This window comes from Chenopodium quinoa, unplaced genomic scaffold (genome assembly GCF_001683475.1).
Source record: "Chenopodium quinoa cultivar QQ74 unplaced genomic scaffold, ASM168347v1, whole genome shotgun sequence".
Lineage (NCBI taxonomy): Eukaryota > Viridiplantae > Streptophyta > Magnoliopsida > Caryophyllales > Amaranthaceae > Chenopodium > Chenopodium quinoa.
This window is the reverse complement of record NW_018744143.1, coordinates 246,417-318,505: the sequence shown is the minus strand read 5'-3', so window position 1 is coordinate 318,505 and position 72,089 is coordinate 246,417. Positions and strand designations below refer to the sequence as shown.

General features: G+C 33.2%; 2 protein-coding genes across 4 annotated transcripts; one reads left to right on the top strand and one right to left on the bottom strand.

The window, feature by feature from the left end:
* Positions 1-5,612: 5,612 nt before the first annotated feature.
* LOC110693285 (dirigent protein 1-like) lies at positions 5,613-6,188 on the bottom strand. The gene has a single exon (XM_021870446.1). The coding sequence runs from the start codon at positions 6,186-6,188 to the stop codon at positions 5,613-5,615; it is 576 nt and encodes a 191-aa protein (XP_021726138.1).
* A 20,766-nt stretch (positions 6,189-26,954) lies between these two features.
* On the top strand, positions 26,955-47,364 carry LOC110693149 (sesquiterpene synthase-like). Of its 3 annotated transcripts, XM_021870270.1 has the most exons (9): positions 27,403-27,529; positions 33,187-33,236; positions 33,493-33,651; positions 37,737-38,010; positions 38,126-38,498; positions 38,605-38,823; positions 38,935-39,073; positions 39,189-39,437; positions 47,114-47,364. In XM_021870270.1, the coding sequence occupies exons 2-9, from the start codon at positions 33,231-33,233 to the stop codon at positions 47,348-47,350; spliced, it is 1,656 nt and encodes a 551-aa protein (XP_021725962.1). In that variant the 5' UTR covers positions 27,403-27,529; positions 33,187-33,230; the 3' UTR covers positions 47,351-47,364. The 3 variants fall into 3 exon arrangements, with proteins under 3 accessions (XP_021725961.1, XP_021725963.1, XP_021725962.1); XM_021870269.1 differs by lacking the exon at positions 33,187-33,236 and having other exon boundaries at positions 26,955-27,529; XM_021870271.1 differs by lacking the exons at positions 33,187-33,236; positions 47,114-47,364 and adding an exon at positions 39,877-40,126 and having other exon boundaries at positions 26,956-27,529.
* Positions 47,365-72,089: the final 24,725 nt, after the last annotated feature.

Genomic DNA, 72,089 nt, shown 5'->3' with positions numbered 1-72,089 from the left:
AGTTCGTGTCAAAAAAAAAAAAAAAAAAAAAAATCTGTTTAGCTATAACAAAACTACATTATTTATGTAACTAGGTTTGCTCCCGTGCCATGCACGATAATTTTCAATAACCATTATTAAACTACGATTATAATTGATTTTTTTATAAACATTGTAAATATATAGTTGACAAATTTTAATTATAATAAAGAATTACAAAAGAAATGCTACATATATATAAAATGATGTAAAATGATTAAAATTATGTTAATAATTTTTTTATAGCTATATAAATATTTGTGTTATTGCCAAATCTTTTTTATTTTAAGTAATTATATTGTATAAGAGTAGGGAATTATTTATGTACAAGATTTTTTTTTAATTGAATTTTATTCAAATATTCAAAAAAAAAAAAAAAAAAAAAAAAAAAAAAACTAAGGACACACCAGAAGATGACACGTGTCATTGCTGGTGTGTCTTTTAGTATATTGTTATTGATTATATAGCATGACCCACACGCGACGTGTGTTGGTCATGACAATTTTATCTTTTGGTTTGATTATACAGAAACAAATAATCACAACATAATAATACAAAAATGATAATAATTTAGGTGAGCAATACTATGGGTAATAAGGTGCATGTCATGTATCGACAGCAATTTGAATGGTGGATTAGTTATTGCCTAATTGGGGATAGTTTTGGATTTTGTATATGTATATATTTGTTAATGGAGACTGTTGCAGTGGCGGATCTAGAGGTATCGGGTACATAGATGTACATTTGTACCCCCATTATCCAAAAAAAAAAACAAAAAACAAAAATTAAAGAGATCGCCTGTTTAATATAACAGGTCTTTCAGGGTCATATACACAAAACAAACCGACCAAACCCACTAAATCAAAGAGACCGTTTGCTCAAAGAAATGGTCTCTTAGATACTGTAAGTATTCATATGTTTTGTATGGTTTTCATTTGTTATTAAGTTTTTACCGACTGAAGACACCTGTTGTGACAACAAACAGGCCTCTTAGGATATTTCTTTTTTCACAACAATATAGTTCTTTATAGTGACCTTATTTATACGTCTTCTTATCAGAGAATTCATACATCATATACATTTACAAAGACTAATATGATAATGAAATAAATTAATAACTCATCATAATATAGTTTTCAAAATATAATAATACTTAATTATATTTCTTTGTATTTATATATATTAAACTTAATTTCGTATCCCATAACTAAAATTTTGGATTCACCACTAAGTGTTAAGGGTGCTTTAAAGCCAACTTTCCCTTAGCTGTTAAAGCATACAGACAAAAAACACATTGACTACTTTAGCATTTCATAATAATCAATATTTCTACTTATAGAATTACTAAAGAAAATCCTGACCATATCTCTCAAATTAGTCGTATGTGTAGACCCAGAGCAACAGCAACGTTACTTTAACTAATCTCCTTTATTTTATTAGGTAAAGGATTTATTTGTTAATTTATTTTATTGTGAGTAAATTATAATAAAATGATAATAATAAATTACTTTGATTTTTTTGTTTGTATTCTACATTTTAATATGTATTTATAAACTAAAATTTTTTATGTACACCAGATTTACAATAATATTAGGGGACGTTTGGTTGGGGGTATTAATCAAAGGAAATGGGAATCAACTGCCCTGATTTCCTTTGTTGTTTGTTAGGCCTTTTTCCCCATTCTCTTTACCCTATCTATTCCCCCAAATCCTTCTAACTTGATTCCCCACCCCCCTAGGTTTTTCCATTCCCTTTCCTTAGCCACCATTACACCACCATACCCACACCAGCCACCACCTTCCTACCCTACCCCCACCAAACAGGCGCACCGCCCCTTGCCGCACCTCCCCCGCCCCTCGCCACCACTGAAAAGCCTTCCCCTCCCTCGAAAAATATCCCCAACCCCCACAAAACCCTAGAAACCAGTCCCCATCCCCCAAAACAGCCGACTGCCCCTCCCTCGACCCTCGAAACCCTGGTACGTCACAAAGATAGCGGCGAAGGTGACTTCAATCCCAAAACGATGGAAAAAGTGAATCCAACGCCATTTGAACCATCAATCTTGCTGGAAAATCCATCAGAAAATGAAAAAAGCACGCCGGAAAATCTGAGAAAATTGTTAGAAAAACGATTTGAAGTGATCGATTTCTAGGGTTTTGCGAAAATAATGATGAAATTGATGGGCGGCGAGGGGTGGGGGAGGGGCGACGATCCGGTTAGGTGGTGGGCGAGTGGTGTCTCGGTGGTAGGGTAGTTGGAGAAGGTGGAAAGCAAGGAAATAGGTGATTGTGTGGTGGTGGTGTGGTGGTTGGGTTGGTGGCTTTGATTCCCTTTCTTTGTCGACAAACAACATAGCAAATTTCAGGGATTTTCATTCTATTCTTTTCCTTTCCATTTGTTCATTACATTCCGTTTACCCTGTGCTAACCAAATGGCCCCTTAATAAATTGTACTAAAGAGCATGTCTCATACTATCTTTATGACATGATTTAATTATAGAGGACTAGCTCCATATGTACGAGATGCGTACGATAATTTAAATTTTTTTTTACATGATTTTGTCATACGTATATAATTAAAAAATATTAAAGATAAAATATTATACTTCATCTGTGGAGAAAAGGAAGAGAGAGAAAGGTAAAAAATACAAAGTTGTCCATGTGATTTTATACACAAAATAAAAAGTAAATGTTGAAAAGTAAGGGCATATTAGATATTTGTAGTGTGAACACAAATATTTCTTTTCCTAAAATGGATATGGTGCAATATTTGTGAAATTTCTTTAAAAGGCAAGTGGTGCAATATTAAAAAAACGGAGGAAGTATAAACTTAGTTATATTAATATGTTAATATGGAATAATAAATGTAGACCGTATTTAAGCTTCATACACTAAGTAACAAAGTACGTGGGTACAAAAGTCTCGTGGAATCGGATTGCAAGGAGGTGGTTATCTCACTGGCCTTGATAACATGCTGGAAGATGTTTTATACTTATATTTCTTAGCTCTTTCTTTGATTTGTTATTACTTGGTAGTCTTGGTCACACATGTTGGTAGAGAAGGAAATAATGTAGCCAGTCACATAGCTAGAAAAATCCTTTGCTGTAAAAGCATACTGACAAATAACGCATTGATTTTAGCATTTCATATAATCAATAATTCTACTTAAAGAATTATAAATATAATGTAGAAAATCCTGACAAAATCTCTCAAATATTGGTCATATAGTGAATAATTAATATTTCATATAATCAATAATTCTACTTAAAGAATTATAATATAATATAGAAAATCCTGACAAAATCTCTCAAATATTGGTAAAGAATTATAATATAATATAGAAAATCCTGACAAAATCTCTTAAATATTGGTCATATATGTTCCAATAGTGGTGAAAAAATTAATATTTCATATAATCAATAATTCTACTTAAAGAATTATAATATAATATAGAAAATCCTGACAAAATCTCTCAAATATTGGTCATATATGTTCCAATAATGGTGAATAAATTAATATAATAAGCTTGTTTAATAATTGATCGTAATTGTTTTAATAATTACTCGTAATTTTTTTATGTGCAAACTAACAAGGGGCAAAAGTTCATTATAAACTCATTAGAGCTGAAGTGAAGAAAAAAAAAATGTACTCCGGCTTATAAAAGTGTAGTTAACAATTGTTCGATTAATTTTTCTAACTAGACTCATTAACACTTTATGTTGTTTAGTTTGGGCTCACAACAATCAAAACAATTGTTAGCTAATTCCTAAATCCAAAATTGCGAAAACAAGTACTCAAGGTTTTCCTATAATTACATGACGGAATACTTTGATTAATTATTTGTGTCGGTGGTAATTAATCATAAACAAATATTATTAAACACTTTTAAAATAGCCATCATCATTTTCAAATGTATAACGATGTTATTAATAATACGGTACAAATAAAATAAATTATTCACAAACATGTTATTTGGTTACATTTATGCACAATAAAATACATATATTATTTGTTTTACTTTTACTACCTTTAAAAAAACTCAGTTTTGGTTTTTAATATTTTAAAAGTAATTTAATTTATTTTTTTTGAGACAAAAGAAATTTAATTAATTTTACAACCTTTAAAAAGCAAAATTATATATATATATATATATATATATATATATATATATATATATATATATATATATATATATATATATATATATATGATTTTGCTACCAACTAATAGTTTTCGTGCTTGATTTTTCCAGCCATATTGTTTTGCCACCTTAATTTTAATTTGATTTTGTAGGAAATTGTTAGTTGGTAGCAAAATCAATTTTTTTTTTTTGTTTTGTAAATGTAGTGAAATAAAATAATTTTCATTAAAGTAGTTAAAATCAATTTAGGATGTGTTCTTTATTAATAGTTTCCGTCTTTGTTTTTATTCCTAGATTGGTCGACTTCGATGGTCAATTTTGCTGTTTCAAGGGTTGGGGAAAAGGGGTGGTTTTCGCGGTGGCCTAAGGGGCTAGAGTGGTTTTCAGGGAGGGGGAAGGGGTGGAGTCGCCGGTTTTGGGGGTGGTGGTTGGGCTGGTTTCGACAGTCAAGGTGGGGACAGGGGGTGCCGGCGGCTGGGGTTGGGCTGCCGGTGGTGAGGTTAGAGTTGCTAGTGGTGGTTGTGGGGCTGGACCAGGGTGTAGAGTTTTTTTCTTTTTAATTATTCTTTTTAAACTTTTTTTTTTAAAAAAACCAATGCATTATTGACACGTGTTCTAGTGGGTCCCACTAACGGATTTCATCCAAAAATCTGTTAAGTGGTGGTGAAATCCAATTGTTGGATTTTTTTTGGTGTATAATAAAGTTTTAGATTTTGTGGTATTATAATCAATTTTTTGACAATTTTGTGGTGAGATAAATTAAAAAATCCTTCTTTTTATGCCAACGAGTAATATCTTTTTACCCAGCCACCATATTTCTGGTAAAAGAACACTAACTTAAAGATATCTTGTACAATTTGTCTCATATTTACAGAAGAATAATGAATATGACATTAAATTAGTATAGTAATACCAGTATGGAGTATATCTTTATTCGTTCATCTCCTTATGACAATTAGTGTCTGTCAAGGTGTTAGTTCATTTCTCTGTTGATTGTTAATAAAGATTATGTGGGATCACAATATATGTCAATTTTGCAAATATTGTCAATATAATTATATTATAATGATTTTTACTATTACGTGCGACAGATTGTTATGGAAATTTTGCATGTTTACCATTATGCACGAGAATCGGGAGACATAATGTGTTGACGATCAATTCAAATTAAATTAAAGATCATAGTATTGACATTGGTACTACTAGTACAAATAAAGTATCACATTATGTATGATAGGACATTATTCCATCTTTTTTTTGAGACGTTTTTAGAGAGAAGTGTCTTGCATTACTAAAGTTTTCCCCAACAAACATTGTTTTGTTGTGTAATTTTGTTTACCAAATTTACTCATATAACGCATTATTCAATCAATCATATTTCTTATTTAAAAATTGAAAATCCAATAATAAATTTTTTTTTTATAAAAAATACATAGAAATTAAAACTGGATGAACTAGTGAGCTAGAGCCGCATAAGGAGGCCAAAAGAGATTAAAGTCAATCTTGTAGCTAGTTGTGGGACCACTAAGATCAACAACCGATGTGGTCATGTAACCTTGCACAAACCTAAAATCTCCGGTTCCACCAATAAAAGGAAGTTCCGAAACTTGGGTGTAATGAGCAGTACCAACATTCAAGAGTTCACCTTTGTAGCCTTTCAAGTTCAATGTAATCCTTGAAATGCATGTGGTGCGTTCCCCATCGAAACTCGACGTGACCGCGGATCCCTCCGTGTAGCCTATGATCTTGGAGGATGGATCGGGTGTTTCGTTAAGGGGGTCGTTGAAGGCAAAGAGAGAGCCAAACGGGTTGGATGTTGTGGTTATACCACTTGGCCCGGCGACACCTTTTACTATGAAGTAGGACGTCTTGTTGAATGTTTCGTGTAGGTAGAGTGTGAAACGGAGTGATTTCAAGCCGCCACCATTGTGGCGTTGGTGGTGCTTCTCGTGTAGTAGTAGCTGGGAGGTAGGGGATGCCAATAACAAAGAGAATAAGGGAAGAATAATAGTGAAGAAAGAAAGAGCCATGGCCTACTTAATAAATAAAAATACCGACGGTTATACTATTCTTAATTAGGAAGTGGTACAAGAAGTTAAAGCTACAAATGTCAAGTTTATACAGAAAATGAAGGTTAAGATCAGACTTAGGGGTTGGTCGTAAACTAGATCCAAAAAAAAAAAAACGAATAATACTGAGTAATATTACTACTCTTTTATATTTATTTATTTTTAATTTTATTTTATTTTTCCTATTAGGAATCGAGGGATGAATCAATGAAATCATTATGGGTTACACAAAGTTTTATATATGGTTGGCCACACCGTGTGTACTTGGTTAGGGGCCGGGTTACTCATTCGATCATGAGTTACCCAGTCGGGGTTACTTAGTCAAGGGTTACTCGATCAGTCTGGGGTTAATCGGTCAGAGGTTACTCTTACTTAGTCTGTCAGAGGTTACTCGGTCAATCAGGATTTACTCGATCAGGGGTTACTCTTACTTGGTCGATCAGGGGTTACTCGTGTGTCAGCCTGACATACGGTGTGGCAGCCACACAGAGAACTCGCGGTAAGGAAAGACAAGATTGTCCATTTCAAAATAGAAAAAAGAGATTTTCCTTAAAATATTGACGAATTAAAATTTAATTTGAAATAGTGAAAAGCATATTTCTAGTTTCTAGGATAATAGAAAATATAAATAATTGTGCATTTAACACATAAATATTTGTTATTTAAAAATAAAACAAGGTTATTTCTACTCAATTTTCAAAAACATATGTTGTTTTTCGGATAATCTTATATTTATATAAATAAAGTAGGCATTTTTTAAGAGCATTCGGCGCGCCACATAAGCAAAGACATTATTTCGACCAATTAAAAATTAGATTTCTATTTTATTTTAGAATTAAAAAATTCGTTTGCCACCTAAGTAAAAGTGACGAATGAGATTTAAGAGTTTTGCCAAGTAAGTAAAAACAACGAATATTGATTTATTAGGATTTAATTTATTTAAAATACTAAAAGTTATCTTTTAAACTAATCATCTTTAGATATACGATTTATATACCTACTATTATAAGATAAATTTTGATAGTGTTTATGATTAGAAATAAAAATTATTCTTTCATTATAATTAAATTAAAATTTATGATATTTACCATGATAAATTGATGTATCATATCACACCAACAAAATTTTGTATCAATACAATACCAAACCAACCAAATTTTGTGTCATTAATTTGTGTCAGTTTTATTAGGTCATCAATGACTTGGTAATTCTTAGCCTAATTTATAAAACTCATGTTTAAATGTATATTTGTGATTATTGATTAAATTGTGTTTATTTGGGATACTTAATGATTATATGTTTATGTTGTTTACTGAATTTTGTTTTTACATGCATATCTAATTTAATCAGAGAATTAAATTCGAGCAAAAATCTTTGGAATATCAAAGTACAAGTTTCTCGCTTGATAATCTTATTGGATGAGAAGGTATTATATCTTTATAAATCGTTTACATTTATTAAATCTTTTAATGAACCTTTTAGTTTTTATCAATTAATTTTATGATTAAAACAAATTTTTTGTGATTTAGGTAGCTTAATTAGTCATAAAATTAACTTAATTTTGTATTTTTAATTACAGGGTGATTACGTTCCCTCAATTAAAGTCAACTTTGTTCTACAATTTTTTTCAAAATTGATTATTATAATTTTATTTTTATTTTTGATTTTGTTCTACGAATAATGATTTAGAATTTAAATTATTTTAAAAATAAAAGATTATTATCTTTTCACATTAAAGATTTTATGCTAATATGTAATCAATGAAATATCATATTTACATTTTTTTTAAAGATATCATATTATTGTCATATAACCAACAACAACGAATAAAATACAAAACAACAATAAATTAAGTGGCATTATAAATTACATTAAAAAAAATATACTTTTGTAATTGGCAATATCATTTTAATTAAATTATTTTTTGTTTTTTTTCTTCTGAAATTATTAAATTGTAAATAAATCAAATAATTATAAAACAAAAAAAAACAAAAACTTAGAGTATATAGGAAAATATCTTTTCTTAAGATATATGTATGACAATACGTGCATCGCACGGTATTATTTTAACCAATTAAAAGTTAGATTTGTATTTTATTTTATAGATAAAAAATTCACTCGCCACATAAGAAAAAGTGACGAAACAAATTTAAAATTTTTGCCACGTAGGTAAAAACGACGAATAATGATTTATTATTTAAATTATTTTAAAACTAAAAATTATCTTTTTTAAAAGATAATCTTTTGGTATTAGGATTTAAATTAAAAAAAACTATAAATTATACAATTATTATATACAAACACTTTGAAATTAAATATTTGAAAAAGGAAAATATATGTTCATTTTGTTTTTAAGAAAATGTTCAATCAATTTTTTTTAAAATTTTTTTTTAAAGAAATATAAATTATTAATAATTAACTAGTATTCTTCAATTTTTTTCAAAAAAATCAATATTTTTCAAAATAAATAAATAACAATAATGTTCAGTCTTTATCAATATTCTTCAAAAAAAAAAAATATATGTTCAATTTTTATCTTATCTAGCTAGCAACCCATTTCGTGATTAGATAAAATTTTTATAAGAGATTTATTTGCTACTCCACAAATATATAAGATAGGATGATATTAAAGATTTGTATACATCCTCTCAAAAATATAATTTTGATTTTTTTTTCAATTGTAAATAGACAATATATATATATACTATACAAAAAACACAAACATGTGAATATTATTTATCTACACTTTTTCATGGTGTGAATTTTGTTCAGGTCTAATTCGTTGATTAACAAAAAATATTGAAAATAATGTAAGTATATCAAGGCTTTCTAATGGTAAACAAAATAAATTGATTGTTATTCATTATTTTATAAGATGTATGTTTTGTTTTATTTTACCTAATCTAATTATGTTACTTATCGTATTAAATTTTGTTAAACAACTTAATTGTAACTTAATATTAATTATTCTATATTTGAAGGGATTATGTCCATGCGCCAATTGAAAGAAATTATTGGAAAAGTAAGGGTCTGTTCTCTTCAGCTTATTCTCAGTTCAGTTCTGTTCAGTTCCTAATTTCCCCTCTCATAAAATATTCAGTTCAGTTCAGCTTCAATCAGTTCAGTTCACCTCAGCTCAATTTAGTAAATCAGAACAGACCCTAAGTCAACTATAATGTTACAATAGTAGGGAAAAAAAATAAAAGATTGTAAGAGATGTCTCTGATAATTTTTTTTTTTTTTTTTTTTTGTGTATTATAGTTTCTGGTAGAATATCTATATTATTATTGTAAAAATAATTATAGTAGTGTATACATATAACTCTATTATTAAGACATATGATAATGAAATTTCATTATAAAGATTTAATTTTATTCAATTAGATTAATTTTTAGTAACGCAACACTTTTGGTATGTAGTATATATATATTTCATTTAACTATTTAAAAATTTATAAAGTCATATCTTTTACTATTACTCCCACCGTCTTTATTTTAACCCTATAGTTTTGGGTCTACTTTATGAATTTTTCATTGTATAAAGTTGATACGGAGTAAAAGAATAATGGTGGTCTAAGTTATTGTTTGTGAAAGAAAAATAGTAATTCTATAACAATATATGTATAGTGGAACAACGTGTTTTCGTTATACAAATGAATCATAGGTTTAAAAAAATACGAACAGGATTATGATTTTATTCTAATATGTATCATACTTATAATTTTCATATATCTAATATTAGTAAATTAAAGTCGCATTATAAGTTGCATAAAAATAAAACAAATTATCCGTTTTCTAACAAGCAAAATAATAAAAAAAAAATTATAGGGTTTAATTAAGGAAAAAATCTTTTTCATGAGATTTATGTATTAAAAAACCGTGCATCGCACGGGCTTCTATCTAGTTTTAAAAATAAAGAACAAAAAAATTTCCCAATGAACAAAGAAACGGTGGAAGTCGTTTCTAAATTTTTTTTTAAAAAGGTGGAAGTTAAAAAATAAAATAAAATAAAAAACAGTACAATAGCAGAGAACGTGGTGAATTGGTTGGCGGGCTTTCACATGAAGAACACTAGGTGTTCAATTTGATTGTGGGCCGAGGGCGAGGGATATATGTTGAGTCCTGGTACGACACTTGCAAGCCACAGAAAAAAAAAAAAACATTGAGTGGGTATGTCCAATGGTTGCACCTAAGAAAGTGTTTGTCAATACGCTGGTCATTAATTGCAATAACAAATGTTCACTGGTATTTTTAGACCTGATTAGTACAAATATTTCTTTCTTCGTTCTTTTTTACTTACTCGTTTTGACGTTTACATTATTCACCATCCCTCCTTTGATTGTCTTTTGCGAATTATGTGTAAGGAAAAACATATTCATGTGAGATCTTGTTGGAATTATCTAAATAAGTATTACCATAATATATAAATTTATAATTTTTACTCATGGAGAATTTAAATTATTGATGGTTAAAGCTTTGCATTAGCAAGCGTGATAAATGAAACAGCAAAAGTAAAAAATGACAGAGGAAGTATATCAAAATGAGATCTAAAAGTACCAATATATTTAAAAACGACAAAGTCATACAACCTACAAAAAATTAGTGGGAAGCCAAGATACAATCTGGACCCCCACTCCTCTAGCTATAGAAAATCTTATCCTAGTGAAGATATGAGCAGCAGCACGTGCCCCAATGTCTTGAATATTTGAGAACTTCTGGACCCATTTCAGCAACGCAATCGCTATCTCTAATTCCCCAAGAGAAGAGAAAGAGAAAGGAAGGAAACCGTACCCAATCGCCTGACAACTAGTTTCATACTTGACGCACTTACGATGAGCCGCATCAGTCACAATCCGCCCAGGTACGAAGTCAGACAACCCAGTCGTGTCTGAGTCAAAGGAGAAGACCCAGTCAAATCAACACACACATCGCGACCTCATTCCCAAGAGTAAAGCAACACATTTGCAGGTATGAGGGCCCCGTCATTCCCCCAGACAATTCAATGTCAACCTCCTTTAGACAGTCTTGATTACACCTTGAATAAGGTTGTTCAAAGTGCGGTCTAGACCGCACCAAACCGCAAACCAAACTGCAATTTTGCTGTTCGAAAATTGCGATTCGGTTTCCGAAAATGACCAAACCGCGGTTTTGCGGTTTGCTGCGGTTTCAAAAAAAATTAGACTAAACTGCACCGCTAATTGCACTTTGATGCAGTTTGCAGTTTAGACCATCAAACCTCAAACCATTTTTATACACTAGTACAAAAACATTCATTTGCGGCGCTCATTTAGGGTGTATTTGCGTTGCTTATATGAGCGACACAACAGCTCGCGACGCAAATGACACAATGTCATTTGCGTCGCTGCTATGAGCGACACAAATAAGTGTTATTTACGTCGCTCGTTTACAAATGCGTGACGCAAATAAGAGTTATTTGCATCACTCGTTTGTTAAATGAGTTAAGCAAATGACTCTTTTTAATAACATATATTCTATTATTTGCGTCACTTCTTTAATAAACGAGTGACGCAAATGACTCTTTTTAATAACATATATTCTGTTATCTGCGTCACTTCTTTAATAAACGAGTGACACAAATGACTGGTTTGAGAAAGAGAATATGAGCTATATATGTCGCTTCTTTTTTAAAGAGTGATTCAAATGACATTTTTTTTTAAAATACTGCACATTAAAACAACATTACATTTTGCCATCAGTTGTATCCCTTTGTATAATATAATAGTGCAAGACAAAAAATTAAAATAATAAGATCAAGTACAAATTTCGACAAAATTTCCTTTGTATTTTGGCCTACCCATTAATTTGAGAATGACGACGCCTTGTATTAACAACCTATTTAATAAGTTTACAACTCAACAATATTGACTTCTTCGTCATCAACAACACAAGCACCAAGACCAACCCAAATGTTTAAAGCTAACAAAAACAGAATCTGCATTTTCCCTAACACGAACAAGTCCATAATGGAAGTCTACTTCCTTTTTCTCTTGCAAACAGTTTAAAGTCACCAGCTCCTAAAATCAAATATAATGGATCAATAAACAATCAGAGATGAGAATTAAGCAGCAATATAAAATTCTACAGTTATTTAAACAACTAAAATAAATACAAAATGACCTGGTAAAATTATTTGAATACAAACACTGTATCATAGTTTATCTATTCAGTATTCACAACTAAGTATATCATGGAACTTCGAGCTACAAAAAATATGGGAAAGAGCTTCTCTTAGTAAGTAGCAGGGGAACAAAGAGCTATAAAAAATGCATACATGACCATCTTATATATTCAATGTTCACTAGAACTAATTTTCGATCCTTTGAAAAATAATAAAATGAGCAACAAAACATAAAAAAAATTTAAAAAAAATAATAAATAAATAGACAGTCTGTTTGTGTTTGGCATAGAGCTAGCAAAATTTTGCACATTTATAGATGTAGGTTACATCCTAAGATTGATAAAGAATCCTCAAAAAAGGCAGAGTACATTGTAGCCCATATTTTAAAATCCCAAATGGAAGTTATATGCAAAAAACAGATTTAATCACATCTTTAACAGAAGCTAGCCAATAACACTCAATCCCAAAGTCAGTCAATTGAAATAGGGATCTCCTCGGCATGTTTATCTTTCTATAACTACACCTTTTCAAGCAGCCAATAATATATAGGAGGTCGAAAAGGAAGGAGAAGGTGAATAGGGTTTAAATTTTGTTCTACATTGGCTTCATCTGTATCTACTAAATCAGATACTCAAGACTTTATTTTGATAGCGCAGAACTTTAAGTTTCATAGAACTGCACAAATGCTTGGTTTAAAACAGGAAGGTCGCCTATAAAGCTCCGTGAGAATAAGACCAAACACCTAGAACCGGTAAAGATTGGCAAAGAAAAGTGGGGAGCCACTATGACCAATTCCATGAATAATATAGAGAGCATGTCTGGTACTGGGCTGCCAATATTTTTCCATGAAGTCATTTTATCCATTCAACTAGGAGAGAAAACAGGTTGATAAAAGGTTTTGGTAAATTTGGCATTATCTATAATATCATATGTGCACAAAGCCGTTCTTTCCAAGAAAAGTAGTGTACCATTATTGATTCATCCAAATCATCAGATGTACAAAATGACAGCAAAACCCCCATAAAGCAAGGCCTTAAGATGAGGGAAGGAACATATCCCATTTCCTAATTATAGGACAGTGTTGAGACTTTCGACCTTAACAATGATGAAAATCATTTTGATAGGCAGGTTGCATTTCAAGAACACCTTATTACATCTTAATCTTTTTCACTTCAGCAGCTCAAAAGTAGGTTAATAGACATCTATATACTAAGCACGAAGCAGATAATCTATGAAATAAAATTCTGAAATTCGTGCAAAAAATCAAAACAAAATAGTAAAATTAAACTAAGTTCATGCAAAATTGAACCCTAAATTCCATCTAGTATGAAAATAGTCAGAAAAAAAAGAACAGATCTTACCTTCGTTGAAATCGACTACATAAATTTCACCAAAACAGAACCAAAATTCCTTAAAATCGAGTATAAACCCTAAATTTCTTTGATTTGTGCGCAATATATATTGCAATTGATGAACCCTAAATTCGAAAACAAACCCAAAAAATATGTTATACAGAAATCTGCTTGTAATTCTAAAATTCTTGCAAAAAAATAGCAACAAAATAATAAATTAAACTAAGTTCATTTACAATTCAACTCCAAATATCTATGTAGATTGAACAATAAGAAAAAGAGATGAAGAGGTCTTACATTGGTTGAAATTGAGCTTGCAACTTCAACAAAAGTAGAGCCAAAATTCCATAGAATCGAGTACAAACCCTAACTTTCAAATAATCGAAACAAATTGCTACTAATTTGAATAAAAATCCAACCTCCTTGCTTAAATCTGTGTGAAAATATTAAGAGATTAAAGTCAAGCTTGTAACAAGTTGTGGGAGCACTTAGATCAACAACCGATGTGGTCATGTAGCCTTGTACAAACCTAAAAATCTCCGGTTCCACCAATAAAAGGAAGTTCCGAAACTTTGGTGTAATGAGCAGTACCAGCATTCAAGAGTTCACCTTTGTAGCCTTTCAAGTTCAATGTAATCCTTGAAACGCCTACGTTGTGCTCCCCATCAAAACTCGACTTAACCGAGAAGCCCTCCGTGTGGCCAACGACCTTGGAGGAGGGATCAGGTGTTTCGTTAAGGGGGTCATTGAAGGCAAAAAGAGAGCCAAAAGGGTTGGATCTTGTGGTTATACCACTTGGCTCGGTGACACCTTTTACTATGAAGTAGGACGTCTTGTTGAATGTTTCGTGTACGTATAGTGTGAATTGGAGTGATTTTAAGCCGCCGCCATGGCATTGGTGGTGGTGCGTTTTGCTCGTTTAGTTGTAGCTGGGAGGTAGGGGATGCTAAAAACAAAGAGAATTGGAGAAGAATAGCATTGAACAAAGAAAGAGCCATGGTACAACTTAGTAATGCTAACGTTTATACTATCTTTATGAAGTGGTACAAGAATTTGAAGTTCCAAATGGGAAGTTTATATAGAAATTGAAGCTTAAGATATAGGGGTTAGTGTGGTAAACCTCATTTTAAAATCTAGGGTTTTTCTAAGTTATGCCTATCAAGTAATCAAGTTTTTAGGCTGTGTCCATGCCTTTTCAAATTTCTAAGTCATGCCCCTCAACTCACTGTTAGTAATTAAGTGTACCCTCCTTGAGTGTTTACAAATTAATTGAGGTTAGTGTTTCGTGGCTGGAGTTTCAGCGGTTAGGGTTGTGGTAACTAGGGTTTCTTTTTTCTCTCCTTTCCTTGCCTTTTTTTTAAAAAAAAAAAAAAATTTAAAGCTAACCTCAATTATCTTATAATGTCGAAGGAGGGTACAATTCATTAATGATAGTAAATTGAGGGGCATAGCTTAGAAAATTGAAAAGGCATAGACATACCTTAAAAACTCAACTAGCTGAGGGGTGTAACTTAGAAAAACCCTAAAATCTATAACTATTACTAAAATAACAATTGCTGATATCATCTTTCTTCCAAATGGTACACATTTCACTATCATCTGACTTAGAATTTATTGTTGAAAGTTAATTTTCCTCTTTCTCTCCAATCTCCATCAATTAAACTCACCAATTTTCTTAGTATCATTGTATCTCTTTAAAATTAAGGAGTACAATTCAAAAAGTCACATTTATCCAGTGGAATCGTGCTTTCACAAATATAGGTCGAAAATTAGAGTTAAAAATTTGGAACTTTCTAATTATATACATTTACAGTATTAGAGTTGAATAGTCTAGTACGCCTTGAGCTAAATTTTCTTTGATGTTGTACTACGTGCTTCTCCTCTTGTCCTTTCTCCTTTGTACCATTAAACATTTAAACTAAATAACTTATAGTACTTCGTATACAGTATTAGACACTTTAGAGATACATGTTGTCCACAAAATATAAAATAAGACTTTAGAGTTGCTTAGTACCAATAGTACAGAGTACTCCGTAATAGACTTTAGAATTGATTAGTACGGAGTACTCCTTAATAGACTTTAGAGTTGATTTTCTTGATAGCGGGACTCGACTAGTAAGCAACAAGTATTTTGATTAATTTTTCTCATTTTTACAAAATATGTTTTTAAGGTATATTTTATATTTGGACTTTTTGTGAAGAACTATCTTATACAAGTTAGTTTTTGTGAAAAACTACCTTATTAAAAAATGTTGTATGAAACTACCTTTTAAACAATAGATGTTGTAAGAAACTACCTTATAAAAAATAGATGTTGTAAGAAGCTACCTTTTGCCGAATTATTGCATTGAATAGAGACGTTTAATGACCGATTTCCAATCATTTTTTCTCCTTTTTCCACCCAATTTCTCCATAGCCCCCTAATAACCCCCTTATTCCCCTTGTCTTTCATTGTTAAATTAAGCATATGGTAACAACTTACAACATTTAGTTTTTATAAGGTAGTTTTTCACAAAATTTAATGTATATAAGGTAGTTTTTCACAAAAAGTCCTTTATATTTTTTATTGATACTCCCTTCATCCCTTTTAATTAATTTTGCTCATTACTACAAAGTATGTTTTTCAGGTATATTTTATTTTTTTGATTGGGTGGAGACATAAATAAAGTTGATAAATATGATAACTTATAAAATTGGTATGGATCTGGGTTGTGAGATAGAAATTGTGCACATTTTGTTCAAAATTTAGGCACATCAAAATTAAGTCGAATATTTTTGCACATCTAGTTAAAAATTGCACATTCAAAACAAAAAAAAAAATATGTACATTAAATCTTTCTCATCCTTCTCATTTTAAAGAACTTCTCATCACTACAAGAAAAAGATTAATTTATAATGAATATCTTCAATGGAATGGGTGGTTAGGGTATGGGTCTGGGTTGTGAGTAGGGATGAGGTGGGGTGGGGTGGTCGTGGTAATGGGAAGGGAAGAAAAGGGTCGGGGTGGAGTGGGCCTGGGTTGGGGAAGGGAGGCCGTTTCGGAGTGGGAGAAAGGGTGATAGGGGTGATGTCGTCATGTCCGGGTAGGGAAAGGGAGGGGTGGAGGATCCGTGGGGGTGGGGGAAAGGGGAGGGCTGGCGGGGGTCGCCGAAAGGGATGAGGTGGCTAGCTGTGGTCAAGGATTTTAATTAAAATAATAAGTTTTTTTTTTCCAATTTACCAAAAAGAAAAATAAAAAGTTGATGGTTACCTAAGATAATTTTCATTTAAAAAAAAAAAATTCAAATGCAAATTATTACCGATAGCTTAAAACCATCAGTAAGACTGTAAATCGCCACCTTAAATCCATCGGTACTATAAATCGTCGTTAAATATTAGATGGTAGTCATGGTACAGTGGGTTGTACCATGTGTATGCATGGTATTTAATAATTAGATGGTACACTTGGGTACACTCGTTTTTTACTAAAATGCGAAAAGAACAATATAACATACAAATATAGAACACGCATATTAATTTATTTAAATGTCCTTCAAACAAAGTAAAAAAGAACATTGCATACATATAAAAAAAACATTACATGCATATACAAAGTACTCGAGCTTATTTATTCTAATTCCTTTAATTTAGAAAAAGATAAACATTAACTGCAACATACACTACATATACTATGATTAGATTTTGTTAAAAAAATTCAATTTAATTTCCAAAATATGTTATTTCATTTTCTTTATCTAAAAAAAATATTTTTTCCAAAAAAATAAACCGTTTGTATTTTTTCATCTGTGATTTTAATCTCATAATCATCCCTAATGCGCAACATTTGGGTCTTTGGATCCCATCTTCGCATTAGCCATGACAGAAATTAAAGTATTTTTCAATAGAGGTTAACTGCACATCAAGCAACGTTTTAAAACCTGCCCAGCTTATCCATCGCTTTTGTTCGTCCAATGCATTCACTAAATAGAATATCCTATCAGGATATATCCTCATGACTGGGTACTACATCGCACAAAAACAACGTAACCATTTTGCAAAGAGTTAGTACACAATTTTTTTTTTTGTTAACTTTTTATTTTTCATTCACATATTAGCCGTAAATACTAATGCATCCCAATATAAATCAGTCCTTTAAAAAATACTAATGTTACTAATCATCAATAAAACAATTCGAGGTATGATTTCTTTAAATCCGAAATTATAACACTCCCACTACAAAACCAAAACCTTTCTGAATTTCTGAGTATCAAATTCCATTTAACAAGATCTTTCCAAGTTTAAACAGCATCAAAATGGCATTTACAGGATCAAAACAAATACTTAGCCATTCAACCAGAAACATTGGATGGATATGGGGATTAACATTCGATTGTTGAGAACTATTCTGAGAGTTCATGGCGACTTGTTTGGGAATGCCTCTGCCAAAACTACGAACGTTCATAGCTATTCCAGGCTATTGAAATACTTGACCACCTGGGCTTTGATTTAATCTTCCGTATTGGTTATGTTGGAAAATTCACCTCGAGGGTCAAATGATCCATAGTGGACAGGACCACCGTAAATAGAGCTGCTATTACCAGTATGGTGTTGCGGATTCACTCCATAAAACTGGTTTGCGTCCCCAAACATACCATGATCAAAAGGATCATCCCCCTCACCATCATCCTCAAGTTCCTGAATAAAGAACAGTAAAAAATAAAAAACGTCTTAATGATAGCAAGAATTAAAGAGTATAAGACCAGAATAATTGTATTTCAATCAATCTGACACATAAACAACAAAAATTTCTTACCTGGTCATTCTTCTTCTTTCTTTTCTTCGATCCTTTCTCTAACGGACGTTTATTCCTCATAGTCTATGCTCATCCCACACCTCGTTTGTCTACTGGGTCCTTGATGTTCCTTTCTTCAGGGGGTTTTGTATTCCGTTGAAGATTTTCTTGGTTATGCTCCTTTGGCCTAAGCCTACGACGGCCGAACATCCTGTTCATTGAAGGGTCTGACCAGTCCCTTTCCGTCAACACCATTCGTGGATCGAATCCCAATAATTACTTCTAGAGTACCACGGATTTTTTCCGTTGCTTTCTTATACAATTGGAGTGTCTCATTGCTGTGCATTGCTAATGTTGACAGGTATTGATGTCTCACGTTTATTTCGTTCTGCTTTTTAAATTTTATCGAATCATTAGGGTCGACGAAGTATGAACTGTAGGGAATATTTCAAACATCAACTTTGAGCCTCACTATGATCATGCATTTAAGCATGGTGGCGTCCAAAGGGAAAGAAGTTAGAGATAAAAGAGTCGCCAAAAAGTTTTAGGAACTTGTAAACCGTTCACGGGTGTAACGGTTACACCCCATTCACAATCACGGAGATCGCTAACTCCATAGTGGTCCAGAACCATGACTGGATATTTGGGGATGATGGTACAAATGCAACCTAAAAGAGATTGAACCTCCCCTAAATCGGCCTCTACTTATTTCTTATGATATTCATGTGTGCTTCCCGATCAACATACATACAACAAGTTGATCCTACGCCTGTTTAATCTAAGTTGGTTGATTATTAATGCACAAATAAATCTATTATTGGCGATCACTTGTATTAAAATCATATTAACCTAAATCAAATTATCAATTATCTTATTAGGCGTGATTTCAAGTACAAATTCCCTTTAAACCTGCAGAAAGGGCGTGATCAAGCAATAACAATAATATAAAAAATAATCAAGCAATGTATAATAATTATTAACACAACAAATCATCATCATCATTAGAACATGATTTATAGCAAGATCCTAGGCATGATACTAAACGGATTAATAACAAACCCTAGCATGTCACTAAATAATAAAGATTAAAGCTTTAGCTTAAATATGATACTAGAAACCAACATGATATTAGGAATATTAAAATAACACCCTAACATGATACTAGAAATCATAAAAGCATCCTAACATGATATTAAGAATTAAAATAATATTCTAAGCATGATTTCTATGTCAAAAGAATAGTTAAGATAGTAGATCTACTCACTTTAATGCCTTGTACCTCTTTCTATCAAAACAATACACATGTTAGTAACTTCAAGAAAGATTAAATCAAACAAATAAGAATAATTGAAATAAAGATTTGGGACCAAACCCTCAGCAACCTTTCACGTCGAGGTTGAAGGCAACTACGAGAAGGGCTTGGAGTATTCAAGTCTCACAAAAGGATGTATAGTGTGTGATGTGTTTAGGCTAAGGCTAAGGCTAGAAATTAAGAGAGAGAGAAATAGAAGCTTATAGCTTAGAGAGGTGATCAAGCTTGTTGATGATTGAAAACGGGGGAAAACGACCTCTATTTATAAGAAAAAAGATGGTCGAAAGATCAGAAAAGAGTCAGAATCCGATTCGGAGTAAAACAGCTCTACAAGAAATAGGCTGATTTTCGACGGACTGTTTCCGACGGACACGTATTTCCGTCGGGAAAATCAGAAATTCTGACGGATTTTCGACGGAAATTAAAAATTTGTCGGAATTTTCCCACGGATAAAAAAAATCCGTCGGAATATATTGTATTTCCAACGGAATATTTTGTCAGAAAATTAACTTTTCGGCGCAATTAAAATCCGTCGGAAATTTCCGACGAAATATTCCGTCGAAAATACCATATATTCTGATGAATTATTTTTCCGTCGGAATCTAATTTATAAATTTAACTTTTCGGCGGAATTAAAATCCGTCGGAAATTTCCGACGAAATATTCCGTCAAAAATACCATATATTCCGACGAATTATTTAAAAAAAAAAAAACCTAAATCACACACCGCCTCTTTCTTTCCATTTTCTCCGTCTCTTTCGCTCTCCTCTCCTATTCTCTTCTCCTTCCTCTTCGTCCTCTCTTCTCTTTCCTCTGTCCTCCTCTCTTCTCTTTCCTCTTCTCCCTCCTCATCGCTCGTCCTCCTTCTCCTTCCCCTGTCTCTTCTCCGTCCTCCTTCTCCCTCCCCTCTCTTCTCTGTCCTCTCCTTCTCACCCAAACAACTACCATAACGGACACCAACAACAACTCCTTCTCCCTCCTCGTCCTCTCGTTCTCCTTCTCACCCAAAACCACCAACACCGACACCACCAAAAACAACTCCTTCTCCCTCCTCGTCCTCCTCACCAAAAACCACTAATACCGACACTAACAACAACAAATTTGCCAAAAACAAAGGTTTTCAAGTCAAATTCGATCATGAAAACTCTAGATCTAGAGTTTTCATGGACAAATTTGACCTCGTAAACCCAATTTCGCGGTTTTGTGTGGTCGAATTAAGGTATGTTTCTTTTTTTTCTGATTTTATTTTGTTATTTAATCAGTTTTTTTAATATATACGGTTGTGGTGGGTGGTGTGGCTGCTGGAGTTCGGTGTTGGTGGTTTTGGGTTTTGTTTGGGTGGGTTTAGGTGATAGATGGTGGGTCGTGGGTGGTTTAAGGTGTATGGGTTCGAATTAGGTGGGTTTAGATGATGGATCGTGGGTTCGACTTCAATTAGGTGGGTTAATTGGGTGGTTTAAGGTGGGTGGGTTCGAATTAGGTGGGTTTAGATGATGGATCGTGGGTTCGAATTAGGTGGGTTAATTGGGTGGTTTAAGGTGGGTGGGTTCGAATGTTGGTTAAGGTGGTGGGTCTGGTGGGTGGGTTCGGGTTAGGGTTTGGTGGGATAAGGTAGTGGGTGGATTCGGGTTGGGTGGATTCGGGTAAGGTGGATTAAGGTGGTGGGTTAGGGTAGGTGGGTTTGGTGTGTGGGTTCACGTTAAGGTGGTGCTGGTGGGTGGTGTGGGCTGGTTAAGTACTTCAGGTGGTGCTGGTGCAGGTGGGTGGGGCTGGGTGGAGCTCTTTTTTTATTTTTATTTTTTTTATTTTTCCGACGGAGTTCTTCCGACGGAATTTTCCGTCGGAATGTACCTCTTCCGACGGAAAATTCCGTCGAAAACCTCCCCAAGTCCGACGAAAATTTCCGTCGGAAAATTGCGATGGAATTTCAATTAAAGTCAAAAAAGCGCCGACAGAAATAAATCCGTCGGAAAAATTAAAAAAACATCAAATTATTAATTTTTACCCTTTCAAATCAATCTTTATAAAATTTCTAATTTTTACCCAAATTCAATTTTTTCAATATCAAACAATGAAAACCCTAAATTATTAAAAACATCAAATTAGGAAATTTAAACGAAATAATTCAACAGACAAGAAAACCTGCGAATTTGTAACTGATTGACGAAATTGATATCAAAACTTGAATAATTTCTTCACACTTCGTTCCCTTATTCAAATTGGTATGTTCTTCGCCAAGAAATTTTGGGAGAGAAGATGAAATTTTGGGGGTGAAGATGAGAAATTTTGACGCTTAATTGGGAACTTAATTGTGTATTATCTATTAATTGATGCATTTATTGTTGGCACCTAGTGAAAATTATCCCGCTTAACTTCCTCCCAATGGCGCCCGGAGTGAAATTTTTGCCGCCCCTGCTTCCCTCTTCTTTTATTCCTTTCCCTCTTCTTTTTTTAGTTTCCCTAAATTCAAGACTGAGTTGACGATTAGTGATTGGTGGTGTATAATATTCTTTTGTACACTATATGTACCTCTAGCCCTTAAATTTCAGTTGAGGTAATTGCCAAATAATTCTAATCATTTAAAAGTTGTACTACCCTTTAAATTAATCTTTGTGTTTGCGTGGCTAAAATTCTTCAATCATGGATGGACTTGGGCCATATTCAAAAATATCTAGAAGAATTGTACTATCCACCCCACTATCAACGAGAATCTACAATAACAATAGATCTTCAATCTCATAGAAAGACCTCCTTTAGTCTTAGAAATACAACAACAAACTATGCATACAATCCTTCTTTAAAATAATAGATAGAGTTACGATGTTGAATGTTTTGTCTCATACTTGTGTGCCTAGCACTGTCAAATTTCAAACCGAAATCGTTTAACTGTCCGAAACCAACCGACTCAAATGAGAACCGAACCGATTAAAAATTGATTTTTTAAAACCGAAAACTGATCTGAACCGTATTTTAGTAAACCCGAAACCGAACCGATTCGGATTATGTTAAATCGTATAAGAACCGAACCCGTTAAGGAACCGAACCAATTCTAAACCGAACTCAATTAAAACCGAACCGAAAAAGAACCGAACCATTTCTAACCCGAAACCGTTCCAACCCAAAACTGTTTGAACCGCGATAAAAACAGGTTACACCGAACCGTTAACAAACCGCAACCCGTTTGCACCGAACCATGATCAAACCGTACCATTTATGAACCGAACCGTTAATGAATCAAACCGTTTACAAACCACTTACTGTAAAAGAAAGATTAAAATCACGTTAAAATGAATTTTATATAAAATCTAATTATGCACACATGTTTACTACGGATACGGAGTACATTATTGTTTTCACTGACTTTTTTTATGTAATTATGGATTAAGCAAAATTAATCTTTGTCTTTCTCATTAAACAACATCATCAAAGTGCTACAATATATATTATACTCAGAATTTTATTAGACCAAAGCTGGCCTAATCAAATTTTTATGATGTACTCCTATTATTGTAATTCTCAAAATTTTTTGAATAGATGATTGCATCCTTTGATCTTTCAAAAACAAATTAAAGTCAATAAAAAAAATTATAATAAAGAATATGATTTATTAATTCATTAATTGAAAAACAAACTCGAAAAATTCTAGCTTGAAACCAACCGACCCAAATGAGAACCGAATCAATTAAAAACCGATTTTTTGAAATCGAAATCTGACTCGAACCACATTTTAGTTAACCCAAAACCGAACTAATCCGAATAATGTTAAACCGTATAAGAACCGAACCTGTTAACGAACCAAATTGAAAAAAACTGAACCGAAAAAGAATCAAATCATTTCTAATTCAAAACTGTTTGAACTGGGATAAAAACCGTCCACACCGAACCGTTAACAAACCGCAACCCGTCTGCACCGAACCGTTTACTACCCGAACCGAATTAAAACCGCTTAAGAACAAAACCAAAATCGAACTGAACTTATAATAATTTGAATCGAACCGAAACTGACCCGTAAAGCACTTGAACTGATTTCAAACCGACCCGTTTTCAAACCGAACTGATTTCAAATCGAATCAAAATCGAACTGTCAAACCTTTTTGACAGTGCTATGTATACCATATATAATCTATACCACTCGATATCATTGGTGCACCACGTACTGCTTTTTTACTAAGTGATTCGTGTGGTAGTAATTAATACGGTACCCTCCGTATGGAGTATTGTTACTTCTTTTGTTTTGTAATAATTGCAACACTTTACCTTTGTTTTGTAATATTCAAATTTAAGGAAAAATTAGAAATAATAATCCCAACTTTCACGTATTTTGTTTCATTAATCCCAACTTTGGATTATTCTGGAATAATCCGAACTTTGGGGGCTGTTGATTTTCTTCAATCCTAAATACTGGTTACCGGTTGAATGGTTTTTTTTTTTTTAAAGTGACACGTGTCATAAGTTAATTGGTTAAGAAAATATATAAAAAAAACAAAACAAAATTAAAAAAAACCACCGAGCCAAAACCCCAACCACCCTAAGAAATCCGGTAACCCGCCAGCCAGCCACTTCCCTCGTCGGACCGCTGTCCCTTCCCCACCACTAGGGTCACCGCTCCGGCCGCTGCCTTCTAAACCACCATTCCCCCGTCCCGAAAACCCCACGCAACCACCAATAAAACCCCTCCCCCACTTCGAAAACTTCCAATCGCCACTACCCTTACCCCGAAACCCTAGCGGCTAGGGTTTTCGACAGTGAGGAAGTAGTTGTTGGGGGTTTCAGGAGTGAGGGAGGGGTTTGAGGGATTTTCGAATGGTTGGAGGGGTTTAAAGGGAGTTTTGATTGTGGACGCGGAAAACCGAATCGGAAAAGGAGGGGTTTGGGGGTGGAGGTGGGTCACAACACCGGCACAGGGGGATTGAGGGGAAAGCGATGCAGCATTAGGGCAGAGGAAGGGAAGGTAGGCGCGGCCGGCCGACGGCAGGTGATGGTGGGGGTTACGATGGTCAGATAGGGGATAAGGGTTTTCTAGTTTTTTTTTTTTTTTTTTTTTTTTTTTTTTTTTAAAAAAAAAATTTCTTCTTTTTCGGATCGGACCAAATACAACTTGACACGTGGCACTTAAATTGTTATAACATGCCATTGACTTTTGTTGACCGGTTTGGGATTGAAGAAAATCAACAACCCCCAAACTTCACATTATTCCAGAATAATCCAAAGCTGGGATTATTGAAACAAAATTCGTGAAAGTTGAGATTATTATTTCTAATTTTCCTATATTTAATTACTTTGATTTTACTCCATACTTTTTAATCAATGTATAAAAAACATACACTGTCATGTAACATATTTTTAGATTAGTTTTTATATAAATTTTAATTATCAAGCTTTTATATTTCTTAATAATATAATTGTAAATATTAATGGTCAAAGTTGTCTATTGACATATGTGTCGATCAAAGTGTAGCAATAATTATGAAACGGAGGGAGTATAACAATATACAATTATTAATTGCCTCCGTTTCCTATTATGTGCCTCCTTACATGAGAGTACTTTGGGCTTGAAGTGTGGATGCGGCATTAGCCCTTCGTACTTAACACAAATTGTTCTACTTGAAAGTAGGGGTGAATGAGATTTGAACCCTTGACCTTTGTTTCATGCTGGCTCTTGATGTCTGTTAAAAGACTAATTTAACCAAAAATTTAAGCTGATGGTTAAAGTCTATGATTGATTTATAGACTCTATCACAAACAAATTAGGTTGATTCATTAACAAATGAATGATATACACATGCGCTTATATGAAGGGTTAAGTAGTTAACCAGATGGTGATTACATTTGTTAAAGTGCGGTTTCTTGTAGTAGGATGCTACTATATACCTCCCTCCCTAAATGATGTGACCATTTTTTTTTGTATGGAAAAGATAAAAAGTAAGTATTGATATTTTAGGTATATGTGTATTTCATAGGAAAAAAAGGTAAAAATTTGTGTGGATTATGATAAAAATATAATTTGATAATTTTAGAAATAGACACATCATTTGGGCCACCATTTAAAAAAAAAACAGACACATCATTTAGAGACGGAGGTAATACATAAGAATAAATTATTGAAAGAACCCTCACTCCCACTTTTGTACCATCCTCACAAGAAGTTGTCAAATTGTAGATGAGTGAGTCCATATACTTCTTCCGTTCTACATTATAGTTCCTGTTTTCCTATTTTGAAAATCCAAAATATTATTCTTGTTTCTATTTTTAGATAGTATGTAAAGATCATTATACCCTCATTTTTTTTAACTTTTATTGAACTTCCTAAATTACTTTTGAATTTTCCACTTCTCTTGTACTTTTTTCCACCTTCTTTCTTTAAGTTTTATCTATAATTGTACTTTTTACTTTTTTTTAATGTACTTTATCCACTTTCTTCTTTTATTTATTAAAATACTGTGAAAAACACAATAAAAACTATAAAATGGGACGGAGGAAGTAGCTGCTTTCACCCTGCGCCGAACGGACCCATGAGTACATTGCATGTCTATCTCATCAACCAAGATATTTTATCAATTGGCTCAGAATTTACCACCTGTCAACATAAATATTTTTTCTGAACACGTTTAATTATTTTAATGATGGTAAATTGGTGGACATTACAAACAATATGGTGACAACAGAGGGTGAGCCACACCAATTGCTATGATTGTGATGCTTATATATACATACGTAAAAATGGCTTATTTGTGGGGCTTTCCAATTGAAATCCAAGTTTTTTTTTTTTTTTGTTTTTTTTTTGTTGACAAAGAGTGAAATCCAAGTATAATTATTAACTAAATGTGTTACATTTTGAGACTCAGTGGTGCGCGCTAGTTGCATACTTGCATTATATTGGCCTTCTTTTAGAGTTGTCAATCGTAGTATATAGACTGTTACTAACTTATTACACCGTATATATTACTCCGTATTCCGTAACATCTAGATGACGAGATATATGAACCTTTTGTTTTTCTTTTATTTTTTAAAAACAATCTAATTTTCTTGCCAAAAAACAATTACAATTTTAAAAATAATTGGCATAAATCATAAATTTTATATGTGGCTAGCCACAGTGGTCAGTCATTAAGAGGGTTATTTCTTTTAGTTTTATAGGGGTTATTTGATCAATGTTTAGGGATTACTTTGTTAGTGTTACAGGGATTAGTTCGTCAATATTATAGAGGCTACTCGGTCAAGGGTTACTCGTCAGTATTTTAGAGGCTACTTTGTTCTTTTACAAACGACCATACGATGTGGCCAGCAACACACAAGACGCCCTATGATGTTTTACTGTACTCACTTAAACTATATTTTCTCTATTTTCTTTTAAATACAACACACTTTCTTAGCACGCACTTTAAAAAAAGATTTAACAATGTAAACAGACACATTAATCAAAATAATTTTTAAATGTAATAACTCACCCTTCTCTAATTACAGCGTTCAAATATTTAATGGGCCTTATACAAGGCTGGCCCGTTTACATACTCTTATCCCAATCATCATCATAATCTTGAACAAAGGAAGAAAGAAGAGGAAGAAAATCGTTCAACACTTACGCAACTCTACTCCCTCACACAAATACACACTTGAAGAAACTGCAAAAGTGGCAATGGCTGCTCTTCAAAGCTCCTTTACTTCTCTTTCTCTCTCCTCCAACTCTTTCTTTGGTCAACGCCTCTTTCCTTCTCCTACCTCTCTTCAGGTATTTCCTTTTTTTCGCCTAATCTTATTTTATCTTTATATTCCTTTTTCTGGGTTCTAATTTGGATTCTTTTTACAGTGAATTTGGATAAACTCCGACTCTTGTTTTACACCTTTATTAAAACTCTCTCTGTTTTTTAAATACTTGTTCTATTTCTCCATGCACGGAGTTTTAGGAGAAATTAGAGAAAGTAATGAAATATATAGGTAGCTTAGTGGGGAAGGTGGAAGAATAAAAAATTATATAAGCAAAAGGAGTTGAGAGAATCGAAGAAGAGCGAAAATGAAATTGATAAAATATAATTTATGTTGAGTCCACTGGTTAAGAGAAATGAATTAAATATTTTAAAAGCTTTTCAAATAAGGAAATGGAGCAAGTATTTAAAAACGGTCGGAAATAAAAAGTGAAACAAGTATTTAAAAATGGAGGAAGTAGTAACAAAATGTAATTACTCTAATTCTTGTTTATCACAATAAAGTATGGAATTTATCTGAATTAATTAAAGAAATCGATCTCTCTTCATTTTTTATTCTTTTTTTTAAAAAAAAAAAATTACCGTTTTTACATGAATATAGAAAAAATATATGGAAATATATTGCGTCCAATAGGATTTGAAACTATACCAAAGGTTTAGAAGACCTATGTCCTATCCATTAGACGATGGACGCTTTTGATTCTTATTTTTTAGCATTTTTTATTTTATTAAAACTATTTTGGAAAAAAGAAATTTTACCAATTTTGTGTAAAAACTGAAATTTTGTCAAAATTTTAAGAAAATATTTGATTTAAAATTTTTGAACAAGTATCTTGTCCTTTTATTATATGAAGTGTGTACCTTATATAGTTATATGTACCTTATGGACATGTACCTCTGATCTTCTAAACATACACTACGTACTTTATAAATATATCACTTACTTTAAAACTTTGTAAATAATCAAAATCACCATATTTTTAGAATTGTTTTATTTTTATAAAATAATATATATTTGGACATTTACTTTATTTGTATATTGGATATACCTCATAGTTTTAGGGCAGGTAACTTACACCTTAATTCAGTACTATACCTTATACCATAAGGCAGGGGGGATGCAAGGGGGTTCAAGTGGGTTCATTGAACTCACAGATTTTTTTTGAAAAAAAGTGAAAAGTTTAAGGTTTTTTTTTTTTTTTGATAAAAAGGGTTAAATAAAATTTATGTGTAATACAAAGCAAAATGTTACTGCAGTGGTTGCTAATAACATGCGCTCATCTTATTTATTAGCTATTGGAGATCTACGGTTCAAACCCTTCATAGCCACAATATTTTTATATTTTTTGTTTCTTCACTCTATAAGTAAGTTCGTTCAATTTTTTTATTTTTTTTCCTAAATTATTTAATTGATAATTAGTGATTGCTATTTTACTAATTTATATATAACTGAATAATAGCCAAAATAGTTTTTGTAATTTTTTTTTTCTTCACTCTATAATATAAGTAAGTTCGTTCAATTTTTTTTTTTTTATTTATTTTTTTTTTTTTTTGTTTTTTTAATTTAATTGGTAATTGATGATTGTTATTTTACTAATTTGAAATATAACTGAACAATTGATTATGAATATGTGGAGTTAGATACTTGCTTGTTGGGGGGTTTTAATAAATGATTGATATAAACTCAAATTGATGTCTTGATATAGTAAAATAAAATTAAATGTTATTGATTTGTCGTATAAAAGCTATAATTTACAATGTTACAATAATACTCCTTGATAAAATATATAATTGTATGAATTTTGCTTGATGTTATTGTAATTTGGGGAGTTTTCAGTTTGCAACATGAGTTTAGAGTTTTTTGGAAAACGTGCGGGGAAGTCACTGCACAAAAGTCATCTGCTTGTTCTTCACTTGGTTTAGATCGAGATGATATATAGACACACTTCCAAAGTATGAAAACTCAAAAAATGCTTTTGTAGTTTTCTATATATATATATATATATATATTTTATGTTTCTAAGTGCAATTCATTTGTAATCCGAAATTTGAACTTATGCATTGAGACATTAATTAATATATTTTCATTCCTTTATTTTTACAATTTCGAACCCACAAGTCAGAATTCCTTATATACGCCACTGCCATAAGGACATGCATGTGCCTTATATAAATAATACGAGTATATAGTATTGATTTATTGCATATCCATTTTAATTAAACCCTAATCATTTAAGGTTACCTATATATTAATTGGGAGGTCCCATTTAAATATTACAATATACACCTTTCAATATGAAAAATAATTAATTCAAACACCTAACCATTTCATTCTCAACTCTGTATTTCTTATTCATAAAACATTTTTATCAGTTGAGATACCCAATAATATTTTGTATACTAGTATTGTATATACATTTCAAACATTTAAATAAAAAAAAAATGGTCCCTCTGTCTCTTAAAGTTCGTTTTATTCTGATTTTTTTTATTTATTTTTGTGAGACAATCACAGTTTAAATAGAAAAAATTCAAAGGCAGATGGAGTACTTATAAAATTCGACATTAAATTACAAAAAGCGTTACAATCTAGTGGACCTTAGTTTTCAAATAACACCAATTTGAATGTTTGCTACAATGATAATAAACCTTTTTTTTTTTTTTTTTAAGAAATAACCAACTTTATTTTTAAGATCGGAGAATGTTGTCATAATCAGTTAGTCGATAATATATGCGCTAAAAGGTGCACCAACAATGGCAACATGTCATATTTTTTTTGTTGTGTCCTTAGTACGGATTTTTTTTTATTTTTCAAAATTTCTTTTTAATTTTGGAAAGAAAAATATTAGGAAATTAATTTTATAAAAATATCTTTGTTATAATGTGCAATAATATATATGTTAAAAGAGTGACACACCAGCAATGACAACATGTGATTTTCTGATGTGTCCTTCATATGAGTAATTTTTTATTGTTTAAAATTTCTTTTTAATTTTGGAATGAAAATTATTAGAAAATTAATTAAAAAACATCTTTATTATTATTTGCAATAGGGTCTGTTCTATTTAACTTATTTTCATTAATTTTAGGTTTAATAAGCAATAAGTTTAAATAAATTTTGTTGAAGAAAAATAAGTTTTGATAAGAATTACCCAAGTACAAATTAAACTAAAATAAGTTTTTAATAAGTTCAGATAAGTCCATTTAAGTTCACATAAATGAAAATCTAGTAAATAGTATATGCGTTTTAGATTTATACACATTAAGCTATTAGCTATGTAAGAAAAATTTATAGCTTTTAATTAAGAAATTGTATGCTTGATGAATTGTTTTTATTTTAAGAAAGATTTTTATCCACCAAGACAAGAAATAATGTGTATAGAATTTCGATCAAATTTATATAAGATTCCTACTGTAAGAGCCAAGGGAGAAGGAGAGTGAATAGTTGGTGTCCAATTTTTGAGTTACCTAAATTGCCCCTTAAAATTAAATAATGTTAATTAAAGATTCCAATTAAGCTATATATAACAGGAAAATTAAAATAAATAATCTTCATCAATCAATCAATTTTGATGAAAAGGGGAATTTCTAAAATGGTGAAAATGAATACTTCAAATTGAATACATTTTGGAAAAGAAAAAAAAAAAAAAAAAAAAAAAAAAAAAAAAAAAAAAAAAGTAAAATGGCAAATTTAAAACGCACATAGTTTAACATTAACATCCTTTAACGAGAATGTATCACCTTTAGACGTGATTTACAATTTCTTATACAAGTATCGAGCGAATATCAGCTTTCATTTGCATTAAAATATGTGAAGATTTATTACAAGAATATATTTTAATATCGGAGATAGTATAAACTACATGTTTCCCTTTAACATTTAACTCTTTATGTAAAAAACACCATTTGACTCCAATTCAATTTTTAATTCCATTTTATTTTTGATGTTGTTTCCCTCCGATTTTTTCTAACTTTGCATTGTACAAAATACGCTAAATAGATTTTTTTTTTTTATTTATTTTTTTTAAGTCATGTGTCAAAGTCACAAAAAAAAAAAAAAAAAGTTTTCAAAAATCAATCACGCACGCATCTACTTAAATATTAAATATTCGAGGAATGAAAATCTCAAAAATTAAATAAAAAATAAAAAATATCTGATAAAAGGGATAAAAAAAACTACAAACTATAATTTCAGGATTTAAATTAAATAAAATTAAAAATTATCTGTTGATTTTAAAGATTTCATCTACTTAAATATTCTAGGAATAAAATCATAGAAATTTATTTTAAAAAATAAATTTTATCTTTTTTTTAAATAACTTACAAATAAAAATTCAAAAATTCACTAGAATGGACAACATATTTTATAAATTTCCAAAATACATACCAAAAAATGAAATAAAAAAATTCAATTGGGATTTTATTGAAAAATGTATATTTGAAAAATCATAGGAATTAAGGTATTAAAAAAATAGAAAATATTATATGAAAAACTGTGCATCACACGGGATTAATCTAGTAAAAGATCTATGATAAAATGTAAGACAATATTATAACTTGATTTAAGAGCCAAAGATGAAATAAACAGGTAGGCTTAATTTATTCACATGAATAATTAAAAATATCAATTTCCCTAATTTATTTTTAAATATCAAATCATATATCTAATGTGATAGTATTTATTAAATTACTAGACTAGGAAATAGAAAGAAAATGTTGCCAATTTTTCGCCAAATTCTTTTAACATACTCATTGGGCCAAATTTGTAATTTCAAAATGGTCATTTGGATAATTCACATTTTTATAATAAGTCATATATTTTATTAAATACATGAAATAAGTAGAAAATAAATATATTTTGGAAAATTTAGTCACGATAATATTAAACAAAAATTTTCAATTAATAATTTAGTGATAAATTAATTATAAATACTAAAAATCATTGTACATGACACGAGATCCAAACTAGTAGATAGATTAGAGCAACTCCAATGGTAAGTTAATTAGCAAATTAGCTGCTATGCCACATAAGATTTAAGCTTATCTCTTTTGTATAGCTAGTTTGTGCTCCAATAATGGTTAGCTACTAGTTTGTGATTTAATTGAGTCTTAATTTGTTAATTAGCTTTTTCCATTTAATTTTATGAATATATTCGCCTATCTTTTTGCTTGGCAAGTTTTTACTCAAGCAAATTAGCTTGGCAAAACTAATTTGCTTGACCAAGCTAATTTAATTTTTTAGCTCAAATGGTCAAGCTAATAGTTAGGGTATTTTCTAAATTGCAAGACAGCCATTGGAGTTGCTCTAATACACTAGCTAATATTATATTCTAGAAGGTTATATAGAAAAAATTCGGAAACTATAAGTTAATACTCAAAGTTGAGAATACAAATACATAATGTATTCATAGTTGTGCACCCGTTGTAATGCATAAATAATTTTTTTCGGCCCAAGAAGATAGATTAATAACAAACTATGTTGATATATTTATCCCTAATTTAATAAGCATTTACATATTAGTGAATATGGATGGTTTATATTTAACTATTTGGCTTATTAGTGCTTATTAGTTGCCTATGTGGAATAAGTGTCGTTATTTCGTAGATTGGTGCAAAAATCAACTTTACATATTATTAGTGAATATGGATGGTTTTTATTTAACCTTCTGGCTTTCTTACTTGCCAGTTAAAAGTGAAGGTCATCCACCATGTCTTATATAGTGTCATATCATGAAGGTTGGTTCTTCAAACTCATGCTCGTTGTTTGTTACCTGTTTGAATTATGTCTTGGCGTCTTGCCATCAATTTCCGAAGGGATGTAAAATTAATTCCAATTTATTTGTTAACCCATAATATAATAAATAATTTGAAAAGGGTTTCAATTTTTTTTTTAATTTTTACAAGGATTATATTATTCTCAGTGACGTAGATTTTGAGCCACCCAATTATTTTTTCATTGCGCTATCTAGTCATTTATTTTTCCATTATGCAGCTCAAGCGCTGGGAACGGAAGGAATGTAAACCAAACAGTCTCCCAAAGCATCATAATGTGCAGTGTATGAATGAAACAGCAGAAATTGTTCGTCCTCTTGCTAATTATCCTCCTAACTTATGGGGCGATCACTTCCTTAACTATGCTCCCCCGAACGAGGTTTTTATTTATTCTTCTTATTATTATTAGTTTTTGTTTTTGTTTTTATTTTTATTTATTCTTATTCTTATTCTTATTATTAGTATTTTTTTTTTTGAGATAAAATTATTATTATTATTATTAATAATGTTAATTAGTGTGTTATTCCTCAAAAAAAAAAAAAAAAAATGTTAGTGTGTTACTTCTCGTTTTGTTGTTACTAAGGACTAACCGTAATTTGTTTTAGTTTGTTAGATTGACTTTCTCTTGTTTACATGTCTATGAAGATTCACACAATCACCAATTGATTCGTTACAAAATCTCAGCTCCTTTAGCCTTTAAACTCTCCAAGCCTCCTTGATGGATATCTCAAAACTCTGTGAACTAACAAAATTCATAAAAGTAATCATATCATTTATAATTAATACTAAAATAGCAATCGCTGACATCATTGTATCATAAAATTAGACCTATATCAGGTTGTCATTAAAATTTTTCCCTCCAAAACTATAAATGATGTCATCATTTTATAATTTTATTTTTTTTCCTTTAAAATTTTGTTTGGTTCATTATTACTCTGCATTACTCCCTCCGTTTTTAATTACTTGTTTCACTCTCCATTTCTGGCCGTTTTTAATTACTTGCTCCATTTTCTTATTTGGAAAGCTTTTACAATATTTAATTCATTTTTTCAACTAGTAGATCCAACATAAATTATATTTAATTTATTTCATATTCTCTCTCCTCTAATTCTCTCAACTATTTTTGCATTTTACAATTTTTTATTCTTCCACCAACCCCACTACCTCCATATTTTATTACTTCTCCAATTCTTCTAAAACTCCGCACGGAGAAATGGAGAAAGTAATTAAAAACGGAGGGAGTAGTATTAATTTCTGACAAACAATCTAATTTTCTCTAATAATAATAATTTTTTCCTCTCATTAATCCATTTCATCATTTAATTTTTCTGTGAGCTCTAAATTTTTTTAATATTTGACTTACTTTGGGATTTTTTTTTTTTTTTGTTTTTAATTTTGATATCAAAAAATAAAAAAAAATTATTGGGTTTTTCTATATAATAACCCTCTAAATTCCACTTTTCTACATTGTGCCCCTCCATTTAGAACTTTCTACATTGTAACCCCAAAATACATTTAGTTTCTATACAGTAAACTTGTCGTTATCTCGCCGTTAACAAATTCTGTTAGTGGGGCCCACTCTCCACTTATTAATATTTTTTATCGATTTGCGTGTTGAAAATTGTTGTATTAAAGGTTTTGGGGGCTATTTTGGGCCTTAATGAATCAAATTGAGCTCAGATTTGGCAAAAATTTAACGTAAATGCCTCGTTTTGCGTATTAAAAACGTAAACACACAAATCAAGACATTTCTTAATACGCAAAAAGAGGCGTCTACATGTTTTTTTTTTCCCAAATCTAAGCTCAAATTGGATCCTTAAGGGCCAAAATAGCCCCCAAAACCTTTAAGAGAACAATTTCCAACACACAAATCGATTAAAAAATATTAATAAGTGGAGAGTAGGTCCCACTAACGGAATTTGTTAATAGCGGGATGACGACGCAAGGTTACTGTATAGAAGCTAAATGTATTTTGGGGTTACAGTGTGGAAAGTTTTAAATGGAGGGGCACAAGGTAGAAAAGTGAAATTTAGAGGGTTACATATAGAAAAACCCAAAATTATTTATTCAAATCGTGCATCGCATGAGAATAATCTAGTATCACTAATAAATAAAGCCAGTTCTCCCCGCTAGGTCACGAGACAACGACCCTTGGCGTTACAATTTTTTGTCAAGTGTCGCACCACGTAAGCAACAAATAGGTATTATTGTGACACATATATATATGATGCTAAGCAAGTGAATTGTTGATAAATTTGTAAGATAAAATATTTCAAGTTATCTATTTACAAACAAAACTACAAAAAGTAGACTATTATATAAATAAGCGATATGATATTGTATATTTAAATATCCTGCATTATCAAAAGGGATTATATGACCGTATTTAATATTTAAGCCAAAAAAAAATTTTCCAAATATTATCAACCATCTGGGCATTGCCCTGGCACAAAACTAGTCACTAATAAATAAAGATGAGTCCCGTAACCTGGCCACGAGACATCTACACTAGACATTCTAAATTTTTGCTAAGTGTCCCAAGAAGACAAGTAAGCATTTATATTTAATATGAGGTATGTATATGATGCTACATAAGAAAAATATGAATAATTTATTTTGATTAAAAAATTATTTTAGGATTAGATGTTATTTTAGAGTTTTATTTTCAATAAAACTTCTCATATCTCATATGTATAAAATAAAATGTAAATTTATATATCAAATCACCAATAAATATAGTCAAGTTTCGCAACCAGGCCACGAGATATTGACATTTGACAATCTAACTTTTCACCAAGTGTCGTACTACATAAGCCACAAATAAGAATTAATATAATATGTATGATGCTACGTAAGTGAAATTCGGATAAAATTATTAACTATGATGAAAAAAAAAGTAATTTTAGGATAATATGTTTTTTTAGAGCTTTATTTTTGTAACACTTCTCATGTATAAAACAAAATGAACTTTAAATAAATATCTTTATAAATTTTCTATTATTACATCATAAAATTCTTTTTAAAATGTTTTTCAAAACAAGATTCATTTATGGTATACTCTAATTGATTAAAATAAGATATTGATACTTGACATTTCAACTTTTCACCACGTGTCGCGCCATATAAACAACAAATAAGCACTAGTATGATTCTAAGTTAGCAAAATTCAAATAGGTTTTTTTTAAATAAAAAGTTATTTAAGAGTTTTATTTTCGATAAAATTTTAATTTTTAAAATATACGAAGTATAAAATAAATTATCACTTTCAGTAAAAAAATCTTATAAATGTGTTATTTTTACAACTACTAATGGTGATATATTTTTATATTTTACGAATATAATTGTTAAGTGATCATTTATTCATGAGTAGATTGATGAAGTAATATAGATATTACCTTGTTAACATCAACGATAATTATGCATCTGCAGTGGTAATATTTTTTCTATTTTACAAATGTAATTATTAGTTGATCATTAATTCATAGATAGCATATTGAAATGATATAGAGATGATTATACTAATTTAACTATAAAAATTACACCGTTGTTTTCACATACGGAGTGTGTTTTTATAATATTCATTGCTCTTATTCTTGCCTAAACTAATGGTATCATACCACAAAATATCCTAAATTAAAAAGGATATGTCTTAGAATAAAAATATTATTTGTATCAATGACATGTGTTAAGAGTTAGTACTTGGGACAACAAAAGTTTATCCTAAAATTCAATAAACAACAACTAACAAAACTAGTATCTTATAAATTTGTTATTTTTACATCATAACATTAAAAAGTTATTCAAAATAAGATCCATATATGGTATACTCTAATTGATTAAAACAATATATCGATACTTGACATTCCAACTTTTCGCCAAGTGTCGCGCTATAAAGACGACAAATAATTATTAGTATGATTTTAAGTCATTAGCGAAATTCAAATAGGTTTGTTTAAAACAAAAAGTTATTTAAGAGTTATTTTCTATAAAATTCTAACATTTAAGATATATAAAGTATAAAAGAAATTATCACCTTCAATAAAAAATCTTATAAATGTGTTTTTTTTACAACTACTAATGGTGATATGTTTTTTATATTACATAATATAATTATCAAGTGATCATTCATTCATGAGTAGATTGATGAATTAATATATATATTATATTATTAACATCGACGATGTGATGCATTAGTAGCATACGCATGATGTCAAAGATTCGCATAGATTTTTTAGGGGGATTATAATTTTTACTTATTGATAATTAGAGATTTTTAACAGATTAAATCTTGTATTAACTAACATGATAAAAAAAAAGTGTAATTTAATTTAGAACGGAGGATGTATTAAGTAACGGATGAAATGTATAACAAGACCATTAAAGTCTTTTGAAAAGCAACTACTAATTATTGTAATATTAATTTTGTTTGTATACCAAATAATGATTTACGTACTATTGGCCTAGGTTACCCAAGGTCTAATGGAGCAAGAGGCAGATGAGCTTAAAGAGGTGGTGCGCAAAGAAATTTTGGTCGTTGACAAAGACACAAAAGAAAGACTTGTATTTCTAGATGATATACATCGACTTGGAGTTGCATACCATTTTGAAAATGAAATTGAAGACACTTATCAAAAGTTCCACAAGAAGATGTATGATGATAGTTACTATGAGGATGATCTTTACTATGTTTCTCTACGATTTCGTCTCTTACGACAACATGGATTCAATGTTTCATGTGGTATGTCACTATTTACTTCACCATTACATTGTTTTTGCATAGTTTTATTTCAAATATATATATTAGAAGATACTCCGTCTTATATTAACACGGTATTTGTTTGTATACAAAACAGATGTATTTGAAAGCTTCAAATGCGAGAATGGAAGTTTTAAGGATAGCTTAGCAAGTGATATGCAAGGACTATTGAGCTTGTATGAAGCATCATATCTAGGAGTGCACGGAGAGAATACACTCGATGAAGCTCGTGCATTTGCTACTACTCATCTAACCTCCTTTGCTAGACAATTAAGCTCTCCCATGGCCGAACAAATAGCCCGTTCCTTGAAACTACCCCTTCATCGACGTAGTATAAGGCTAGAATCGTGGTATCAAATCTCATTCTATGAGTCAAAGTCTTTCCACAATGAAGCTTTGCTGAAATTCGCAAAGTTAGATTTCAACTTGCTTCAAATATTGCATAACAAGGAGCTAAGAGATCATACTAGGTAAATATGTCAAGTAACTTATAGATAAAAGTGATTTATCTTTTTAGTGTCAATATATATATATTATGTTATGAAATTTCTAATCTATTGTTTTTCCTTTGCTAAGGTGGTGGAGAAGTCTAGATATGGTCACAAAATACCCTTTTGCGAGAGACAGAGTGGTAGAGGCCTACTTCTGGATTTTGGGTATGTACTACGAGCCTAAGTACTCGTATGCAAGGATGTTGTTTAACAAATTGTTCAACTTTATATCCGTCATAGATGACATCTATGATGCTTATGGAACCATTGAAGAGTTAAAAACCTTCACAGAAATGATTCAAAGGTTCGTTAACATAAATGTACCCTATGAAAGTTAAATATAGTCCTCCTAAATCAATATTTTCACCTGATTATTAAACTAACTAGAAATTTAACTTAATTGATGAAATAATAGGTGGGACAAAAGTTGCATCGATCAACTTCCAAACTACATGAGAGCCATTTCTCAAGTTATCTTTGATACGTTTGAAGAAATTGAACAAGATTTAGCTTTGGAGCAACGATCATACGCTGTTGATTATCTCAAAAAAGAAGTACGTTCATACATACTAAAGCATAATATAATCTATATATTATTATTGTCTGTTTTCCTAGTGAAATTATACATGCAAGAACTAACATTAATCAATGTCTTATTTTATTTGATAGATGAAAGCTATATGTCAATCTTACTTGCAACAATCTGTTTGGCATCATCAAAATGTTGTTCCGACATACGACGAATACATGAAAAATGGCATTATAAGCTCCGGCTATCTCTATGTTGCTACTGCATCTTATCAAGGCATGGGGAAGTTGGCATCAAAACATGCCTTCGAATGGGTTGACGAAAATACAAAGGCTCTAAAGCCTTCATGTATACTTGCCAGGCTCTTGAACGACATTAGTAGCCACAAGGTATTTACATGTACTCTCACTTAACTAAGATGCACAACAAGATAAGGGGTATCTACCAACGGCTCAAAATCATCAGTAAAGTGGTAATTATAAAAATGTTTTAAAATAAGGTATTCAAGGCTACGAGTAAGAAGTAGACAAAAGATTGAAAAGATAATCTTATAAACAATGGAACAAATTTAGTGTGCCGTGATGTAAATCACTAACTTGAAAATGAAATTCTAGCACAATCTAGAGCTCAATTGTATTTTCCAGCACGTTTCCTAAGAGCATTCACATCCATTAGACTCCTCATAATTTCTCTCTCCTCACCTCATTAGTGCACGTCACTTTCTACTAACTTTATTAATACCCTTCCCATTTTACATTTTCATATCTACATTCATTAACCTCCCCATTTACTTTCTCTCTCCTATTTTTGCATGTGTATTGGTGGAAGGGAAGCACCAAAGGTGGCCCACAAATGAGATTTAGGAGCTTCGCATCTAATTAACCTCCCCAAAAATAATTGTGGGATGGGGAAGGAGCACCATTGGTGGGGAGGTCCCTATATGCATATTTTGTCAAATGAATGTGGATGCTCTAAGGTTCACTCACCACTCTCACTCAAAGACACTTTTGGGTGAGAGCTGAGGTTGGAGTCACATAAACTTATGCCCAAATTAAAGAAGATGAAATGTGTTTAGCTATTTTCGTGTGTTGTATCTTGTATGTATAATAACTTATTTTCTCAACCAAGGAATATATATAATCCACAAGGTAACATGAAAGGATGAAGAAGATGAAAGACAAAGAGATTAATCAAAAATTAAGAGAATTAACCAACCCTTAAACATCCATTAAGAAAGAAGTTAAGTGGATGTTACAAAGGTATTCAACAAAAAGAACTAGAATGCTAATAGACATGGAAAAAGTCTACACCACAACCTATCGTGGGCAAACCAAATAAGTCACAACCTATCCGTGGAGTAAACTGATCAAGTTCTTCTTTAACTCTCTTTACTCCAACAATAAATTGTCGATAACGATATTACCAAAGGCTATCCTTCGGTAATTGACCTTCGTAATAATATCGTTTGTCTATAAATTCCGATAGTGGCCGTCATTAATTTCTAACAGCCATGTGGTCTGTTTTTTTTTTTTTTTTTATTATTATTTTTTTTTGCGCCAACTAACCGTTGGTAAATCATTTTTTTGAAGCAAAATCAACTTATTAATAAAAAGTCATACGTCATCTACAAATGAAATCTGAATTTACAAATACATAAATTAAAATCAAATAAAGGTTTCCTTTATCAAAGCTACAATCATTGAATAGATCTTGCATTGTGATACATCCCTTGCATAAAGCGCTGAAATATAAACCTTTTTAGAGAGACGGTCTAACGATTTGTTGTAGCCATAAGAATGATTTTCATTTGATTCACTTGAACATATTTGAAAATTTGACAACCGTTGTGGTTCTGAACAAATTTTACCAACGAACTAATAATATGACAAAAGATGATTACCTTTTATATGAACTCTAACCCGCAAAAAACCTCTAAATAAAAATAAAATACTAAACTAACAAAAACTAACTTTACCACCATATTAAGACACTCCACTATAAAGAGACAGACACATATTTACACTATGTAGATTTATCGAAACCTAAATTGAAAAGCTAAAGAAAAGCAAGAAATAGGGTAGGAAATAATCAAATTTTCTTCTAGTCGTTGGTAAACCATAAAAATAATATGAAATTAATTAAATATCTTTCATTAAATATTATAAAAGTTAAATGATCTAAATACAATGAATATTAAGAATTAATTCAAGTTATTGAAAATTTATAAAACTAAAAATAAAATAAAAATTACAATTATCTCTAAGCTAAAAAATTTAATATGAAAAAAAAACACTAGATCTAAATACTAACCAAGATATCAAAATGAAATACTTACGATAAAATCACCAAAATTAAAGTCTCTCATGATAACCTCCAAAAAAATTTGAAAAAATAAAAATTAAAAATCCAACCTTTGCACTTTCTTCTCTTAAAAATCCAACCTTTTGTTTATCGCAAAAAAAATTCAACCTTTACCCCCTATCTTCATCTAAAGATTCATCACCTATTGATGACCGGTTTTTATAAGTTATTTGCCACGTGTCAACTTTTAATAGGTCTATTATTTTTTTTGATAATTAAAAAAACAAAAATAATTAAAAGAAAAAAAGGAAATCAAAGACCCAGCCCCCCTTTATGGCCAAATGACCACCCCTACACCATCCTGATCGGAACAGCGGGCCCACCCCTTGTCCCTCCCCATCCCCACCTCTTTTTCCCGGCAACCCAACCCACTATCACCACTGCCGTACTCGCCACAAAACCCACCACCTACAACCCCACAAAACCCACGAAATCCCACAAAACCCACCACCTACAAACACACTACCAAATTGAGCACAAATTAGCGGTGGCGGAGCTTTGAACACGACCGTTGAAGGCGACCTTGAGGGCGGCGTTTGAACAAATCTTCTGGGTTGGTTCGAAAAACGGAGGAATGAGTTTCTAATTTGTTTGTGGGTCTTTAAATTTCTGGGCGAAAATCGAGAAAAGATGGTTTTTTTTTTGGTGGATTCTCGTCGAAGAACAACAGAAGTGGCTTGATTTCAAAAATGGCGAGATGAAGTTTATGGGTGTTGATTATCGCACCAAGAGAATAGAAATCGTGGTGGGAGTGGGGGCTGCCGGGCTGCAGTCAATGGAAGTGGTTGGAGGTGATTTTGGTTTGGTTTGGTGGTTTCGGCTTGGGGTGAAGGTGAGGTGGTGGTGGTTTGGTTTTGGTAGGGTGGCAATTGAGGTGGTGACGGTTAGGAGGTGGCTTGGTGGGGAGGCGAGCAGAGGCTACGAGGTGCTGATGCGGCTGTGATGGAAGTAGGTGGCTGGTAGATGATGACGGTGGCGGCACAAGCTGATGTAATTGGGTGTTGTTGTGGTGGGTTGTTGTGTGGTGGAGGAAATGGAGGCGAGGTGTGCTGTGTTGTTTCCATTTTTGAGAAGAGAGGAGAGAGAAAGAGGAGGAGTGAGAAGGGAAAGTGAGATAATTAAAATAAAATTAAAAAATTAACCTGTTTAATAGGTTAAAGGTCAAATGGATTTTCAGATGAAGATAGGGGGTAAAGGTTGGATTCTTCTGGAATAAACAAAAGGTTAGATTTTTAAGGGAAGAAAGTACAATAGTTAGATTTTTAATTTCTATTTTTCCTATTATTGACCTATTTAATTGACCGTCGTAAAATCCATCGATAAATGCACATTTTTTTTAGTACAATGATGACGATTGATAATCACGTAGTAAGGCATCCAACCACCCTGTATCCAGAATTACTTGTTAATTGATTTAACTTTGATCCCAAAACTAATATAATATTAGGTAATTATTAATATTAGCCTTATACTATTGCTTAATTTTAATGGTAGCCAAATTTTTTTCTTCGATTATCTTTGATAGCCATATACTTTAAAAAGTTCTCAGTCGTGACTTTAATGATGTTTTTCCGTTAAATATCTATTAAAGGGGATGGGTAGGGTCTCGGGGTTGGGGTGTTGGGGTAAATCGGCGGTGAGGGAAGCCTGGGCGCCGGGCGTCGTGAGGGAGGGGGGGGGGGGCTGGTGGGGAAGGGTGGTTTTATTTTTTTAAACAAAAAGTTATTTAATTATTAGAAAACTAACAATGATTAATTTTTTTTTTTTTTAATTTTCTTAATTGAAATAGTTAGCCTTGTTTGAGTAGTAAGTTAGATTTAACGTAAAAATTATTATTAAGGTTACGGTTGTAAAATAGTGAAAGTAGAGGGCTACTAAGGATTATCAGTAAAAAGAAAAAAGTTAACTATCATTGAAATTAAGCCATAGTAGAGGTATCATTGAAAATTTTCCTAAAATATTTAACATACTTTTTAAAAAATATATATGTATATATATGTTACTAAGTGTACCGGGTGATACAATTGGTTTTAATATTTCGTTATTTTACTGTCTAATAATGAAAATTTGAAATCATAACTTGTTAAGTAATTGTTTGACATTTGAAGCAAAAACTTTTTTAATTTTTGGATTAAAAAAAAATAATTTACAGTAATATAAGTAATTTAAAAATAATTTACATTTGAAGGTATAATATTGCTTGTTAACAATAAAGCTGACGGACGTATAACTACTTGTCTAATGCTACTAAAGAATTATACAAGTAAATTTGCCTTTATTACCATTTATTTTGAAACACTTATCAATGATGTAACACCAGGTTAATGTCCATGTGATGCACGGATTTAACCAAAAAATATTACGTAAAGTTGTATATTATTAAATAATTTTAAAATCAATATGTAGCTTACTTGAACAATAGTGTTTGATACTCAGCTTCGATCCTTAATTTAAAGGTTCATAGGAAGTGGAGATCAAAAGAAAAACAAACGAAATAGGGGATGGAATAAGATGAGGTGAGATGAAATAGAGGTGAGAGAGTTTAGCTCGATAGTCAAAGCGATCTTTTGGGAAAAAGAAAATAGTAAAATCAGTTTATTTTTCCCACCCCAATTAGCTTTAGATTAGGAGAGAAATTTTTTATAATGAAGCTGTCACGTGGACAATAGTGATGTCAACGTGATATGTTTAAGTAACAATTTATAGTAGATTCTTTATCCCTACCTATTTAAAAGAATGACTAAACACTTATGAATAGTGTTGAGACAATTATACCCTCCTTGAAATGTTTATTTACATATATATATCTACTCTTATATTATATTTGTTACATTTATGAATATGTTGAGATAATTATGCCCCTTAAAATATTACTCCATTCAATTTTTATGAATATTGTTGAGACAATTATGCCTATGTTTATTTCGGTTTTTTTTTTTTTTTTTTTTTTTTTTTTTTTTTTTTTTTTTTACGTATTTCCCCTTATTAATGCTTGCAACAACTTAAGTTGTGACATAAGACCAACTAAAAAAAGCTGCCCGTGTATGTTTAGTTATGACGCGCGCATTGTGCGTGTTAGCTGCCCTAGTTAAAAGTAAAAATTTAACTCAAATAAGTGTACTGACAAATAAAATTATTTTTTTGTGACTGAAATATTTATTTTACAACCATATATGATATACAGTAAATTCTTAGTGACAAAATTGCCAAATATATACTCCCTCCGTTTTTTTTAAACGCTTCGATTTTACAGACACTAAATTTTAGGATGTAAATTGAATAAAGTATTAAAATTTTGTGTAGGTGGAATTCATTCGGAGATAAAAATTTTTAAATAATAATTAGTTGGACGATGGTTATTAAAAAAATAAAGGATGTGAGAGGAGCGGAATAATAATAATAATAAATTTTTTAAATAATAATTAGTTGGACGATGGTTTTGGTGGAGGGACCTCGTCTCGGCCTCTATGTCAACGTTGAGAAAACGGAAGTTTTCTGGCCCTCGGAGGACCTCGTAGCCGTCTCGTAGGTGTCTTTCCTCTAGATATTGCTCATCCTGTGCATGGTGTTAAGTTGCTTGGTGGTCCTGTCAGTGCGAATTCCTCTTTCTGTTGTGAGCTTGTTTCGCAGAGAGGGTGTCGAATACCATTGTGCTAATGGATGTTGTTGCTAAGCTCAATGATCCCCAATGTGAGTTGTTACTTCTTCGTGCGTGTACTGGGGTTTCCAAACTCTACTTTGTTACCCACACTTGCCCCCCTCGTCTTTTTGAAGCGGCCCAGACTTCTTTTGATGTGGCTCTTCGAGTTTCTTTGGAGCACATTGTAACTGCTTTGAGGCCTGGTTTTGGTGATTGGCAATGGCGACTTGCCACCTTACCTTTTGCTTATGGTGGACTGGGTGTCTATTCAACGGGTGATGTTCGGCACTATGCTTTCCTTGTGTCGTGTTTGATGTCTTCTGGTCTTCAGGCTACGATTCTTAGCAATTCTGGTATTGTTGGTCCAGAACCGGCCTTCGATGGTGCTCTTAGTCTTTTTAACAGGACTGTGGAGACTGACCTTATGAGTAACCCTAGTGAGATCGCTGCCCCCAAACTCATGAAGAAATTGGCAGATATATATTTCACGAAGGTCACTGCATCTACATAATCCACTTTTTCTCTATCTCCGCGTCAGGTTGCCTTATAGAAGTCCCAGCAGAGGGATCACACTTCGGCCTGGTTGCGAGCAGTCCCGATATTAGGTTTGGGTCAGACTATGAATGGTAAGACTTACCGTTGTGTTCTTTGCTACCAGTTGGGTGTTCCTTTGTTCTCCGTTTCGACACCGTGTTCTGCTTGCTCAAGGGTATTTGATGGGAATATTTATGGAGATCATGCAATGTCTTGAGCTGAGATGGTGGGTATTAAACATCGACACAAAATTGTTCGTGACACCCTTGTTGATATTTGTTTTCGGTCTGGGATTTCTGCAAGAAAGGAGGTTAACATTGGATTGATTGGAGGGACGACAAGGATCTTCGACCAGCAGATGTGTTGCTTCATTCCTGGGATAGAGGCCTTGATGTATGTGTTGACTTGACGGGGTCTTCTCCTTTGACTCAATATAGGTTGTTTGACTTCGTTCCTGGTCGTGTTGTGTCGGTTGCGGCTCAGCGAAAGCTGGACAAGTATGGGGTGCGTTGCAGGGCTATTGGCTATGGTTTTCTTCCTTTCTCCTTTTCTTCATTGACGGAATTAAAGAAGAATGATGTTACGTTGCTGAAGCGGGTTCAGGCGTTCGCTAGTTATCAGGATATTGGTGCTCGTGCAGTTACTCATATCTTCAACGGGATCCGGTTCGCTATAGCTAGAGGGGTGGGGGCCCAGATTGTATCTCGGCTCCCCACTAATTTCTTGTAAATCGATTGACTTTGTAGGTTTTTGTTATTTTTAATTTATATAATAATAATAATAATAATAAGTGTGGGAACCATGTGAAGATGGAGATATGATTAAAAAGATGTATGAAAAAAAGATGTTGTCCAAAAAAAAAAGGAAGTAATGCATTTACATAAAAACTACCGCTTTAGAAAATGATGCACAAATATTTAAGTTGATTGTATGTAAAAGAAATAAGATGACCAAATAGGAAATCATATTATACAAATATTTTTTTTAAAAGATTTTGGCAAAAATAGTCACGAAGTATAAAATATTAGGATAATATTTTAGTTGCATTTGTATGTATAGAAGAAACAAAAATAGAAAATTCATATTATCTAGATATTTTATTTTGGCAAGAAAATAGGATGGATGATTTTGGAGGGAAAAAAAATCACTATGAAGTGACACGTGTTATAGAAGTGACACGTGTCATTTTTGGTGTCTGTTTTAGTATTATTTTATGTTATTGATGATTGGAATGGTGGTTAAAAACATGCACTTTTTTTTTTAAGTGGTCACATGTCTAATCCCTAGCATGTAGCAACAACGTTGAAATACTTTCTAATACTTCCTCAGATTTCATTTACTTGCAACACCAAGATTGCACGTGATTATGTTACTTAAAATATTAATTATAATTAACGATTAGTTTGAAAATTTACTATCTAAGCCTGTTCTTATTTTATTTTTTTTTCTTAATTCTACCACTTTTCATAATGGTTTTACTTGAATGCCTTCAATCCAATATTATTATTTCATTTTGATGGATTTTTGCAGTTTGAGAAGAATAGAAGTCATGTTTCATCTGCAATAGATTGTTACATGGATCAATACGGAATCTCCATTGAAGATGCTTCGAAGGAGCTCCAATTACACATTGAAGAAGCATGGAAGGACATGAATGAAGAAATAATTGGGACAAGAATTGTTCCAACGCCTATATTACTTGCAGTTGTCAACGTAACAAGGACATTATATGACTTTATCACCCTGATGAAGATGGCTATACTATAGGCCAGTTCTTGAAAGAAAAAGTTGCCACTATTCTTGTTAATCCTACTAATATGGCATAATAATTGAATCAACTTTGTTGGCCCGTATTCCCAAAGAGCCCAAAAGACATAGGGCACATCAGAAGATCAAGCCAAATAAAAAGAGATCAGTTCAAGATGGCGTGATTCGCACAAGTATGGCAAGAAGATCAATTAGTCAATCAGCTAGGATATTGTGATTGATATTGCAGTATTATTGCTCTTGGATATTGTGATTGATATTGCAGTATTGATTGTTATTACCCTTAAAACCTTAAGCAAATTCCTAGACCTACCCTAGTCTAATTAATTTGGCGCCCACCGTGGTACAGAGCTGTGCAAAGACATGGAGGTTCCTTAAGGGATTATCTTAAGAGGTTCATCGGGTAGAAGGTTGGGATTCATAAATGTGATGCTCCCACAACTATCGAAGCATTCAGAAGAGGTCTGCTGGACCATAGCGAGCTCTATAAAGAGCTGACCAAGTATCCCTGCACAACCTTTGAAGATGTCCTAGCTAAAGCAATGGCCCAAGTCAGATTTGAAGAAGATGTCTATGCAAGGAAGACTCATGAGCCAGGTCATTCGACAAGAAGGAATAAAAACTTTCCCAGAAGGGATTATAGATTCAAACCTTATCAACGATCCCGTTTTGAAGAAGGAATAGTCAATGCTGTCGAGGGAGAATTTACAGATTGGAGGGAAGATCCTGAACTCCCCCCTAAATTGCATGAATATTGTTTCAATGTTAACCCTGCAGGTGTGATTAGGACCTTGAACAAAACAGTGGCCCAGAAAGAGTGATAGGCTAGGAGAGAAGAAGGATCCGTCAAGGTGGTGTGACTTCCATTCAGATATTGGTCACACTACTGATGAATGCGTAGTGCTCAGAAAGGAGGTTGTCTACCTGCTGAAGAAGGGATATCTCAAAGAACTCATGACGGACGGGTCCAAAGCCCCGGGCAGAGAAAGAGAGTCCAATCAAGGTGGCCCCCCACCCCCTTCTCCTATTGTCAAGACCATTTGTTTCATATTCGGAGGATCAGAAGTGTACGGCTTAACATACTCAGTAGCGAAGCGCCATGCCAAAGAAAGCAACATGAACAAGCCAGAAAAGAGGGCACAAGCAAAGATGGATATCCCAATCATATTCGAAGAAAGTGATGCAGTAGAAGAGCACCATGATGGCCTAGTAATCGCTCTGGTTGGAAATTGCTTGATCAAGAGGATCCTGGTTGACAACGAAAGTTCAGCAAATATCATTATGCTTGATACAGTGAAACATATGAACATTGACGAGAAAGATATCATCAACAAGTCGACAATGCTGGTCGGATTTAGTGGAGAAACCAAAAAGACAATTGGAGAAATTACATTACCTACCTATGAAAAAGGGATTAATCTGCAAGTAAAGTTCCTAGTGATCGATTCTGCCGTCTTACAACATGATTCTAGGCAAACCTTGGATACATGAAATGAAAGCCATCCTATCTACGTATCATCAGATCATCAAATTTCCCACCAAATAGGGTATCCAAGAAATCAAGGGAGACCCAAAGGAAGCCAAGGAATGCTACAAAATAGCCTTGAAAGCAACATCTATAGAGAACGAATCAGCTTAACAATCAGAGATTCAGTTGGGCCAAGAAAAGATCAGCATAGTAGAAGAACAAGAAGCAATAGAGTTCTAACTGAATCCGGACCATCCAGATCAGAAAGTACGAATAGGAGCAGAGTTGAGTAAAGACCTTAGTCAGCAAGTCTTAGAATTCTTGGAAGTAGAGAAGGACGTGTTTGCATGGACACACGAAGACATGAAGAGAATCCCCCAGAGGTAATTACACACAAGCTGAACATGGACCCGGAACATGTACCAGTAAAGCAGAAGAGAAGGAAATTTGCACTAGAAAGGAACAAAAATATTAACGAAGAAATTTAGAATCTGCTCAAAACCCAAAAGATCAGAGAGGTTAAGTAAACAGACTGTTTAGCCAGCGTAGTGGTGGTCAGAAAGAAAAATGAGAAGTGGAGAATATGCATAGATTTCATAGACATCAATAAGGCCTGCCTAAAGGTTCCGTTCCCACTACCTCACATCGACGCCATGGTAGATGCAACAACTGGACACGAACTACTCTCCTTCATGGATGCATACAGTGGGTACAATCAGATTCTCATGCACAAAGACGACCAAGAAAAGACAGCCTTCATAACCAGTCAAGGAATATATTGCTACAAAGTAATGCCTTTCGGACTGAAGAATGCTGGAGAAACATACCAGAGACTAGTTAACAAGATTTTCGAAAAACAAATCGGAAGCACAATGGAAGTATACATAGATAATATGGTGGTGAAGTCCAAGAAAGCAACAGATCATGCCAAGGACCTCAAAGAAGCCTTCTCCATCTTAAAACAGTACAGCATGAAGTTGAATCCTACTAAGTGCATGTTTGGAGTACAGTCAGGAGAATTCTTAGGCTACATGGTAACAAAGCGAGGAATAGAAGCCAATCCAGATCAAGTCAAGGCCATACTCGATTTAGAAAGACCAAAGTCCAAGAAGGATATACAAAGCCTTACAGGAAGAATAGAAGCACCGAACAGATTCACGCTTGCCAAGGCATTACTTTAGCTATTAATATCTTTAATTATACTATTATAAAAATTATATAAAAAAAAATGATACTCCCTCCATCTTTTTATTAAAGACCTGTATTCTTTTTTTGGCAAATAAAATTAAAGACCTATTTCTATTTTAAGGTTGTACTATTTGAGAATATTCTCCACTTATCACTTTTTTGTACTAATAATGACTTTTTACATTAATTTTCAACACTTTCTCTCTTCCTCTCTTCATTTATTCCCAACCACTTTTTTTTTTCTCTCTATCTCTCTCTAACCCCACATGCAGTTATGTACTTCCACCAACTTTCTTAATTTCCGTGAAAAAATCCAAATAGGTCTTTAATAAAAAGACGGAGGGAGTATTTGAAAAGTAGATTTTGAAACGAATCTAACTAGATCCCATATGACTATGTTTTTCTTAATGGATAAATCACAAATGATGATCAAAGAAGATTAAGTAAATAGTGTAAAAGTGCTTATGGTGCAATAAAAGAAAAACGGAGAAAGTATACGTAATCTGTAATAGAAAATGTTACAAGTAGCAACAGATAACCTTACCATGTCCTTACAAGTTTAATTAAAACCCATCCTCACAAGTAATAGAAAATGTTACAAGTAACAACAGAGGACACTACTACATTTTTAATTAAATGCAACGGCTAAAAAAGAGCTAGTGCAACAACTCATTTTATTGTCGTTGCATTAGATAAGCCTAATACAACGGCATAAACTTTGTACATCAAAAGATGGAGCTAACACAACGGCTTTAAGAAGCCGTTGCATTAGGTGTACTAATACAACAGCCTGAAAAGCTAATGCCACGGCAGTGATATTAAATACTTCGTATGAAAATGCGCTTAAATTTTGAAAATCCCTCTGTTTTTTAATAAAATTTGGTGAGTCACTATTTGGAGGACGGTGAGGACCCTCTTTACTTATTTTCTCTCTCTTTCGCTCATTTTCTCTCTCCTCTCTCTCTTTCTTTCCTCCATTGAAGCGGCGTACTCTGGTCTTTCTTTCCTCCATTGAAGCTGAGTTGAGGTATTTATTCTTCTTCATAATCATCAAATATCAATTTGACAATCTAGGGTTTCACTATAATTGATTTATTTGTCAGTATAGACAATCTAGGGTTCTTAGGTGGATTATCGAACTATTTTTTGAATCAACTCATTTGAATTTCTAGTAATTATTATTTACTCACTATTTGTACGTTTCACCTGTTACTCTGAGAAGATGGAGGGAGATCTAGTATGCTTCACCAGACCACCGCTGCACCGCACCACCAAAAGTCAGTGCCACCAACGTCGCCACACCTCCTAGCCGACACCACTAACACAACTGACACCGCAAGGGGTTTGGGTCAGTATTTTTAACCTTACAATTTCAAATCCCACTTGCGACTCTTAATTGGAAATGTAATTTATGTATATAGATTTCTTTTTTCAAATTGTATAGTGAAATTAAAATATATTTGCTTCATTGTTTTACATTACTTTGTTTGAGAATTTAGAATTGTATTATTTGATTAAAATTTTGAACATTCAAATTGGAGTTTATAAATAAAAAAGATAAAATTAAAAAAAAAATAGGGATCGTTATTCTATAAAGCAACACCCATATTGTAATATTTTATGCTGGACATCATTATGTCTCAAAAGGCTTGATTGTAATTTTGCTCGGGATTCTATTTTTGAAACTGTAATTGTTTTGCAATTTATGTATAATTTATAATCCTTTGGAACTATTAATGTAGCTCCAGATTTTAGTGCTCCTTCCTCTAAAGATAATATGTGGTACACCGATACTTTAATTTTGGGGTCCATCTCAATCTCCTTATGGAGGTTTTTTTAAAACCCTTCTTAATTTCTTAATTTTTTTGTATTCCATTTTTTATTTAGTTGAAAACTTGAAATTACATGTATTTCTTGTTCTGGTTTGTATTTCCTTAATGTATGACTGTATGTCCTAGTATGAGAATTTGCTATTTCCTTAGTCACGAATCTTTAAATTCAATGCTATCAGGCTATTGTTAATTTAGTCCAATATTTATACTTGTGTATTACTGTCGGTTGAATGGATGTGTTGGTTAAATTTATATTATTTTGTTGGGAAGAATAATGTTTTTCTAAATTCTTTTTCTAATTTTAGATGTGACTAACGTATGAGGGGTGTCTTCAAGTTGGATCAGAGTTAGTTGTTTATACCAGAAGATTACCTAATGGCTACTCAAAAGGAAATTATGCATTCAATGATTCTTTTAGTGTCTCTGAAACATGTTCACTAGAATCACTAGATACCTCAATCTAACTGGAACATAAGTCAACCTCACAACTACAATTCACATAAGTAATTTGCCCGAAAGAAAGAAGCAAAAGAATACGAAGAAAAAGAAAAGAATCTTAAACGTTGAAAGGACCTTCTATAAACATATAAATGCTTTAAATGACTGTTGGACTTGATGTGGTGTAAGCTATAAGCAAATTGACATTTTTGTTGGTTATTTTTCTCCGACTGATATTTCATTTCAATAAATGAAGTATACTGCTTAAAAATGTGATTCTTTGTGATAATGATCTATTTTATTTTAGAACAGGTCTGGTTCTAGCTTGACTAAAATTTATCATCCATATATTGATAATGTGTGAACCTACTCTTAACCCAAGTCCTATAACATGTTATAATTTGATTCTTACAAGCTAATATGAATAACTACTCTATTGATTAGTTGGTGTGCTCAGAAGCAGTACTATTGGCACATTCTTACATCGTGTTTGCTAAATTACTTTCTGTTTTTGCTACACTTGGTGGCAAGTCCTCAGCTCTCAGTTAGTTTGCTTACCTTCTATCATGCTTCAAGGCTTAATTTACAGCAAGCTAAAATAACTTAACGGTTTTTATTAATAGCTTATTCTTTATCTGATACTGTAATAAATGTTGTTGTAATTCTACCATTTTATTTTTCAGCTAACTGAAATAGGATTATTAATAGCAGGTTTCTGCTGGGATGATCACTGACCCGGGAGTCTAGAGAGGACCTAAATATTTCTCATACTTCCTAACCAGGTTTCACTACATTTGCCTTGTTTCATTAGTAGTATATATTGTTTCAAACCTGCCTAAACTTGGTAAAGCAGGATATGTACTGCTCAAATAGCAAGGAGCCACAACGAGTGAACGAATGCCCTGATATTATAGTCTCAGAATGACGCTTGCCTATTATAGTCACAATGTAGAGTTAACCAATAATGTATAAGCAGCTTCCCTTGCTTAGGGACTTAGAGAGGTCAAGAATTTTAAGATGTAAACAATCTCAGCTCTTATGAGTCAAAGTTTAAAACTTGAAGCGTAGTTGGTAGGTTAATTGTGAATATGGATAGTTGAACATGCTATAGTTGAACCATGAACTAGTAGAAATGCTGGAACTCGGTTGTATGAATTTAGAATCTTGTAACTGTGTAAATCTATCAAAGATTATATAGCCATTAGAATGTTCAAATTTGCCCTTTAATTAATTATCTAAAAATTATTGACTTCCCTGCTTGTTGATTATTAATTTTGCTTGTCCACAATTAATGTACTGGTCTGGACTACATGAATTTGTACTGCTTGGGTGATAATATACCTTGATCTCTATTGTATAGAGCTTCAGATCATCTTCCTCAATTCCTTCTATTTGGCATTCTGATTTACATTAATATTGTTTAGGTGTTAGCTAGCATATAGAGCTTAGAAATATTTAAATATTCTTTATGTGATCATCTTTGCGTTTTAAGCATCTAGCTTAAACAACCAGAGATTTATTAAAGTATTTGCTATTCTGCTTTTTTTTTTTTTTTTTTTTTTTTTTTTTTTTGGAAAGTAAAATTTTATTACCAAGAGACTTCAAAGCATGAGAGTACAACAAAAACCAAAGGTCAACACAACAACCAAAACCAAACAAACCAGAGAACACAAGCCAAGGAACAAACAATCTAGCCACCTTCTAGGAAGGGTTCTAGAAAGAATGAACCAAACAGGGGCTCTTCTGCACTCAGTGGAGAGGAACTACCCTCTAGGAGGGCTGAACCAGACCAGAGGAGCAGGACAAAACGCACAGACCACAGCTTAACTAGCCTTCAAGGCTAAACACACAATAAACAAAACCTGACAGCAAACATTAACCTTAACACTCAGAAAATCAGTTTCTGTCTCTCAGGTTCAGAGCATCTACAAGAGACCCTATAAACTATATTCCTGAACACAGTATCAGCAGGCTCACAGACTCCATTGAACATAGTATTATTCCTCTGGATCCAAATGCTGTAAACAGCTTCTGCCAGAAATATCAGGTGAAGCTTGCTGTTAGAATTCGACCTTCTACAGTGTTTAATTGCCCAGTCAACTTCATGGTTGAAATCTTGAACAGTTTTTTTACATCTCAGGAGGTGTAACACTTTCTTCCAGATTTCACTAGAATAGTTGCACAGAAAGAAAAGATGCTGCACAGATTCATTATCCTGCAAACACAGCAAACAAACAGGGTCACAGACAGGATTCCATTTAAGGATTCTATCCTTTGTAAGTAACCTATTCCAATTAGCAAGCCATAAGACAAAAACACTTCTTGGGGTTGCATGATTATTACAGATAATCCGTTTCCAGGAAACTTTAGGACCCTGAGCCCTGATCTTAGCATATATCTTCCTGATTTGAACCTTACTGTTCTTTATCACAGAGCTCCAACCCCCAATACTATCAATCAAGCCCCTGCACTTCATGATTCTCCTGAGAACCCAGGAACACTTCTTAGGAATAACAGCATCCCAAAAATTAGCAGATTTGAAATAGTATACATGTATCCATTTGACCCATAGAGAGTCAGATTTGTGAGTGATATCCCAGAGAACTTTACAGATTGCAGCAAGATTCCACTCACAAAGGGAAATGATATTCCACCCTCCACAAGACTTAGGTAAACAGACAGAATTCCAAGCAACCAAGGCCCTCTTTGAAGGATTAGAAACACCAGTCCATAGAAAAGCCTTAAATCTACTCTCAATCTCTTTCATGTTCTTCTTTGGTAGAATGAAAATTTGAGCCCAGTATGTTTGAATCCCAAATAAAACACTCTTAATGAGTTGTAACCTGCCAGCATATGAGAGAAATCTGGAAGCCCAACCATCTATTCTACTGGTTATCTTTTGAACCAAGGGTTTGCATTGTTGAATGGTTAACTTCTTTGAGGATAGAGGGACCCCAAGGTATTTGAAAGGCAAAGAACCAGCAACCATGCCCAAGCATCCCAAAAGAGCATCTTGACAGGGCAAGTCAATACCTCCAAAGTAAACTTCACTCTTATTAAGATTGGCACTTAAACCAGAAGCTTTAGAAAATTTCTGAAAAGCTTTAAACAGTAGCTTAACAGAACAAACATCAGCTCTTACAAACATCAACAAATCATCAGCAAACATTAAATGAGTAATAAGAAGCTTCTCACATCTGGGATGAAAGTTAAAATCAGGCACCTTAGCAAGCTCAAGAAGACACCTAGACAGATATTCCATTCCTATTGCAAAGAGGAAAGGAGACATAAGATCACCTTGCCTTAACCCTTTCTTTGCCTTGAAAGGAGTGGTAGTAGAGCCATTGATCAAGATAGAAAAAGACACTGAAGTAATGAACTCCATAACCCAATTGACAAAAATGTAAGGAAAACCAAGCTCAAACATCACAGCTTTAAGAAAACTCCACTCAATTGAATCATAAGCTTTTTTCAAGTCAACCTTGATCATACATCTTGGGGTGATGTGTTTATGAGTGTAGCCTTTAATTAGCTCAGTGGCAAGCAAAATGTTATCCCCAATGTGTTTCCCGGGATAAACCCAGCCTGAGCTGAGTCAATAATCTCACCAACAACCTGAGACAACCTGGCTGTTAAAATTTTGGAGATGATTTTATATAAGACAGCACAACAAGCAATTGGTCTAAAGTCCTTTACATAAGAAGGGTTTTGAACTTTAGGAACCAAAGTGATAGTTGTACAATTCCACTGAGTATACAGAGTACCAGTTTCAAAAAAACTTAGCACAGCTTCATAGATTTCCAGCTTGATAATATGCCAAGAATGCTTGAAAAATCTTGCATTAAAGCCATCAATTCCTGGGGCTTTATCATCAGAGATTCCCTGTATAGCACAATCAATCTCAGAGGTAGTCACAGGCCTGATCAGCAAGTTCTGAGCTTCCTGAGAGAGGTGATTTCTAGACCTCATAGTGGACAAATTAATAGCATCCAGATCAGGGGAACTAGATCCCATCAGAGACTGATAAAATGAAATAATCTCCTGCTCAATTTCAGTAGGGGTCTTAAGCAAAACGCCCTGATCTGTCAGAATTGAGTCTATCCTGTTCCTAGCTTGTCTCTGCTTCATCAAAGAAAAGAAATATTTAGCATTCGAATCACCAAGCTTAATCCACTCAGCCCTAGCCTTTTGTTTATAAATACTTTCCTGAACAACTCTCCAGTATTTGAGCTTGTGAATAGCTAAATCTTCTTGCACCAAAAGATCAGGGTGAGAATCACAAACCATCTGTTCTTGGATATCAAGAACAGCTTGCTGGGCAAGATCAATTCTCTGGTCTATATTATTGAAAGAGTTTAGATTAAGTTCTTTAAGTCTGCCTTTCAAAATCTTACACTTTTTCCAGACCCTATTCATAGCATTCCCATGAATCCCCTCACTCCAAACCTGTTGCACAGTACTCAGGAAATCAGCATGAGTGATCAAATGGTTCAAAAACCTGAAAGGCTTCCCTTTACCAGGAGAGGGAGGAAAGATCTCATACATAAGAGGGGTATGATCAGACAAAGATGGGGGAAGATATATAGCTTCAACATTTGGAAATTGCACCAACCAATCATAGTTGACCAATCCTCTATCAATTCTAGTCTGAGTCCTAGGTCCTGAATGTGCTTTATTGGACCAAGAGAAATAGGGGCCTTTATTCTTGATCTCAGCAAGGCTCATTTGATCCACAAAATCCCTGAAATCCCTTACTTCATAATCAGAGACCAAGCTTCCATTAATTCTATCATTATAATGCAGGACAGAATTGAAATCACCAGTACAAATCCAAGGGGAAGACACAAGACCAATATTCCGGATACCAGCCCAAAGCTCTTTCCTGTCATGAATGTTATGCAACCCATAGAAAAAAGACACAACAACCTGTTTACTAAAATCAATAGTGCTAACAATGCAGTGAATAAACTAAACATGGATATGAAGCACTTCAATATGAACTCTGTCACTTTTCCAGCCAAGCCAGATTCTTCCCTTCCTAGAGACAGAATAATTACAAATCCAATTAAGGCCATGAGCAATTTTCTTCTGAATTCCAGCCATTTTCTTATGTTTAACTCTAGTTTCAAGTAAGCAAATCACATTAGTTTTAGTCCTATCCAGTAGCTGTTTAACATCAGCTACTTTACAGGGATCATTAAGACCCCTAATATTCCAAATAGTAAGAATCATTGGTGTGGAGGGGGCCCACCCCCGATAGGTCCAACAACCTTTTGAATTTGAACGAAATCAGTAGTAAGATCATCAGGCAAAGCAGCATACCTATTAGCAGTTGAGACAAGAGCAGTAGACATAACATGCTCTTTCCCCTTCTTCTTTACAGTTTCCCAAGCTCCATTCTCCATAGATAAACCAGAATCAGGTCTTCTCTTCTGAACCCAAACTTTCTTCTGAGGTTGAGTCTGTGTAACAGGTTTGCTCTGAAGAGGCTTTGTTTCCTCACAATTATGACCAACCTTGTTACATTTCACACAAAATGGGGGGGTCCATTCATATATAACAGCTAACTCCACTACCTCACCCTTGGGACTCTCAACCCAAATAGACTTAGGTAGAGGTTTTGTAATGTCAACCTCGACCAACAACCTAGCAAAAGAAACTCGAAGTTGTCTGGAGGTGCATTCATCTGCATAAATAGGCACCCCTATAGTGCTACCAATCCTACTCAAGGTTTCAACACCCCAACAGTTAAGAGGAAGATTAGGTAACTTAATCCATAAAGGCACTGTGCGCAGGATTTCAGCATTGAAATCAAACTTCTCAGACCAGGGCTTGATTATTGCCGGTTTCCCATAAAACATATGAGGACCATTTGCTAAAACTGAGTTCAGATTATCCTGAGAGCACAGATTAATAATAAAGTACCCTTCATCATGCCAATAAACCTCAGGATTGTTATCAAAACCCCAGTCATTTGCAATAAAACGTTTAACAGAAGCAATTGTGGGATAAAACCCGACAACATACAACACCACTGCATTACTCCATTTCCTATTTCCCTCCTCAATTTCATCAGCAGGAAGAATAGCAACAGACTTACCGTCTTTGATTTGAGGGGGGACAAAGGTTAGAGAAGTCCCTTTCGCAGTCAGCTTGCCCCTGAATATTCGATCACCATTAGAGCCCTTACTCTGATCTTCAAGCTCAACTGCATCTCCATTAGGAGCATCTTGCAATACACCACCAGCAACTGAAGTAGAAATCGAGCTAGCAACTTGAGGGTTAAGCAATGGAACAGTAATCGGAGAAATCATTGTTCCATTGGATTTAGGTTCAATAGAGCCAAAATTGAGAGCTAGCATCTCAGTATCTCTTCTTGAGATCATCCCTGCAGAAGGATGAACAAGCCCAGGAGCAGGGGTAACAAGTACATCACCTTCATCAAACACCTCATGAACAGTAGGAAACCCAGCAGAAGGAGGAACAAACAAGGATTCAGCTATTTCTTTCGTGATTTTAGATGGAGCAGGTTGCTTCTTCTTTCGAGCCATTGGATTCAATTTAGTGAAAAAAATCAGCAAAATCAAATCACCATGGGAGAAATTCAAAGCTTTCTCTCTCTAGGGTTTCTCTCTCTATTTATTCTATACTTTTCAATGCCTCTGAAGCAAACTGCTATTCTGCTTTTGATTGAATAGGGAGGCAGTAAAGTAACTTATGAAAGATGTATGCAGGAATCAGAAAATTGACTACACTGATTTTTTGACTCCTTTTACAGGTATATAGCTTTCAATTATTATTCATGAGCTAATCAGTTTTCAACGATAAGCATTGACTTAAATTAGGATGATGTAAACTGTTTCCTGAGCACATCAATGATTGGTATATTTCTACATTCTGATGATTGATGAATAACTACTAACTCTCAAGCACGACAAAGGGATATCCGTACTTGTGAAAAAGTTATTTTGATGCTAGCTTAAAGTCACCAATAATAGGTACTTTGTTCCATTTACGTGAGCTCCCGTACAGCTAAAAGGTAAATTCTTGAACATTTGAGTAAACGCGGTTGAACCAATTTCATGTGGAATTTGATGTAATAATATCTGTTTGTATTTTCTGTTTTCAATGCGGTTATTTAAAAAGCTAATGATTGTTTTTTATAGGCTTTGGTCATTGCTCATCGACGTGATACAATTGTGATGGCTGGGAGAGTACTGTTTGTAGAAGCTGGTAGGCTGCACCACATTGAGTAGATGACTAAGGATAAAAGGGGCCAATTATAAAGTTTCAACAAATTATGAAGGAATACTTGTTTAAGTTTTTCATACTATTAGCTCAAACTTATGTCAAAATTATGTTTTAAGGAATATACATGTAGTTATAGGTTTTATTTGAACTTGTAATTTTTTTTAAGTGCGACATTATATTTATGTACTCTTAATTTTTAAATTCAATAAAATTTTCCTTTATTTTATCATATCTAAATAGATTTATATACATATATATTGGTTCATGTATAATAATTTTAAAAATAATAATAATTATAATAGTCTCTGCCGTGGCATCAGGTCTCAATATTATGATGTTTTTAGGTATTAGTCCAACGCGACAGATAAATGATGTCGTTGCATTAGGTGTTAAGCTAATGCGACGGATTAATGTTGCCTTTGCATTAGGTGTCAAATGTCGTTTCATTAGGCCTATTGCAACGCCAGCAGATGCCATGGTACATGGCCGTTGCATTAGGCCTAATACAACGGATTTTGATACCTAATGCAACGAATTTAGGGGTTGCAATAAATTAAAAATGTAGTAGTGGGAGGAGGCGACAACGACTTTGACATTGGTGATGAGCATCGATGGTGCTGAAGATGGTGGGTAGATGGAGTGACGGCGACAGACGATGACGAAGGTAAAGGTGGTGATCTGACTATTTCATGGGAGAAGAAGATGGAAGCTGATTGTTTTTTTTTTTTTTTTTTTTTTAATGATTGTTGATTTAATTGGGTGACAATATTGTGTTTAATAAGTTAAATTAGGTATTAATGAAATCTGATTTGGGTAACTAATTGTGTTTAAAAAATCTTTAGTAAGAGTATTTTTGTACTTTCATTGAAAAAAACTTACTAGAAAAAGAAAAAAAATGGAAAGTTACAACTAATGTGTACCAACCGATTTTGACAAAAGTTGTAACTAATATGTAATGGAGGTAGTATATTCCTTATTCAAAGATTGAAAATACAACCAAAAAAAAAAAAAAAACATAGAAATATAAATTGGATGAACTAACACACGTACTTGAGTACGATTAGTCGACTATGTCGTGTGCTAGAGCTGCATAAGGAGGCCAAAAGAGATTAAAGCCAATCTTGTAACAAGTTGTGGGACCACTTAGATCAACAACAGATGTTGTGGTCATGTAACCTTGTACAAACCTAAAATCTCCTGTCCCACCGACAAAAGGAAGTTCCGAAACTTTGGTGCTATGAGGCGTACCAACATTCAAGAGTTCACCTTTGTAGCCTTTCAAGTTCAATGAAATCCTTGAAAAGGCTACGGTGCGCTCCCCATCAAAACTCGACGTGACCGAGGAGCCCTCCGAGTAGCCAACGACCTTGGAGGAGGGATCGGGTGTTTCGTCAAACGGGTCATTGAAGGCAAAAAGAGAGCCAAAGGGGTTAGATTTTGTGGTTATACCACTTGGCCCGGCCACATCTTTTACTATGAAGTAGGATGTCTTGTTGAATGTTTCGTGTAGATACAGTGTGAATCGGAGTATTTTAAGCCGCCGCCATGGTGTTGGTGGTGGTGCTCCTCGTGTAGTTGTAGCTGGGAGGTAGGGGATGCTAAAAAGCAAGAGAATAGGAGAAGAATAATATTGAACAAACAGAGAGCCATGGTACTACTTAGCAATACTGATGGTTATACTATGTTTTTGAAGTGGTACAAGAATTTGAATTTCCAAATGGGAAGTTTATATAGAAATTGAAGCTTAAGACTCAGGGGTTAGTGTGGTAAACTCCATCCTAAAAAATCTATGTATAACTAATACTCCCTCCATCCCAAAATACATGAGACGTTTGACTTTTTTTTCCCAATTCATGCATTAGGTTTGACCATAATTAATTTTTTACTAACATAATAAAAATATATTTTATCATAAAATATATTGTTAGATAGGTTTTAATATAAAGTTTCATAATATAATTTTAAAAATAATTTTCATCAATATTTAATTATATAAAAATAAAGTCAAACTAATGCATTGACATGTGTGCAATGTCTGATTGTGTCATGTAATATGGGACAGAGGGAGTACCAAAGTTATTATTGATAGACTATATAACATATTCTTGGGCCTCAACCATAAGCTTAAACTTTTGGTTTATGGTTGAGATGGTCGTTTAACATGATATCAAGAGCCAGCGTTAGGTATATATGAGGAGGGTTCATGCTACGTCCACACTTCGAGCCCAACGGGCTCACATGTGAGGGGGCATGATAGAGTATAAAACATATTGGTTGAGATAGTCCTTTGACAATTACCGCTGAAATCATCACTATCTATGTATCAGCTTCTTATTTAAAAAAAAAAATCCGCAAAAACTATAAGGTGGCATCATCCTTTTATTTTTTTTCCTTTAATTTCAAGATAAAGCTAATTTTATCTAAATGTAGATTAATTACAAATTTTTTCTAAAAACTTAATTTTATTACTAAATTGACTAACAACACAATTTTCTATGGAGGTAAAAAATAAAAAATAATAAAAAAATAAAAAATTATTGATGGTAGATCTCTTTCATTTTCCTTTTTTCCTCCTATATTCCTTACAATTTATTAGTCATTGTATGAGTTTGAATTTTCTACTCATTATTTCTTCAAATTTTTTATAATAAAATAAAACCACAAACACTAATTCTAACATTTTGAAATTGTATTTTAATTATGAATTTAATTAATACCATGTTTTCTAATATACTGCACGCATAACTTCTTTTTTTTTTGGCTAAAATCGTGCATCGCACAAGACTAGTAACTAATAATAACCGTTGATATCATCTGTCTCCCAAACTATACACATATCACTATCTTATGAATATTTTTTCCCGCATAAATGCAATGATGACATCACTTTTTTTTTTGTATTTGTATTTGTGGTTAATCAGATTACACTTTCTTTCAAAAAAAAAAAAACACTTAATTCCCAATAAACTCTTTTTCTTTTAGTTGCTGCTCTATTGAAAGTTAATTTTCCTCTTTTTCTACAACCTCCATTAATCATCCTCACTGATTTTCTTAGTATCATTGTTCCTCTTCAAAGTTAAGGAGTACAAATGCTTCTTTTCTGTCTCCAATTTTCTTTCTTTGATGAAAAAATTGACCAGACTTCACCTTTTATTTTTCAAATTTTTCTCATCAATGAGATAACTTATATAATTTTTATATTGAATTATTGATTTTTAGATTTTGTTGGTGAGATATTGTTGTATAATTTTGTGAACATGGGTTAAGATTTTCTTGATTTAGGATTTTAATTTTTTTTGTTGATCGAGGTGAGTGTAGCAATATATAATTGGGCTTTTTTTTTCTGGGCTTAGGTAAGTTTACATCATAAAAGTGGCTTTCTATCGTTTTCCATGGCCAAGTCTAAAAGAGAGAGTAAACAAAGTAGAGAGTTCTACCCAAAAAAAAAAAAAATTAAAAAATTAATTTTTATCACTTTCTGTAGTTGATTACTACAGATAATTAAGTAGTACGGGTTTAATATGGTGGTCGGTGGACAAAATATTTATTTTCTTAGGGAAATTAATTACAAATTCTGCTTCTATAATAATTAAAAGCCCCCATGGAGATTTTCTTTGTTTTTCATCTCTAATATCTACTTCCTACGTTCCCTTAATATTGCAACAAGGGAGGTAGACACGATTTTGAATACAATGAGTGATATAGAGAGAAAGTATATGTAAAAAATGAAATGTTGCAATATTTGTGAAACATTCGAGTATCATATTTGTGTGGATTACTATCGGTGATTAGTTATGATTTTTTATTTCTTGATTTTTTATTTAATCTACTCCGTATTACTTAATTAATTCTCTAGATTTTGTTGATAAATTTTTCGTTGTTTAAGTTTATAGGTTTGTATATCTTCAAGTTTTTCTTTTCATGTATGTATGTATATTTTAAGATCAAAGCATCTCCCACAAGGCTTACGCTATAATAGGGTTGTTGGGAACTTGTGACTTAGGAAACCCAAGTTATGTGTACTAAGACAATATATACCATCTCCATTATTATTGGTACTAATTATGAGTAACCCTCTATATTAATTAATTAACCTCTATAACCCTAATAGAATAGCCTTATAACATTAATCGAGTAAACCTATGATGATGCCACATATAAAAGTTAGGAAAACCAAACAAGGTTATTTATAGTTTCTACACAAAAAAATATGCAATTTATAGGACAACTTTTTTGACACTAATTGTTGGATAATTTTAAAAAGAAAGTACTTAAAAAAATTTCCCAGTGAGTAAAAGAAAACGGTGAAAGTCATTTTAAAAAAAATAAATAAATAAATAAATCGGTGGAAGTAATAATAAAAAAAAAATAGTTTTAATATTCCAACTTTAGGTCATTTACTTTAAATAATTCCAACTTTCGATTATTTTGAAATAAACCTAGATTTGTGAGGTGTATCAGAAGGTCATGATTGGTCAACAACGACCAACAACCTATTATAATAGGTTACTTGACACGTGTCAAGCTCTTATTAATCCAAAAAAATTAAAAAATTAAGCACAGTTTTTAAAAAATAAAATTAAAACCACCAGCCCCACCTTCCCACTTATCGGAAAACCAAACCCTACCCTAGTCCCCTCCCCTTCCCCCGTCAAAAAAGTTAACCTCCTCACCCTAAACCTACCCCCCTCAAAAAACGGCGACCCGTCCCCCCTCACCATCGAAATGTCCCCCCTCCTATAAGACGCCCTCCCTCCCCTTCCCCAACCCTTGAAACTGCCCCTCTCCCTTTCCCCATCCCCAAAATCTACATGAGTTTACGAAGGTTGAAGGGAGGAAATAGTAATTATTATTAACTACCCTTTTGACCCTTTCCATGCACGGGTTGTTGCTTAATTTATTTTTATAAGTAGGTATTCTTTTCAATAGTTGAAACTTTTGATATAAAATACGAATTAATTGTTTCATGACCATTGAGGTGAATGAAGTCCACAGCTAAAATATACAAGTAAAAGAAAGAGAGAGTGGGGGTGGATTTGTTGAAGAAAATGAAGGAATTTAGTTAGGTATATACACATAAATATTGTGGGATATGAAATGACATATTGGTTTAAATTATATTTTAAATTTAGGAGAAGGAAAGACTATAAATTGATTGCTTGTGCTTGTTGAAATAAATAAAAATTGGTCAAATTATGCCAGCAATGTTCATAAATCAAATCGAACTCAAATCTTGCTTAAATTTGTTTATTTAAGGAACTATTTAATTTACCTCACCTTATTTTTGCTGCACTAAAATTATTTTAACCAAACTAAAATTATTTTTGCTGAACTTAAATTATTTTTACTGAACTGAAATTAATTTTACAGAACTGAAATTATTTTTGTTAAACTGAAATAATTATATTTACTGATTCTCTATTATATTTCTTCTTTAAAATTGCCGATACTGAACTGAAATTATTTTTATTGAACTGAAATTATTTTTGCTGAACTGAACTTATTTTTACTAAACTGAACTTATTTTTACTAAATTAAAATTAATTTTACTAAATATTTTTTTTTAAGGTGAAGCGTACTCCTTTCATATATAAAGGTTTACATAAATTATAACTGTTGCTTTTCAAAATTAATGAAAATCTAATCAAATTACGTCTGAAAATTTTTAGGGGGTTGTTAAACGTAGCTCCCAATTTACTAGGTGTCGCTCGCATTTTTTCCTTGAAATTCCGTATTTACCCCTCGTTTATAAATACTCACGGCACTCACTCACGGCACTTACAACACATTTCACGCTCATACTTCACTCTCATTTTATCTCTCTAAAATTTAAAAATCTCTCTAAAGCTTAAAAATCAGAAATTAAAAAAAAAATCTGAAAAAAAAAATAATTCACAAGGAAAAACACTTACAACCGACCACCAATCCAAGGAGGGTAGAAGAAATCCGGTGATGGAAGACGTGCGGCGAATCAGGGTGACGTACGATGGTCGAGGCAGCCGCATTGGAGGCGAACAGGTAATTTCATGAAATTTGTTGTTTAAATCGAAAAAAAAATCGAAAATTTTCGGAAATATGGGACATCCGCTTTAAATTTCCGGAAAAACCAAGGAGGATCCGCCTGAAATTTCCGGATCCTCTTTAGGACATCTGAATTTCAGGCTGATGTCCCAAATTTCCGAAAATTTCTGTTTTTTTTTTCTGTGATTTATATTTTTTAAAAAACCGATTAATATTATTATTACAATTAGTAATGTCATTAGTATTAGGACTATTATTATTATTAGTAATATTACTATTATTATCATTGTTGTTGTTATTATTATTGTTGTTGGGAATATTATTATTATTATGGTTATTGTTATTAGTATTATTATCATTATTATTATTGTTGTTGTTATTATTATTATTATTATTATTATTGTTGTTGTTGTTGTTGTTGTTGTTGTTGTTGTTGTTGTTGTTTTGTAATATTGTTATTAGTATGTTGCGAAATTTGTGGTTTATAATTATTACTATTATTGTTATTATTGTTATTGTTATTACTGTAATTATTGTAATTATTATTATTATTATTTTTTTTTTTGAAATTATTTTTTTTAAATATGAATATTTGTTGTTCAACTTTAATATCATAGTTATATTTGTAATTATTACTGATATTCGATCTTGTACTTATTTAATGTAGATTGAGGGTTCGGGTGCTCATCATGCAATATCAAGACGTTTGAATGCGTCTGTTAGGAGGGCGTCAGGTTGTTCAGTAATTACGGGGGCACCATTTCGTCATGAGCAACAATATGGGTCTCCTAGTAGTTGGTCGGGAGAGCATCAGTCACAAGGGGAGCCTCCACATGTACTCGTCAGGTGGAGTGCCTACATCTGACGATGAGGACGAAGAGCGGGCAAGTCATGCGGATCGAGATGAAGAGTATGACCTTCAGGATTATCATACGGTATATAGGGGTCAGCATGGGAGATTTGTTAGTACTCAAGCGAGTCAACCTACTACCATCTCAGCAAAGACATGGTTAGTGCAGCAGCCGATGCCAGGTGGTCCTGAGGATAGGACTGTTATCCCTAGTTTTGGTGGTCACGTGGCGTCATATATATGGGGCGGGACGGAGCGAAATGTTTTTCGCTGTTTGAGTAGGACACAGTTGTGTTCTGAATTGGTTAACCGGCGAGGTCGTCTTGCACAATAGCACCTCGAATTGATTAATGGCAGTGCTCTGTCTCACTTACCCGGGATTATGTTTAAGCGTCTCGACTGGCCGTTGATTTCTGCTTCTGTTGAGAGATGACAGCCAAATACGAACACGTTTCATATGCCATTCGGGGAGATCACGATCATGCTGCACGATGTGTACTATATTCTTGGGCTTCGTGTTGATGGTTCCATGGTTCCCACTACTCCTAGCACGGACGTCATACGGGACGCATGCTCGGTTACCATGGATATGACTGCGAAAGAGTTGAATGAGAAGTGCGGTAGTAAAACCATTTGGTAGGGTAGTGGGGTACCGGTGCTGACTGAGAGGATTTTTGGTACGACTTTGGAGGCGCAAAGGCCCTTCTGTGTCCATTACACTGCATACATGTGGTTAGTACTAGGAGGATCATTGTGTTTTGGACAAGAGTGGTAACCGCACTCATCCTTCCTTCCTCCACGAGCTCATTGTTGATGATGTCCCAATTAATGAGTACTCTTGGGGTTCAGCTACTCTAGCCTACCTGTATCGACAGTTGGGTACGACATCACAAAAAGATGTTGATTCAATCGTTGGTTGTCTCACGCTTCTGCAAGCGTGGATTTACGAGTACTTTCCGTGCTTTCGGCCTCAGCAAGGTACCTTGACAAGGGAGCTTAATATCCCTCATGCGTCTGCTTGGGATATTGGATCGGGATGCCCTAACAACAGCATGGAGCGCCTCTTAGCTTTTCATGCTAGACTAGATGAGCTGATTGACCGTGAGGTTAATTGGCTCCCCGTACGGAGTTGATATGATCCTGCCGTACACGTGCCACCAACTATATTTACTGGGTGCTTCCAGTACCGTAGCATCATTGAGTCGTACATGCCTGATCGAGTGGTGCGATAACTTGGATTCGTGCAGGACATTCCAAGGAGCATTATCAGACCTGAGAAGGCCAAGAGACCGACCAACTTGAAGATGTATTGGGTAGAATTTCCGACCGAGATTACATCTGTGATGTGGACTAGGTTTGTACTTGGTTCGTCTTTCGGTGTAGTTTTAGGTACCACAGCAGACTTGGTCGTCGAGATCCTACGGTCGCTCCTGGTTACATGCAGTGGTTGTACAGGTTTTTTCACCCTCGTGTATCTCCTAGGGGCTCACCAGCTGGGAGTAGCAGTCTACCTGAGAGGACTAACACGGATTATGTAAGTGGTTATGTTATATTATACTATTAATCCGACTTCCAGTAATTGTAATTTCTAAAATATGTTGTTTTCTTTGTAGTGGATGAGTCGGTCCATGGAGATTCACCAAAGAGCACTGGATGAGTATCCCAACATGTCGCCTGAAACAAGGGCAATGACTGAGCAGCTGGTAGTTGACTGGAAGGCGATGATGAGGTTGTAAATTACTTGTCTTCATTGTTTTATATTAGTTTGTATTCGACATGTAATATAAGAACCTGACACTTTCATATTTGGTTTTGTTGGAACTTAATTTAAATACTTTTATTAATCTATATTACATAGCTACAACTGGTCAACCTTAGTGAAAGTACATAAATGAGTTAACTACCTAATTAATGCATCTCATATGTTCCTTCTAACTTCATATTGCTGATCCCATCCATCAACACTTGGCTCGTGGTGCTCGGTCCACCAACCTGCAATAGGGGGAAGAGGTGAATCTTGTGCAAGATCAAGACGGATGAAATGTGACCCACCAACTATAGCAATCACGAACTCTCGAGCGGGTGCCCTGACCGTGTTTCGCGCCTCCAATGGTAACACCGTGAGGCATGGGTAGTAGCAGGTTGGTACGGTGCCTACACCGAGAATAATCACCCTTGCGTTGAACCAAGTAGCAATAAGAAATAAATCTTGAATTGCTACCATCCAATGCCGTGAATCAACCGCCCCACCATCCCATCGAATACTTTCCACATTCATCCAAACCCTTCCAATCCCGTAAATCCTTTCGTACAACGTTGGATGACCGGCGACCTCGTTTGCTATTGTTTCCCGAGCGATAAACCATTGCTCTTGATCACCGAAGAAGAAGCCAACCACACAACGAAAGCCACAATTTCCATCACCAGTGACATCCTTCCATGTTGTGATGTAACACAACATCGGTCCTGGAAGCAAGTGCAAATACCTGCATTGACTGATGTCACATTAATTGATCTTCTGCATAAAATTATGTTTGTTTATTAGTACGCTACAAGATGAAATACGTGTAATTCACAATCGGCGTGCACTTTACAAGTGCAAATACGTGTAATTGCATGACTTACCGGAGGTCGTACCAGTCTGTTGTGTACCACGTTGAGTGTTTCGACAGTTGACATGTTCAAAATAACAAGGATCACGCCTGGTATCATTGTTCCTTTGTCGACCTCGCTACGTTGTGGTTTACATGTGGTTCTTCAAGGTTTGTATGATCCGGATGCAACTCCTTTTCAATGATGCGAGATACATTTCCAAGTACATCAGGATCACTACCAATGACCTCATCAACTAGGGAACTAAAATGTGAAGCTTCATCGTTTGAATCGTTAACGAACACAGGTTTATCAGCACCGTCACCAATAACCAAGGTCTTCTAGAATGGATGAATTTTCCTGATATACAAGCCTGACTGTAAAACTAGTGAATCATGTATCTGGTAAGCACATAGTAAACCATGGGTCAGACGCATTGCACATCCACAACGCTACACTTGGTAACTCAACTCCCTCATCCTTCTCGTCTCATCATCGAGAACTTTCAAACAATGTTGAGACACTTTGCCATTTATACGTGACAGTGGCAATTGTCTGTACTTCTCATTAATTTTCGATCTTGATGCCTCCAAACCATTACGAATTGCAATGATTTGATTACCAATATGACAATGTACTTGGGTCCATACGGTAACCAAAGAACCTGTCGTTGATTCAGATTATAAAATAACATTATGATTTTTTATTAAAATTACTAAAACGAAGTAAAGTCAACAACGACAACATTATAACAACGAACCTGTCGATGATTCAAACCACGTCTTCACTGCCGAATTTTGGCTCTCAACTCTACAATTACTCGTGTTACCAAAGTGAAGAACTTGGTTTGTCCAAAATGTCACAAATTTGATATTAAGACAAAGCCAGGTTCTCTCAACGTAAGTAATCACTACCGGATAACTTGCCCACCGAGCTTTCATTGTATGTACAACAACATTATAATCCACCTCGGTTGCATCCATGATACGTTTTCATTTGCCATTTTTAAAACTCGCACCGATCCTCTTATTTTTGAACATATCAGTTACCCTAGCTTTCACATCTTTTTTAATGTGCCATCGACAAAGTAAATGCGACGTCACTGGAAACACTTCTCTCAATGCTGCACAGAGGCCAAGCTCACGGTCTGAAAAAAAATACCGACGGTTCTTTATCATACCCAATCAACTCCCTTAATCTCTACAACGTCCACCGATAGCTTGCCGTGCACTCGTTGCGCATGAACACATAACCAACGAGGAAATTCTGATTTGACGGTGTTACACCTACTATCTCAAAGAACGACATCCCGTATCTGTTGGTCTTGTATGTCGAATCCATACCGATCACATGTAGGTATATGCGTAGTATGTTTACCGTGATTGGGTGCACCATAAATGTATGTTGTAGAACGCCGAGGTCATTGGCCATGACCTAGTACATATACTGACTCTGTCTCGCCAAATGAAGAAATTGTTGAACAACTCCTCTGCCTTCAGACATCTCCGTTCTCAATTCATTCCGGCAATTGTAAATGTGTCTGATGTTTAGATGATCATCAGGAAATTGCTCTGCATAATTACCATGATGTTACGCGGTGCAACCTTGGACTTTGTCATGTCACGCACAACCTTCTTTGCATCCGGGCTCAAGCCACACATTTTACGATAGCCCTCCTGATACACAATCATTGGTTGGTTATGGGTCCCGGTTGCATCATTTTTTGCATGGATCTTCCAACTGTCTGTGATGAATTCATAATATATCTTGATGTAGAAAGGACAACCATTAGCTTTGGTTTTTGTGTCCTTTCGTATTACATTCTCAAAATCTCTTGGCTTGCTCTTATGTCCCCGATCACATCTCAAATATCGATACGACCAAACATCTCTGGTTTTGTTGTAAGACGATTTAACTAAAATAAATCCTAGATTTACGGCAACAGCATCCGCCCAAGTAACTGCATCATCAAACGTTGGGAAAAACATGTCCGTGACAAAATTCACACTATAATCACACCATCACCGCCGTCTTCAAACTCCAAATCCTATAAAAATAAAAGAAAACACACAAAATTCTCCAATATTTTTTTATTATAATATTAATAACAATATTTATAAAACAATAATAATACTATAATATCACTAATCACAATAGTAATTTATTTAAAACAACAACAACAATAATAATACTATAAAACAACAACAACAACAACAACAACAACAACAATAATAATAATAATGATAATAACAATAATAACAATATTAATAACAATAATAACAATATTAATAACAATAATAATGACAATAATAATAACAACAATTATAAACCACACATTTCGCGCAACATACTAATAACAGCAACAACAACAATAATAATAATAATACAAAACAACAACAACAACAACAACAACAACAACAACAATAATAATATCACAACATTAACTAATATTATCACATTAACTAATATCATAACATTAATTAATATTAACTAATATTAACTAACATCAATTAACACTAACATTACCTAATATCACAACATTAACTACTATTAACTAACATTAACTAATATCACAAAAATAACTAATATTAACTAAAAAATACTAATACTAATTACTCAAATTATCACAAAAATAATAATAATCACAATAAAAATTATAATTATCATCCAAAGATTACATTAATAAATTTGATTAATTGGTTTCAAAAAAGAAAAATAATTTGATTGATTAATCAATAAAATACAAAAAAAAAAAAAAAAGGACATCCGCCTAGAAAATTTGGAACCTCCATGGTGGATCCGCCTAAAATTTCCGGATCTTCCATGGTGGATCCGAAAATTTTAGGCAGATCCACCAAGGAGGATCTAGATTTTTTAGGCGGATGTCCTTTTTTCAAAAAATAAAAAAAAAAAGTTCGACGACTTACAGACTCCTTCGACGATGTCTCCGGTGTACGATCGTTGTCGTCGTCCGTCGTCCATCGTCCTAAATCCGTTGCTAAAGCTTAATAATTTTTTTTAAAAAAAAAAATCTGATTTTTGGTGGTGGGCTTGAGAATTTTGGGTTGGATGTCGTGGGGTTGGATATGGTGGGCTCGG

Coding starts and splice junctions, on each gene's coding strand:
- LOC110693285 (XM_021870446.1), bottom strand. CDS start 6,188: ATGGCTCTTTCTTTCTTCACTATTATTCTTCCCTTATTCTCTTTGTTA.
- LOC110693149 (XM_021870269.1), top strand. CDS start 27,437: ATGGCTGCTCTTCAAAGCTCCTTTACTTCTCTTTCTCTCTCCTCCAAC. Junction 38,824..38,934: donor TTCACAGAAATGATTCAAAG/GTTCGTTAACAT, acceptor ATGAAATAATAG/GTGGGACAAAAGTTGCATCG. Junction 39,074..39,188: donor TTGATTATCTCAAAAAAGAA/GTACGTTCATAC, acceptor TTTATTTGATAG/ATGAAAGCTATATGTCAATC.